The sequence below is a fragment of the Mchenga conophoros genome, linkage group LG4, assembly GCF_057382185.1.
Source record: "Mchenga conophoros isolate Kocher_MC1m ecotype Shallow Benthic linkage group LG4, M_conophoros_male_GT1.1, whole genome shotgun sequence".
Classification (NCBI taxonomy): domain Eukaryota; kingdom Metazoa; phylum Chordata; class Actinopteri; order Cichliformes; family Cichlidae; genus Mchenga; species Mchenga conophoros.
Window position 1 is genome coordinate 24,273,314 of NC_140529.1, and position 70,827 is coordinate 24,344,140.

General features: G+C 40.2%; 4 protein-coding genes across 15 annotated transcripts; 2 read left to right on the forward strand and 2 right to left on the reverse strand.

Moving 5' to 3' along the window:
* Positions 1-1,206: 1,206 nt before the first annotated feature.
* On the reverse strand, positions 1,207-29,822 carry sun1b (Sad1 and UNC84 domain containing 1b). 9 transcript variants are annotated; one of them, XM_085271168.1, is made up of 23 exons: positions 26,581-26,909; positions 24,145-24,242; positions 13,337-13,543; positions 12,318-12,565; positions 10,908-11,180; positions 10,643-10,777; positions 10,079-10,207; positions 9,335-9,418; positions 8,546-8,656; positions 8,278-8,397; positions 8,082-8,175; positions 7,296-7,354; positions 6,592-6,782; positions 6,175-6,450; positions 5,986-6,078; positions 5,529-5,620; positions 5,281-5,425; positions 4,854-5,168; positions 4,621-4,705; positions 3,489-3,604; positions 3,216-3,383; positions 3,030-3,122; positions 1,207-2,920 (listed from the first exon to the last, which is right to left on the reverse strand). In XM_085271168.1, the coding sequence occupies exons 2-23, from the start codon at positions 24,219-24,221 to the stop codon at positions 2,804-2,806; spliced, it is 3,228 nt and encodes a 1,075-aa protein (XP_085127294.1). In that variant the 5' UTR covers positions 24,222-24,242; positions 26,581-26,909; the 3' UTR covers positions 1,207-2,803. The 9 variants fall into 9 exon arrangements, with proteins under 9 accessions (XP_085127294.1, XP_085127293.1, XP_085127297.1 ...); XM_085271167.1 differs by lacking the exon at positions 26,581-26,909 and adding an exon at positions 24,646-26,549; XM_085271171.1 differs by lacking the exons at positions 24,145-24,242; positions 26,581-26,909 and adding an exon at positions 29,682-29,822.
* A 786-nt stretch (positions 29,823-30,608) lies between these two features.
* Positions 30,609-31,880, forward strand: LOC146576128 (uncharacterized). Its single transcript, XM_085272628.1, has 5 exons — positions 30,609-31,006; positions 31,109-31,144; positions 31,306-31,455; positions 31,526-31,644; positions 31,740-31,880. The coding sequence occupies exons 1-5, from the start codon at positions 30,937-30,939 to the stop codon at positions 31,860-31,862; spliced, it is 498 nt and encodes a 165-aa protein (XP_085128754.1). The 5' UTR covers positions 30,609-30,936; the 3' UTR covers positions 31,863-31,880.
* A 2,317-nt stretch (positions 31,881-34,197) lies between these two features.
* Positions 34,198-44,831, forward strand: ccp110 (centriolar coiled-coil protein 110). Of its 2 annotated transcripts, none has more exons than XM_085271196.1 (14): positions 34,198-34,377; positions 35,094-35,304; positions 35,917-36,045; positions 38,410-39,562; positions 39,731-39,852; positions 40,153-40,330; positions 41,932-42,041; positions 42,429-42,545; positions 42,683-42,784; positions 42,864-42,980; positions 43,323-43,396; positions 43,479-43,544; positions 43,664-43,723; positions 43,840-44,831. In XM_085271196.1, the coding sequence occupies exons 2-14, from the start codon at positions 35,140-35,142 to the stop codon at positions 43,865-43,867; spliced, it is 2,421 nt and encodes an 806-aa protein (XP_085127322.1). In that variant the 5' UTR covers positions 34,198-34,377; positions 35,094-35,139; the 3' UTR covers positions 43,868-44,831. The 2 variants fall into 2 exon arrangements, with proteins under 2 accessions (XP_085127322.1, XP_085127321.1); XM_085271195.1 differs by having other exon boundaries at positions 43,868-44,831.
* Positions 44,832-49,645: 4,814 nt separating this feature from the next.
* Positions 49,646-69,392, reverse strand: LOC146576130 (nuclear GTPase SLIP-GC-like). Of its 3 annotated transcripts, none has more exons than XM_085271188.1 (21): positions 69,105-69,387; positions 63,555-64,105; positions 62,810-63,004; positions 60,747-60,771; positions 60,507-60,590; positions 59,424-59,511; positions 58,932-59,145; positions 58,620-58,835; positions 57,167-57,367; positions 56,917-57,089; positions 56,249-56,303; positions 56,073-56,160; positions 55,862-55,983; positions 53,902-54,078; positions 53,657-53,811; positions 53,421-53,538; positions 53,182-53,290; positions 51,742-51,872; positions 51,479-51,560; positions 51,322-51,391; positions 49,646-50,844 (listed from the first exon to the last, which is right to left on the reverse strand). In XM_085271188.1, the coding sequence occupies exons 2-21, from the start codon at positions 64,056-64,058 to the stop codon at positions 50,835-50,837; spliced, it is 2,817 nt and encodes a 938-aa protein (XP_085127314.1). In that variant the 5' UTR covers positions 64,059-64,105; positions 69,105-69,387; the 3' UTR covers positions 49,646-50,834. The 3 variants fall into 3 exon arrangements, 2 of the variants coding, with proteins under 2 accessions (XP_085127314.1, XP_085127315.1); XM_085271189.1 differs by having other exon boundaries at positions 49,647-50,844; positions 51,309-51,391; positions 69,105-69,384; XR_014892218.1 differs by lacking the exons at positions 49,646-50,844; positions 51,322-51,391 and having other exon boundaries at positions 53,171-53,290; positions 69,105-69,392.
* Between the last annotated feature and the right edge of the window lie 1,435 nt (positions 69,393-70,827).

Sequence of the window (70,827 nt, forward strand, 5' to 3'; positions counted from 1 at the left end):
AATGGCAGTCACTAAAGAGTATGCCGTGTTTTTTAGTTTGTTTCCTAACAATAATAAAGGAGTCAACGTGCGTAAAAAAAAGAAGAAGACTGTTTTTGAATAATAAGTACTATGCAAGTTTTGAGAGACCACTCATTTCTATAAATCTTGCTTCCAAGGAGACAGGCTTTCTTGTACAGGTTATCAGAAAGTCTTTCAAAGCTTTTCTTTAGACACTGGCTGCTTTTTCACTAAACACAGACCTATGATTCATTCACAACCCTAACTCCAGGGATGAACCAGAGCTGTGCCTACAGTTGATTCTAAAAAAATGCCAAAGATAACACAGCTTAGCATTTTTGCACCAGCAAGGTGACTCCCAAAGAGCAACTGGCCAAAACTTTCTATCTGTAAAATACAGATAGTATTTGGGGTCAGTTTCAGCCAATGATGTTGAAGATCTTGTCAAAACTGATGGAATTATGAATGCAGAAAAGTACAATCCGATTTTGATCTACAATGCAATACCATCTGGAAAAAACTTGGCAGCAGCTTCATTTTTCAGCATGACAATGATCCAGAACACACTGCCAATGCAGTACAAGCGTACTTGGATGGACAAAAAAACCCCAAAAAAAAACAAAGACACACAATGAAACACTATCAGTCATGGATTGGCCTCCCCAGAGCCCAGAGGTCAACATTATTGAAGCAGTGTGGGATCATGTCAATAGATAACAGAACAAAAGGCAGCCAACATCCAAAGAAAAGCTTTGAATGTCCTTAAAGAAGCCTGGAGAATTATTCCTGAAGACTGATTAAACAAAATTACAAGAAACCTTGGCTCAGAGAGATCAGGTGGTCATACCAAATATTGACGTTCAAGCTCATTAGAACTGTGCAAACTCTGTTTTTGCCTCATACTCTATTTTTGCATTTCATGCATTTCTAATTTTCCTCTTAAAATATGAAGAGATGAGCAGTAAAGACTTTTGTACGTGATTATATATGCCTCAAAAGTATTAAGGTAAAACACATGCATATTATTTTTGGTTAACTCAGAATTACTCAGGCCTGTTGAGCCTCAGATTTTTGCTTGTAGATGCTCCTGCTAAATGATGATGTAAAAGATCAAACAAACAACAACATATTCACTTAACCGTTTCCGCTGTGAATATAAACGAGGAAAAGTTAGAGCTCATCATAGTAATTTTTAGCCATGATGTATTTATTTCTTCAAAATTAAAGTCTTTATTGGAATATAATCCAAAGCAGTTAAGTCATCTCATGACTGAACAAAAATAGCCATTTATCTTTAAAAAAACAAAACAAACAAACAAACAAAAGAACTAAGATGGTTCCAAAATGCACTGAACAGCTTTTAACAAAATATACATTGCAGGAAGTCTTACCTTGCAGCCACTAATTGACTTGTTAATAAATAAGATTGTGAACAAAAGTCTTTTTTTTTCCTTTTTACACATAACAATTTAGACTTTCCCGTATTTTGAACCAAAATTGATGAGAGAACCCTTAATTTTAAAGAAATTGTGAAGACCCGTGCCACAAACATTTGTCTAACAAGTTCTTGCAGAGCACCCTCTAAAATGAACACCCCCAAAAATCAAATCAAAGAAGTAAAACACCACGAGTAACAGAAGAAATAATAGTAGTACAATTATAATGACAGGATGTTGGTTTTTTATAAAGCAACACTGATAAAAGGAGATATTATAAAGGATCAGCTATCAACAATAAAATATACAGATTACATTCCTTCAGGGTTTTCAGAATAGTGGGAGCTCATGTGAGGAGGACGATTAACTGAGCTAGAGGGAGACAGTGAACCTCTTCTTGATAGAAGCAGAACAGAAAAAGCAAAATTATTGACAGGAGTAGTTCAACATTGGTAATTTCATGGTGTAAAAACTACGAGTCTCTACATAATGAGACGTATAGTGAGTATCCTCCTAATACTTTAGTCACATAGAGCTCAGGTCAGTGGTTTTATAATGTTGCTGTGTAGTTAAAGGAAACTTGCATCAAAGCCGCCGCTTCAGAAAACATTCAGCGCTTATCCATAGGCAGCATGTTCAGTTCCAAAATAAAAGTCTTAGTTATGGCTATATGGAAGCATGAAGCCAAGATTAGAATGTAGTGGATATAACGCGTCGAGTGCAGACCTGCAGACTGCCCAAAACAGTTCTGTAGGAGTCACTGTGGAGACATGACAACAAATTGAAGTGACATGCCTGGATATCATCTCAGGCAAAGGTGCAGTGGTCTTCATCCTGAAAATAGTACTCTGATGTGAAACATTAAAAAATAAAAGTTAAACAGAGATAAGAAGAAAAATCAGACAGATACGGTGTGTGAAGAATTGGTGGAGATGAGTCTGTAACCCCGCCCCCCTCCTTATGTCAAGCATCCACCTTCTTGTCGAAGGTGTTGAGGAGGGACTGGTGGGTTTGTTGGCTCCCGCGAGCCTTGGTGCCCTCAGGGGTGGGGGCTGATTCAGTGCAAGAGGCCTTGAAAAGGGTAGCAGTGGGACTTAGCTTCTTCTGTGGTTCAAATTCTCCCAATCTTTAACAGTCTTCATCCAAACTTTCCTGTGATTCTTTCAAAATTACGCAAAAAACTACGTTCATGACTCGGTCTGAGCACAATGCTTTAAACAATCCACATCTTCTTTGCTTTTCATACAAAAACATCCACAAACTTCCTGCAGAGTCCCTTCAGTTTTACGGGTTTAAGTCAGTGAGAGCTATGTACAGATGGGGTGGTGCATCATATATAAGTGAGTATGGTTGTGGTGGTGGTTGGTTCAGTGAGGTCTAGGTTCTCCGTGGACTCTGAAGCGGTACAGGCAGGTGTATTCGGGGTGACCCCAGTTGGACAACACCCTCACTTCGATTATCTGGAACGTCTTGTCATTCTCCTCCTGAGGGGAAAAAAAGTGGAAGATTTCAGGAACTGCTGACAAACATTGAGGTGATTATTATTACTATTTTTACATTTCTAATCATGTTAAGAAGTGCCTCTAAAGTTACCATAACCGGGAAGATCTGCAGTGACTCCCCATCGTCCTGGTATGTGTAGTGTCCCAGCAGCTTTCCCTCTTCTTGGTACTCATCATCTAGACCCTGAACACAAACAAGCAGCCTGTGATCACCTGGGATGTTTGCTTTAGAGTAGAAGGTGTCTCATTACATGGTTTTCGTTGGTGTGTTTCTTACAAAGACGGTGAAGTTGCGTGGGGCGCTGGTGATGTTTCCAGTTGGGGAGAGGGTCTTGGGGATGTGCTCCACAGCAAAGGATGTGGGCAGGATCCTCAGGGACAGCCGGATCACCAGATAGCCCTGAGAGCCTTTAAACGCCCAGCAGTTTCCAGGATACACATCAGGCTAGTGGAGGAGTGAGAGAGACTGGCTTTTAGATCAGCAGATTCTATCTATTTACTTGTTATATTTGGTGCAACGCAACTTTATTCAGCTCATGGCGAGGCTCACCTGAATGACAACACGTGGAGACTGGGAGAAGTACCAGAGTGGCAGGCCAAACAGACTCATGAGGGCCGTCTTGGTTTCATAGGTCTCAGAGCAGCGGGTACTGAGGATGCTGCCACCTTAACACACACACACACACACAATCAGAAATTATACTAAACCGGAAGTTTTCGTTCTCAAGTCCACAAAAAAAAATCATTAATATTAAAATACACCATACACAGTGCTGTGAAAAACCTAAACCTTTCCAAACCTTGCTGTCAGTTCCTAACAGTTTTTCAGACAGCGTGGAGCTTATTGCAATAAAAATTGTACTTTTAAAAAAATGTCTTGCTACTTTGCTTTAAGGCAAACTAGTGGTGGCGGTAACAATTATTTCAGACATGTCTGAGCTCATTTATGGAACTGATCACAACTTAATATACTGGCATGTTGCAATCCTGGGTTAAAAAAAAAAAAAGGAGATGCCAGTCATGCACATTAAGGAGGCAATGTGTGGCGAGACAACAGGATGAATTTATTGCAGCAATCACCAGCAAACTGTGATGCTCTCTGCAAACTAGTTGCCCGGGGGAACTCTCCAACCACTGATGTTACGTGAACTTTAAATCTTTGCACAGTGTGTGAGCGACTCAGTCATGGCGATACCGCTTTTAACAGTTAGAACATCAACACAACACCAGGACTGCTTTTACTGATCGCCATTACTTCTATGCAACTAGAGCATTACAATTAAATAATGTGCATTTTTCTTCTATGAAAGTGTTACAATGTTTCAGTGCACACACACACGCTGAAGTCACCGGCCCATATAGGTCAACACTCTGCTTAGTGGCACATTTCACAATGGAGATTTTGGCATTAATACCCTGGTGTCCTTGAGCTTGCTAATGCCTGCACTCGTATTGCATAAGAGACGTGTTGCAATTAAATATAATGTGATTTATGCAGTATTCAGATTTTACAGTGTACTTTACCTTGCAACCTAAAGTTTTTATAAGAGTAGTCATGTACCAAACATCAGTTTGTTGATACATTACTGCACAGACGTGAGTTATGTAATAACCAGCCTGATGAGCCGCACTGGCTTAGCTACTGACTTGTGTAAAGAATGGAAAGATTTCCTCCTTCTTACCTCCAGACTCCAGGGCATAGTCCACCTGGCCTGTCCGATCCTGGGAGTAGAGCTTCAGAGCATTCTGCACAATCAGCTTCACTTGCTAATAAGAAGCAGAGATAAAAATGACATGTGAGCCTAAAAAAAACAAAACAAAAAAACCATTGCAAAGTAACAGTCTTCAAGACTGAGCTCAACTAGGATTATGTAAATGCAACTGATGATGCTGATGGTAAGTGTGCACACATTACCTCTTCTGTCAGTCCCTCGGCAGCAGAAGCGTGCCGGACAGTTCCGGTTACTGTCTGAACAATGCTCTTGGCTTTGGACTCAGCCTCAACCACCGTCTGGGTCCTGCTGACCTCCAGCTGCTGGGATATGTTTCTCAGGATGCTAAGCTCCAGTGAGGCCAGAGAAGCCTGCAGGTCAGGCGTGCTCACGTAGCGCTGGGACAGCCAGTGGATCAGAGACTCGGGCACCTTGCCCTGCTCCTCTCCGGAAGCACCAACACCAAAGAACAGAGCCTGCAACTCCTTACGCAGCTGAGAGGACACCTGGGCTGATATCTGGGAGCGGGACGGGGACAATTTTAAAAACTCATACAAGAGGATTCACAGAACAAGCAGGCTAAGCTTTTATTGTCTTACAAAGCCAAACAAAAGTCAATATTTGACTTACAGTGTCTTGCAGCGTGTCCAGCTGCTCACACCTGCCCTTGCATCCTGCAACGCCCTGCAGGTCCTGTCTGATTTTACTCAGCTCTACCTCAAGTCTCTGTACTTCTGTTAGCAGAGCGTCATGGTCCTCCTGCTTCACGCCCACACTGATCGGGAGACAGAAACTCAAAATGTAAACAGCACAAACAACAAAATAAAGGGAAAAAAGTGGACTGTAAGGTTTATTTATTCTCCTTTTTTTTCTTGTACCTCACAGGAGCCGTGTCTGCAGCTGAAGTGACAGCTTCTTTCTCTCTTTTCTTCTTCTCATGTTCATACTGCTGCTGCTTCTGCTGCACCTCCTGCCGCACACATATAAAACAGTTATGGAAGCAGTGAAGAAAATATAAAAACAGGAGGATTCGGTTAGCATATTTAAAAAACTGCAAGTGACAAGATACATACTGGATACTATTTTTTCAAGGAGGACATGTGATTTTGTCCTGTTGGCTTTCACAGTGAGAAAGTGCAAGTTTAAATATTTCACGTTGCACCACTGTTCCCTTTATACAGACTTAACACCAGGGCTGCATTCTTACCAGCTTGGCTGTCTAACCCATTTTTCCAACACTATACAAATATTATAGTATTTTAACTGTTTGGCACTTAGTGTTTAATGCTCTTTTATAAGTTCTCAGTGGCAAAGCAGCAAACCTGCAGTACATACCTCAGTCTTGGCAGACAGAGCTTTGAGCAGTAACTCTAAATCAGCCAGTCGTGCTGCCTGACTCTCTTGCTGTTGTTTTTGCAGCTCTGCACCCTGCAAAAAAATAAAATGAAAAAATGTAACTCTTGTAACTCTGTTCTTGAGCTTTCAGCACTAACTTGCGTTTTTGGCACTGTGTCATCCACCTACCTGCGCTCTCTGTGTGTTCTCCTGCTCCAGCTCTCCTCGCAGCACACCGATTCTCTGGTCCAGCAAGGAGGCCACCCACAGTCCTAGGCTGTCCCTGTCAGTCTGCGTATGGAGCTGCTCCCTCAGGGTGCTGTAGAGACCCAAAATGTTATCATGGCGCTGCTCCTGCTTCTGGTTACCCTGCTGGACTCGCTCCCAAAGCAGGGCTAGCTGACGCTCGACGCGTTCAAGACGCTCCATGTCCACACTGGAGACTGCCACAGGGGGAAGGACTGGCTGAGGAGGGAAATAAATCAATGAACATCAATCAGTGATTATAATCATGTTGTAGTGACATATATATATATATATATATATATATATATATATATATATATATATATATATATATATATATATATATTCATTCTCCCTTACCGATACTTGTGAGACTGGGGTGGCTGGGGTCTGCTCCATGGGAGCCTCTGGTGCAGGGCCAGGTACAGAGGCAGGAACTGGTACCAAGTTTGACAAGAAGGTGAAGGGTGACGCAGGACGCCACTCTGTTAGGTTTATGGCTGGCAGGTAGGCAAACAGGGCAGCAGTGGACGGACCCCACAACCACAAAGCTGCACACAAATCACAGATAACACTGTTAAATCTTATTCAACACACTGATATGAGCCTAAACCCTACAGAGTCAACATATCAACATTGTGGATACAAAATAGTCCAAATTGTGGGTCATGTGTATAATACAAGGCATGAGATATTTGAATATTCACATTTATAAGTGAAGCTGCAAGACTACAGTGGCTAAATATTTCCTTCCCTCATTTACAGAAGCAGCAGTAAGCAAGCCCATCGTGATGACAATGTAAGGGCTAAGCCATGTACACTAAGGAGTATTTCAGCAAGTAAACAAAGGATTAATAAAATGTGCTTGTGATTTACCGTTATGTGAGTAGAGCTTGTGTGAGCAGAGCTCAACCACAGCACAGCCCTGAAAAGGCTGACCTGAATCTGCTACTTGATTTGTCCCACACTCTGGGGATGCGTGCTGGTTATAACATCTACCGCCACACGATCACTTTTTCTATATGTGCTCGCTAAATAGGTTAGATATTTGATAAGGCACTCACCAAGGAGAAGCAAAAGGGGCAAAAGCAACAACAGGAGCTTCCAGAGTTTGGGAAGGCATCTGAAACACAGAACATACATACATCAGAGCAACGCACAACTGACAGGAGGACATGTGGCATGAATGCAAAATCCCCAGGTAATAACTCAATATGTTCTCACAGCTCAGGAAATGTGGCTTTATGAGAACTGCAAATGTCTTACTCAGTGCAGTCACTACTGCTTGAAGATTATGAGCTGTGGTCACTCGATGGGAGTGAAAATAACAACATAATAACCTAACTTGGCTTTAGAGAGTTCATAGAGTTTGTTAACAGAACTTCCAGCACTTTCAATTAGATATGCAACGTGTATCTGCACTGCTGAGGAAAGCCTAGGATAAAGCTGTCACATACTTAATTGCTAGTGGAGGTCAGACCTGATCGTACTCACTATAATGATTCTCAGTTGAGCCTGACAGCTCTTTGTTTGACCAAACTGTGTACACAGCAGTTACAGGGCATCATTAGCATTTATCTGGTGTCTTGTTTCTGGCTGCATGATGAAAGTCCAGTGTTCACTCTCTTTTAACACCGTGTTTGGCCTCTACTACCTCCTGATGAAAATAAGTTCACCTTTAGCAGCTAAAATGCAGAAATCCATCCCATTATATTATTGCACAGTTTTATCTTAGAAAAATCAAATGTAGATATTTTAGTATTTTGAAAGCTGTTCAACAGATTAAATGTTAAACTCTGTTCTATTCCTTGCGAGATTCTGAAAGACAGCTGAGGAAGGACAACTCTTACCGGGTTAGAAAGAAGACGTTGAGCAGAGACATGAGAGACACCAGCTGGTACCATCCTGTTGCAAGAAACCACAGAAGTCCTTTGCCTGCCTTCACTGTTGAGAAAGAAAAATACAAAACACACAGAATGAGAGGGCAAGAAAGAAGTAGAGAATGAACATTTCTAAAAAGATGAAATAAAAACAAGAGCTACTGACCTGGAGCCGCCAGGAGCATCCAGAACAGTGAGAGCACCCTTTGTGCTGCCGTCCCTACACCTGAACCTAAAGCTTTGCCTGCTCTCATCACACAGTAACCTGGCTGGAGGAGGCAGTGACCTGCAAAACAGGGTAAAAGAGGGAAATGTTTAATTCACTAAACTCAGCTAAAGCAATAAACTGATCGAGCTGCAACTGAATGATCAAAACATACATGTTCCTGTAAATGTATACGGTGTGATCAACAATAAGAGAAGTGCTGGTTAACCTGCATAAACTAGGACGCTCCACAGTGCCCCCGCCAGTCGGCGGGACCTAGACGACTGTTTGAGGAGGACGGTGTGTGTCTCAGAGACCTGCTTCCCTTTACAGTCATCACCTGTGTAAGCCCAAATGATGGACAGCAGGCACGCAGAATGAACAGAAAAAAAGCATGTGTGAATGAAATCATACAAAAAAAAAAAAGAAACGCAGTCGGGCAAATTATCAAAGCAAAGCAAATTAAAATAAAGAAAATGAAAAACAAATTATATTATAATTTTTTAAAAAGCCATGAGCATGCATATTCTATATAACTCTGCAATGCATGAGATGCTGCACCATGCAAAGCTGCGTTTCCTGACATAAAGGTCGTCTCGAATTATTTAAGAATTTATTCAGACTCAGAAGAACAACTGAAAATGGTATTTGTCATATTTGTTTCTTTTATTCTTAATTTTAAAGACCATTGTGAAATCCAGCAGCTACTTCACCTATTACTAGTCTAAAACAAGATGCTTTTCAACCATTAATTTGCTTTATTTCTTGGACCATGGTCAGTCGTGTGACGTTTTTGTGTAAACTGATGGCTCGACATTAGTCTGAGGCACACATTTAAGACAAAGAAACATCTGCAGGTCACGTCGGTCAACGGGCTTCAGACCAGCTAAATCAGTTCACACAACCTTTGCTCGCTGATCTAGACACAGGTCACGCATATCATTAACTCTGTCAATCATGCTACGTGTGAGAAAATGAGCACATGCATGTGTGTGAGTGTGTGTGAGTGCCTGCTTACACAGGGAGCCATTGAGATTAAGATGTGACGCATCTTCAGTAACCAGATCCTTCACATTCATGCTTCCACAGTAGCTCGAGTGAGCTGCAATATACACACAGGGCATGTATTAGCAATATTATCAGTTGTGTGAGAAAGTTATGATGAAAAGGAAGGCGGAGTGTGAGGATGGCAAAATGCACGCCACTAATGTGACGATGAGGAGTCCTCGTGAAGGAAATGAAGAGCAGTAGATAGAAGAGTGAGGAGAAAACACATGTAGTGAAAAGGTCACAGTTGATAAAGTTCTGCAGCTGTGAAAAAAAACAGCTTAGATCAGCAGCAGAGTTGGAAATAAATTTTTTTTGCTAATTAAAACTTTTGATTGCACATTGATAAAGTGGCTGGAGTCAAAGAGCCTTGTTAGTTCTGCTTGACCAGCCACATACTCGACACTTGACAATCAGGCGATGGTTGTTTTGATTTTAATTTTGTGTTTAGTTTACTTCCTCCTTCAGAAACAGAAGCCAAAAGTGTGAAAGTGAAGGTTGAGACATAAACACATGAGGAAGAGATTCTTGAACGTCAAAAAAAAATCTCCATTTGAGGCGCCTTTCTCCTTAAACAAACAAAACAGTAAGAGCTGAAGAAGGAAGGAAGTGATAAAAAAGAAATTATAACAGGAAAGTTTATTAACACAAGAGCAGGTGAAGATGTCAGGAGCTGCGACCTTTAACCTTTGCCCTTAGTAGTAACAGTGGGTACCTTGTCCTTCATATCCATTAGCCCCGTGGCCCATCATCCTGTGGAGAGTGGTCTGCTTTAATAGCCACAGTTGGGATAAACTTGAGGACGTCGCTTGTCTCACCGAGTCCGAAAACGATGTCAAGGCACCTGGTGACACACCGGTCCGCATTCTTAGTGTTAGTCAAAAATGCACACACTCAACAAAAAGCTACAGATAAATATTGGTGATAAGACGAGGAAGAAGTGACATTAATGATAGAGGAGTTTCCCCAAAGATGCACTTGGATAAAAACAAAACAGGAAGCTATGGAAAGAGTCCAGCAAGAGGAAAAGGTAATAAGGTTACACATGAAACACAAAGAGAGTGAGACAGAGTGATGGTGACAGGGCTGGTGAGGTAGAAATCACGAGGTTTCAAATTAGCTGCACACATCTCTAAAAGCTCCTGGAGTCAGTTCTCTCTCAAGATCACCAAGAGTCTCACTCTAAGCGGCTCAGGAAGTTGGGACAAACGATGAGAGAGGAAAATGTGGAAATGACGGGAAAAGAATGAAGAACAAAAGAATGTCTCTTTTTGTGTACCTTTTCCTGTTTGGCTCTTGGCCCTTGAACCCAGCCAGACCACACTGTTGAAGAGCACAGTGACTAAGGACACTATGGGGGCCAAGGCTTGTTTGCTGTAGCGTATACACGTGTTAGACATGGAAGCCAGGACACCTGTAGAGAAACACCACTACTGATTACATTCTCATCATTTCACAACTTAGTGAAAACATGCATTTAACCTCCCAGCTCAGTTATCCAAGCAATAAAAACAATGGCTGTATTTAAGTATGACATTTCTCACCCGTCTTGTTCCTTCGACTCCTGTCTCTGCTGTAAATACTGGTGAAAGGTGATGATGTTGACGAGAGGGCATCGGTGGAAGGTTCGGCAGCTTGAAATGTTGACGACGATGATGACGATAATAATGACGATGCGGACTGTGTGACAAAGGAGTCCGTCTTCTGAGAGTGTACAGAGCAGTCTCTGCAAATGTAGCCATTGGAGAGCGCGGCGTGGGACTTTGACGTACTGGCATCGCCGTTGACACTTGATAAACTGTGGCTGGGAGTCTGCCCTGCAGGAGGAGAGCGTGTTCACATGTTTATGAATCATTCATTAACAAACACAAAGGAAACCATTAAACCACTAGCTACATATTCTTTTCCTGGTGTTAAAGTAGTTGACTGCACACAGCAACATTAAAAACCTACTGTAGCAGAATAAGGATTAAGATCTTTTACTCTCTCTTGCAAGATTACATAAATCTGCAGTAAGTGTGCTGGAGTACACTGCTGTTAAGATACATTTTTTGGTCCTCTTAAAATAAAAACAGGGCTCTCCAGATTACAGGCTTTTGCGCCCCTCAGACTCAGTGATAGTCAACAGTGAATATCTGAAGCTTCCGCGAGCATTAATGATAATGTCTGAAAGTGATTTTACGTCAGATGTCTGAGTGGAAATGATCAGTCAGAGAGAAAGTTAGAAGCAACAGAATGTCTCCTGTTATTCTCTCGCACAGTAAGCGGCCTCCATCTGGCTGCTTTAGCTCGCTGAACGATAGAAAGGGAGTTAGAAATGTGCCTCACTCTGTGAGAGACGTTTTTGTAGAAAAATGAAATTTGAAACGATACCATCCACAGATCTGTGTGCAGCTGCTTTTGAGGGAGTTTCAGGGGATCTCAGGTGCCCACGTGGAGCATGTAAACATGTTCACATTCAAAAATAAAACTGATACTCAAATGTCTGAATTAAGTAAAAAATTTAATAAAACAAACAAACAAAAAACCCTGCAATTACCCAAACATAAATATTTGTTTTATATATTCTCATTTGTGTTGTAATAACATATCTTTTACTTGACTGAACATTTTGCTTTACCATTACTCCGCCTCATTTTCTCAACCAACTCAGCAGTTTCACTTCATCCTGTCGTATCTCCACTCCTGAGCAATTATTCTGGGTATGCAAGATTATCTAATATAGGGTCAACAAAGAGCAGTTACCCAAGATAAGCCTCAAATTCTTTTTGATAGAGTCTTTAGGACCTAAAAAAAAAATAACATCTGTCATTTTATTTTTTCAGAGAGGAAGTTCAGTTGTATATTCTGCCCTGTGGAATCAAATTAAAATGCTTAATTAAAGGAGATTTTTCAGAAGTATTCTCTTTCGCGATTGAGTCTTTATTGTTATGTAGCTATTTATTCCAACTTACCCCAGTGTCCATCCACACAAGTTGTTGTTGTGGTGGTAGTGACAGTGCGTTGCCTCAGATGGGGCTGCTCCACGATGGCTGTGATCTGAGCGGCATCAGACGCTGTGCTGCTTTGCTGCAAGCTGCTGCTGCTGTTAATGGGGGTATTACCAGCTGAGAAGGTGAGGGTTTTCCTTGGTGTGGCGGCCTGGCTCAGGGATAAAGACAGGGAGTTGGAACTGGACTGTTGCTTTCTGCTCCGCAGCGTCCTGTGTTAGCAGAGAGGGGAAACAGAGCTGTGAGTTTGGTAATTGCGTGGGAATAAAGAAAACCCGCAACTGAGCTGTGGTTTCTTTTTACAGACATGCAGTCAAAAAGTGCTGCAGAACAACTACTATAAATACCCAGCAATAATCACAAGAGACATACAATAGAAAATTAAAACACAGCTAACAGCAATACAAAACTGCATTAGAAAACAAATTAAATACAGATAATAAAAATTACGTGATAAGAAAAGTCCACAGAATCAGCTTAATGTAGATGGAGTGGCAGACTATTCTGAAGCTAAGCCATGAGACACAAATCAGTCTGTGTTGGTATTCAGAATGACCAAACGTAAATAAACAACATAAATAAATCCACGATTGCCACGCTCAAGAGGTGTGTGTTCGTCTTGTAATCGGAAGGTTGCCGGTTCGAGCCCCGGCTCGGACAGTCTCGGTCGTTGTGTCCTTGGGCAAGACACTTCACCTACCGCCTACTGGTGTTGGCCAGAGGGGCCGATGGCGCGATATGACAGCCTCGCCTCTGTCAGTCTGCCCCAGGGCAGCTGTGGCTACAACTGTAGCTGCCTTCACCAGTGTGTGAATGTGAGAGTGAATGAATAGTGGCATTGTAAAGCGCTTTAAGGGTCTCGAAAAGCGCTATATAAATGCAATCCATTATTATCATTATTATTATTATTAAAATTCTTCTTTTACTCTTTGGTTAGTTAAATGTTAGAGTCAAAGAGGAAAAGTGCCCATTGCTGGTCTCACCGTGTCTCTCTCCTGGTGCTGGTGTAGCTGCTGCTGCTGCTGCTGCTGCTGTGGTGGTTCTGGGAGTAATCAGCCAGGTTCTCGTTTCCATAGTGACTGGCACTGGTCTGGAGACGCAGGCTCCGTCGTGACATCCTGGGCGACTCGTACACAGGAGCTATCTGGTGCTCTTTCTCAAACTCTAACGCTGCTGTTGAATAGCTGGAGCTGAGAGTGAGAGCGGACAGAGAAAAGCAGGAAGAACAGAAAGAGCGGGAATGTTAGAAAATTGGGAAGGAAAACAAAACTGTTCTGTGAAAGAAGGCACTGCATGACAGTTAATTACAAAGAGGGCGTTTCTTTTATCCACTGGATGGGAATCCTTTTGGAGACAAACAAGCCTCGAGAGTGCCTTTATGCTTCAAATCAATACTGAATGGGGATATCCTGCCTTTTTACTCATGTCTGTCCCTCAGTTAGTCAACTTAGAGACACTTTTTTTAAAAAAGAAAAAACAAACCCAGTCCTTTTTACAGAGCTGTGATGCTTTTGTTCCCTGCAACTGGCAGAGCTCCTGACAGGAAGTGACTCACTCACCACGGAGAGAGAAATATAAGAACAGGCACAGAGTGTCTCTGAAAGTAAAATTAGACAAACAAACCCAGTAAACATCCAAAGTATGCGAGAAGGCTAAACACGAGACTCTTACTCCCCTCCCTGTAAAACCAACTGAAAGTCAGAACACACTATGAATGTTGTTTGCCGTGCTTCGCTGTGACTCACGGGGCCACACCCACCTGGAAGAGTAGGCACTAAGCCAGGACAACATTCAAACAACTGCAGACTACACTGGAACACTATGGAACTTGCTAATGCCTCTGGGCTGGTGCGAAAAGAAAATGCCTTAAAGTACAACTGTTCCATCTTTCTCTGTAATAGTAGAGGCACTAATGCTTTACAAGCACCACAAACATGACTGTAGGGTCTGAATGACTCATCAAGGAACTCGATTATAACAAAAGTTTTTGCTACATCTAAAGAAGCGCTGGTGTACTGGACTGGACTCATTTCAAGGCTTTAATAACAATATTTTTAAAATTTGCATTAACATAAAATATTATACTTGTGATTATTTGTTTAGGCATTTAAGAAAATGTTTCCTTCTAAAAAAATCTCATTTTAATATGACACACAAATGAAATGAAAGTTTTTTTTTTGACAGAATGTACAGTATTCAAAAGTTGTCTCTTTTAAATATTTATTATTGCTGATTAATGAGACAAAAGCATTTTATTTCTCCTTTAATTTATGAAATAATCAATTAAATATTTGATTACAGCACGATCTGTAAAGTCTGTCCACAAGTGGGGAGGGTGGAGCTCTGGACTGAGCCTCTCAATGGAGGACGGGGAATAAACTTCCTGTTACACTTCAACAAGGAAACTCTGTAAATGTGTAAACACGAGTTTTATGGCCTGTCCATATCTCTTGCAGAGCACACGCGGCATATGATTTCAGAGGAGACTGACCAAGCCAGCAGTATCTGCATGCATTTGTGCACGTTTATATCTTATGCAGGTTGCTCTGTGTCCCTCCCTCAGTCTCTAAAACCCAGAGGATTACACACTCCCACTGAGAGCCAATTAAGTCCTTTCGTCCTCACTCTACCTCCCGCCTGCTGATCCAACTAGCCCTTCTTTGAACACATGACCACCGGGGCAGTATCCTGCTGATCTGAAATTAACCTATCTTCTAATGCAAAGCATATACACAGGATTGGTAGCAAGGAGAGGTTTCTGTAAAACACCAAAAAGTAAAAAAAATGTTACAAATCTTTCAAAGCAAAATAGGTTTTAAAATGCTATAATGAGCACTGTCATTAGTGCACTAATTAGTAGGAGGCAAGAGTAAAATTTGAGTAAAATCCAAACTAGAATCAAAAGTTGGAAACATTTTTGTCTCAAATCATTGTCCACTTATGCCTACAGCACTGATATCCCTGAATAAGCATCTGTGCTGTGAAAATGACCAAACAACAGACCCAACAGAGCTTCAGTAGAGACTATAAGGACTCTGCTGGACACTGTCTAAACAAAGGCCTGAGAAAATAGTGCGTACCGTAACACAGGCAGGCTAAATATCAAAATAACAATCAGTTTTCCATCACACCTGCACCTCTTTTTATCTTATTCAAATTTTAAATTTAAATATTGGGAAACAGCTGCGTGGCAGTCGAGCATTTGCCTTTCCAAATCAACTGCGAGTCCCAAACTCTGACAATTCTCTTTTTTAAAGTGATCCAAAAATGACCGAAAGGAGTTAATCCAGTGATTCCGGTCCACAGCGAGAATGTCTGAATGCCACACTTCAACAGCTGCAACATGGAGTGGATAAAATGTAATAACTGTTGCTTCCAGGTTACATTCTTATCAAAACACAACTTCATTCCTATTTATACAAGAACTCACGCACACACAGAAGTGTGTTTTTCATACCAAAGCATAATGATTCAGGTTTGATTAGTAACGTTTCTGTGGGGTGTGGAAGCAAGTGTTACAGGGCAGATCAGGGTGTGTGCACGAGGAAACTGTCTGCATAGCCTACAGCCAGGTAGAAGCTTCCTAATAACCTTCTGTTCTACCTGGAAACCCCATGTGGGCATATTTTAACAGAACAAACACCATTTGGGTTTTTATAAAAACAAAGCTTTTACCTCCAAACAGAGCTGGTTACCACCCCCTCCTTTAGCAAATTTAAAAAAAGTTTAAAAACAAGCGATTCGTTTCATCGGGTATCCAAATTCATTAATGTGCCGCTCTCTCCCAGGCGGCTTCCACGGCCCACATCCGTGACAAAAATAGAGATGGACACAGCAAAGAAGACAAAGATGAAGAGCCATGCAGTACATTACAGAGAGAAGACACTTCCATCCTGACATTCAGCTTCCTGGAATCTCTCCTTACATAAGACTAAAGCTTTATCTTCCCACACTCAGTGGGCGCAGCCAAACTTTCTTACAGCGCACAACTGCACATCCAATCTGATCAGACTGGAATCTACATTTAACCAGCTTAAGTTTGCCTTGTTGTTACTTTGGACATTTGTTATGCAGTCGAGCCGTTTATATTTGTTATAGATTACTAAAGTTCAGCCTTCAATCAAGTAAAAATCACAAAATATATATTTTATGTCATGACATTCATTCATCCGGGTTTAAATGTAGCTGGGTGAGTCTGTTTACTATGCATGATCAGTGCAAGGAACTTACAGCTCATACAGGAAGCATTCGTCCATGGGACGAAAGACAGGTCTCCACTGATCCCACTTAATAAAATAATCAACTGAAACAGAAAACCAATTGTTTTTTTAGGGTTTTTGTTTTCTTTTATGACAGTGCAGAAATCGCAGAAGCTGCCAAAATAACTCAGGAAATTGTCACTTCTGGTTTCATCTTCATCTATCCAGTGATATATGATCCCGCCACACCAACAGAAAAAAAGTTACTCCTGTGACATCACCACAGGTGAGTCTACACCCCCAGTGCTAGAATTTGTTTCCCATCTCTAAATAGCCTCCCACATGAAGCCTGCTTTGCGTAGTGTATGCAAAAGTATGAAATCTCATCATACAAAATACAAAAGGAGACACTTTGTTGACACCAAGCAAATAAAATGAGCATATCCATTCAGTTATTATAAAAATAATAATTCCGAATACTGGAATGAATACATAAAGTCATTTTTGTGATCAAGCATCATGCATTCACATACAGCAAGTAAATGTCTGTAAGTAAATGTGGCCATCTTCACTACTAAAGAAGTTATGAGGGCTCAGAAATGCTGGCAGCAAATAAAAAATGACATAAATAAAACCCCAAAACGTATAAACCCATTAAAAGCCCCATGTCACTTGGCTCATGTGAACCCAGCCCAATTTTTACTCTTTAAGTGTGCGTGTGTGTGTGTGTGTGTGTGTGTGTGGGGGGGGGGAAGAGATATGTGCATTCACATCATTTATGTTAATGAGAGTGTGGGGAGTGAGTTGGAGGGTGGGGTGGGCTGCTTTTAACTATGTAAGGCACTTTGTGCTACATTTTTTGTACGAAAAGTGCTTTATAAATAAAGATTGATTGATGTTCTCCAAGGGCCTTTAATCTGGAAAATATTGATACCATCAAAGTCAAATTTTGCATGGTTTCATTAAAAACACTAAAAACTTATTGCACAAAAAAGAAAAAAAAAAAAAAAGATCAGCTGGGAGGCACTAATTAGTTTTTTCCCTTCGTTTTTCATTAACCTTGTTTAAAGTCCAGCAATGAATGATTTAGCCCACCTTGTTTAAGGGACATATGTGAACAGATATAAGCTAAGGGCTAAAAGTTGTATTATACTGTAACGTTTGTCTAGTTCCTTTATCACTTTTTAACTTCTTTATAGTTTTTTTGAGCCTTTATAGGAACGGTTAGCTTGTAAGACATTAAAACTAGGGCTGGGCCATATTATACCGTTCACGGTAATACCGGTATAATGTTAGGCAACGATAGGAAAATGAAATATCGCGATAGAATGGGAGTAAAGCGCGCATGCGCAGTGCCTTTGTTTTCATACGCACATGGCCGATTGTTGAGTGAAACAGATGAACCAGAATTGGTTTGTAAAAATGGTGCAACTTCCGTGATGTGGAACTGGTTTGGTGTTTGTCCGTCAGATACACAACAAAGCACATTTTTTTGCAGAACATGCAAGCAGCCGTTGTCATTGTCATATTTGTCAGACTAAGATGCTCTTAAATCTGGGAGTAATCTGGGTCCTAAACTCCGTATACTTCAGGTCAAACAACACTGCAGCATCACTTAGAGTTAAAAACTGTCTAAATTCTTTCATCTTTAATAAAACGATCAGCATTGCTGCTTTACCAGGTGTAACTATAAAGTTTAACTTCCAGACATCCATGAAAACAAAAGTTATTACATTTAACGGAGTTAGAAGTTAGCAGGAAGCTAGCGGAAGTTAGCTCGCTAGTTTCGCTAGTTACCTAAGCATGATATTGCATGTTCTGACTGAGAGATTTCTGAAAAAATTCAAACGTACAGCTCTGCTATCACTTCCAACATAAATGAAGACAGGAAACTAAACAGCAGTGACGTTTGTAGGGTTACTGAAGTTGGGCTAGCTGGTATATAATGATATGCTACGTGATCGCTAGCGATACAGCTATGTTAGCATAACATAAACAGTGAAGCTGGAGGACGAACACTAACACTTTTCCACTTATAAAAGTTAACGTGAAGGTTCTTCATGGTTAGAGACAAATGCAATCGCATGGCAGGATGCTGTAAATGGACCAAACTTCAGTCAGGAGAACAACTGAGATAATCCATCCACAATACGAGGTTAGTCATTAATATACTGCAACAACATGGGAATAGAACAGCTGCCAGAGAATTCAACATTAATGAATCAATGGTACAGAAGTGGAGGAAGCAAGAAGAATGAGTTTAATAAAGTTTGATTTATCTGACTGCTTTGTTTCGCTTAATGTGCCTTATAATCCCGTGCACCTTATGGTCCGAAAAATGCGTACTGCACACTGCAGTTTAATGTTGCAAAGCACCTATTTTTAACTTCAGTGGATATTATACATGGTTATGCTCAGGATATGTCAGCCCATTTCTACTGGAAATGCCTTTTGGTTAAACTTTCAGCAAGGAATTTGCATTTGCACTGTTACATTTTTATAAAGCTTTAATGTACATAAAAACCAGCTTCTTGTTTAAGTGAAAATAAATGGAAGGTTGTCTTTTTGCGCTAGTAATGTTGTGGAGTTGTATTTTGTCTCGCATCAATTATATCGTCGGTTATATCGTTACCGCAAATTTTCAAATATATATCGTGATAACTATTTTTGGCCATATCGCCCTGCTCTAATTAAAACTATAAAAATGTAACAGTTGTAGTTTTTTAAAAGTAAAAGAAAAATGTCATTTTTACCAATGGCATTCAGACCTCAAAGATATCTCAGTTTCATCTGCAGGAGAAAATGTGAACACAGCATAAAAGAGATCAAAGCAATTGTGATAAGTGCAGAAAAAAAAACAAAAACAGTTAAACACAGCAGGAAGTCAGCTGAAGTCTGCTGCAATATGTCCAGTTAGTAAGAACCCTGCCCCATGATGGCTACCATTTGCACCCTCTGTCTAACACACACACACACACACACACACACACACACACACACACACACACACACACACACACACACACACACACACACACACACACACAAATCTTCAACAGAGGTTATAAAAACCATTTGGGTTGTAAATCTCAGTGTGGAAACCACAGTTGTGGCTGCAATGCTTTGTCAAAAGCTTGCCAGGAGGTTTATACACCAACACACACGCACAATAATAAGAGGGGCATGCTGACCTGATTTAAACTTTCAGAAAAATGAAAAGTCCTAGTTAAAGTCGTCCAAACAAATATTTTGTTAGTTGCCCAGTGCACACCTGAATGTCTTAAGTACTGTCCTACCACGTAAAAGAACCATTTACATAGAACATCACTTTCGAAAGGAAAAAGGTGGATTCAGACATCAGATTTTCTAATTGAATTTGTCCAATTTCCATCCGCAATCTCATAAATCAAAATTTCTTTGGCTGGCACTTTAATCTAATCACAGCTAAACATTACATCTCTTGTAAACAACACAAAATGTGTTATATGGGAATGCTGCAAGCCCAAGAAAATTGAACCTACTGCAAGTTCTACTACTGAATGTTCATGGGTTATTAGATTGGTGCCAACAGCAAACTATTTTAGAGACTTGGGATGCAGTTATTTGGCTGACGCTCGTTTCTATTTTGTTTCCATTATTCAAATCTCCTCCCTGTGATATTACAGGATTGTGTTGATTGTGTTTAAATTGTATTCCTCTCAGTTTTTTCAGTTGGAAATTCAGTTGTGCGAGCCTTCGAAAGTCTGTGGGGAGAATATGAAATCAGAGCACAATTGTAGCCCCCTCTGTCTTCCTGTTTTGTTCAACTGAGCCCTTTAAGTGCCAAGGCCTATAGTTACCAGAATCCAGGATCTGAGAGTCTTCAAATTTCCATCCAAATATGTTTGGGTGGGTTGGATTTGGCACTGAGATTAGGATCATTTGAGCCCACCCACAGACAGTACCTCCCTCTGCCCTGCTGTGTGGTGTCCTTTTCCTATCCGTGCTATAACACCACAGTGTGCCAATTTATGTTGCTGTTGCTGCCACGGAGACCGTCCTAAACAAATCTCTGGCTGGAGAGAGAGACTCATCAGAAGCAGAAGCTAGATATTTACCATGTCCACAGACAGATGCTGTGATGCAAAAACACAATACAGGCCAGAAACAGAAGTGCTTCTTTTATGCAGAATCATATTCATCACGCACTTAAGATTTAAGGTTCAAATTTCTACTTTTATTCGTTTAAAGAAACAGAAATGTTTGGATAACACTCACAAGAAAAGCGGAAAGCTACCTCTTAAACTCTTAAAAATCCAGCTGCTGTCATTTACTTGGCACTTGTGAAGCAGTGCACGTAGTAAAAAGAAAAAAAAAAAAAAAAACAGACCACATGTCAAAACAACTGCAGCAGCACGGTGAGCAACAACTGTCCAGCTGACTCTCAGTGCACTCAGCCCCACCCTATTCATGTTGTATTCCTGAATCTGGTCTTGCAGAGCATGACTAGCAGGCACAAATCTGATGAGAAAATGTGCTTTGTATGCTCTTGCAGATTTATGTTTGCATCAATTTGCTTAACCAAATTAATAATAATAAAAAAAATCTGTTTAAATCTGTATTTAAAAAAAATGTTTCCATGGGTAGAAGACTGAGTTTCTATCTGTTATTGTCACATTTATTTATTTATTTTTCATCGCTTATGTGTAGCTAATGTTTGCAGATAGCACTATATAGTATCAGAGTACTCAATCAAGCCTGCTGCTTACGGTTTACACACTTCAACCATCACTTGATGGAGAAAAAGCCCCCAAACAGAAGCCCCAGCCCTACTGACCTACTTCCACTTCTATAAAATATGGAGGGTCTCTAAGAGTCAACACTTACAAACACACCTGCTTTCAGTGCATTTTTCTGGAGGTGGTGCAACTAAATTCTCAGTCACAGCCTGTAAAGTGCAATTGTTCTTGTTTGCCATTTATCAAGTCAAAAGGCTGAAAAATGTGCAAAAACAATCTATGATGTTAAACCTTCAAGCTTAGAATATGCAGTTATCTGAAAAGGCTTCAGAAATAACAAAGAGGACTGAGTCTACATCACTATTCCTGGGCTAGTCACATAAATATCACCCAACTCTAAACAATATTTCAAGAGAAGACATAACACAAAGTCTGTGGTGTTTTGTACTTCAGCCTTGTTCACACATGCAAAAGCTGTTTTTTTTTAAGCTTACCTTTACCTTTTTCCCTCTTCTCAACAGTTTTAGGACACTGAATATGGACCTTTTAAAAAGTCCTTCAGCTGTGGTTTTGGTTTGCTGTGTCACTCCTAACAGCATGCTCTAAGCTTCAATTGTATTTTTGCATTTTTATATGGATGGAGGGTTTTTCTGTTTGTTTTTTGAACAAATGTTTGTTTACATTTTTTAATATTGATGACAGCAGGAAAACCCTGGTTAAACTCTCCAGGAAGTTGATTCTGATCATCTAAAACAGTGTCAAAAAGAATGGAACCAATTTTCTGAGGTATCATAATCAGGATTACGGAGCATGAATCAAAGTATCCTGATTTAGAACATAAAAGAAAAGACTATTGAGAAGTCTCTTTTTACTGGACTGAGGCTCACTCTACATTGTAGCAGCTGTGTAGGCACTGGGGAATTCCCCAACTTAAACCTTGTCTGGTGATAAATTAGATTTGCACGAGCATTTCTCTCATTGGGAGCACATACAGTATTACTCAGACTGCTGGGTCCATGTTGTAACAGTCTCTTCCTGGTAAGAGGGAAGCCCCTTCCTCTAGCACTATCAACTGCTACAAAACTTGTCTCTGCTCTTTTGAGTTTTGACAACAGATGGGCCAACGGTTTCTGTCACCTGACCCTGTCCCTCTCTGTGCTATTCTCTTGCATTCACTGTAGACCATGCACACTCAAACACACACACACACACACATTGAACACATGAGGGGCTATTTGCAAGCGCCAACATTTAGTGCCTCTGAGCTGCAGTAGACACAGGCTAATAAAAACAACAGATCAGTCAACTAGCTAGTCAAGCAGCATAAACTGTTAGCCTAATCCTGAGATCACGGGCACGGCTTTGACTGGGAGGTTCATTAATAGCTCCCCAGCTGACTGCATTCAAAGGAACATGATTAGCGTGTTTGAGCCCTTCAAGTCTACCTTGCAGACTTGGGTGAGGAGTCAAACAAGCTTTTGTACATTCTTCTTATTTGGCCTCAGTCTAGAGACTGTGACTCATGAGACTTATTACTAGGAAAGGATTTCACACAACTTGAAAACACACCCTGTGTGCCACAATCCCGACCTGAAATCTGAAGAATGTTAATATTTTGTCATTTTCATTATAATACAGCATCAGAGATTACTTGCTACTCTAAAAGCTTAACGTAAAAAACATCTAGTCAGCCAACTACCACTGTCCATAAATACCAATCCCACCTGCTGACACATCAAATACATAATGAAAACAACACAACTTAGTGTGACACACATTTACTGAAGCTGCTGTTGACTTTGTCTTGCTGGCTGGGAAAGAGCACATGGATCTGCTTAGTGCACTTCTCACCATGTGATTTGCATTTCTGCAAGAGAAGCTGTAAACCAAATGAGGGGTCTTTGTTCGAACTTGACTTTTTACAAGACTCTCTCATACTCTCATATTCAATTGAGAAGCTCCTAAAAGTCATGCAATCACTCTCCCATTGCCTAAAGCGAGGAAAGGCACAATGAAGTTACAATTTCTTGCTCTGCAAATGCTCCTCTGTTCTGAAAGCAATGAGTCGTAGATTCCTCCACATACCTTACTGATGTAATGTCAACCACGCCCAAGCCAGGATGACTGACAAGAAACAAGGTGTGGAAGAGGACCACGATGGGAGAGGCTGGTGTTACATGCATGCACACGTATGGACAGCATCCTCTCCGACAATAAATTCAAAACACCACGACTTCTTCTCTTTTCTTCTAAAAATCATTGAAAAGTTTTAAACTGCCACGCTGATTTTGCAATATAGCGAAAAGTGCGTACAGACAAGACAATATATTTCTGCGCAAGGCTTCTCAACTGCTCACCAAGCACGAAATGCACAACTGAACTGTGAGGCTGACTCATCAAAACCACAACCAGATGATATTTTTACAGCCACAGATTTACTAAAACCTCAAGTTCAAGCACAGAAATGTACTGAGGAGCAAATACACTTAACAATCTCATGCTGTTCTTATAAATGAAGGCATTTCTATTTTAAATGAAAAGCAAATCATGTGCATATTCTCAACTTTCAAACAGCTGAGGGACAGATGGATATTTTCAGTAAGGAAATAAAATCGGATAAAATGCAAGTCATAACCAAGTAGACAGAAAAATTATTACATGAGAATTAGAGTTTGACTTCAAGCATATTCTGTTCATGGACTAGAGCAAACAGAAGAGAGAGTATTTGGACAACTCTGATTAAAATGCACCAGTAGGATCTCAGCAGCCACAAATGACATGCAAGGTGTGAATGAAATGCTGTGGGCCTGAATGTTTGATGCTGCAGCAAGAGTACCGCAGCGAGTCTACGGCAGCGCAGCGCTGAAGTCTCACCTGAGAGAGTAAGTATAGCCGGTGTTCTCTGGAGCACACTGTGGTGGCGTGTATGTGTGCAGCTGGGAAAAATCCATGTTCAGACTTCTTTGTTTAGACTGCAAGAGTTAGGATTCAAGGCAAAGGACTATTTTAGCCAAGGACAACAAGAACAGACCAACTTCACAGACACACAAAACAAAATGCAAAACGCTTTGTTCAGTTTGTCTCTGGCAGAAATGATGAGCTCGAGTTGCGCCACAGCTTAACTGCATTTCGAGTACAGATTCAGAACTGCATCTACATTTTATAAAATAACACAGCACTAGCAAATTTCCTGCCTCTTCCCAAATCAATTCAAGCTCCATTCACTGGGCTGTTCTCCAAGAAAACACAACCGCCAGTAAGTGCTGTGCTGCACAGCCATGTGCGGGCAAGACCCTAATGAGAGCTGCTGGACATTCCTTTTCCTCTGAAAAACAATACTACTGTGTTTCTGCCTGTGGTTGAGAGTTGGCCAACCTCTTCCTCCATGCTGGCTCACGCTGGTAGATGACAGAAGCTACGGACACCAGTGAAGCTGTAGCGAATGACTCGTCTCTTCTCCTCCGGACACAAAGAAAACAAGCAGCTGATCGAAAAGGCTGGTAGAGACAGGCCAAAGAATGACGATCCTCTTCCCCTTTGTAATAGGAGGACTCCTCACCAGCACAGCTACAGCTACAGTGAGCACTTGAGTAAGCTGAGTATTATGAAACCCAGTAAAACACAAAGGGGTGGGGCTGATTTATAAGGCAATGGGCGGGAAGTCTAAAGCCAAACAGCTGGTCTTCTTAGTGAAACCTGCATTGTGTGAACTGCTGAACAAATACTTCGTTCCACATGCTCACAGTTGAAAGTTTCTCAGGTTAACCAAGGTAAGATTAATGCATTCCAACACAGCAGTTCTGCAAATATTCCTACTTTGGTGAACAGTTTGAAGAGTTGTGTATTGTTGCGAGCATGTCAATATTAAAGTGGACCCAATGTGTCCGTAGCTTAGATTTGCATTATCATGCAGAATTCAAATACTGGGCTGTGATGAAAAGCTGCAGTCCATCCACGGCCTGAAACAAGCCATCTTAGCTCCATTTTTAAGCCTGCTTTCCGTCAATGGCCTCACACTTGCATACGAAAGGTATGACTGGCAAGTGGGTGGGACTGCTGAGTGTCCCTGATTGCTGTAGTAGGGATATGCACTCTAAATGATATCATACAGAGCCAAGGGTAGAAAAAGCTGCCTGCAACAGAGCATTTAAGCAAGCTGAAGAGTGAGATTTTGGCTCAAATGGATCACTTCCACGACCTCACCACACAAAGCTACATGCAGAGTATAAGGTGCCTCAGACAGCTTTAAATGAGATAACTGATGCAATAACAGTGTCCGATTGGAGGTTTCTGGCCACAACAGAGCAACTATTCTAGATGGCATTCTGTGCATGTGGCAGTCTGACTCAAACTTCTGTTCAACAACTCAAAGACAGAGCAGCAGAATAAAACAGATGGCCATTACTGAAAACCCAGCACCAAACTCTCAACACCATAATCTTAATCATGATTTCAAATCCACATCCAAGTCTCCAAGCCGAAAAGCGGGATAAAAGGAAACAAATTCCCAAAAGCCAAGGGGACTACTTAAATTCAGCCAGGATTAGTTTTGGGTTGTTGTTGTTTTTCTTTCTTTCCTTTTTTGCAACATGTCAGCACTGCGCTGAATCATGACGCAGGCGCTGAATGTGGACACTCCGAAATTAAATAATAATCTCCCCTACGGTGCATTAATCCACCAAGAGACAAGCTGAACAGTAACAAGAGAAACAAACACATGCAACACAGTGACACCTTTACACCTTTACCACAGTACTATCGCACATCTCCCTTTTTATTTTTTTGCTGCCTCCTTTACGCAAACTGTGTGCGACGAACAGCGCAAACAGCTGAGTCCTGTGACTGCTCCAGCTACTGTCAAAACACAGTAATACACTAACACTGTTTACAGCACATGTGTACTCCTGTTCTAACTGTATTGCGCTCAGGCCCGATGACATATCAGCCCCCTTACATTCGTGCTAAATTTAGAAGCTGGATGTATTTAGACAGCGCCGTCACTGACTTACAGGCTTGTGCAACGACGCGCTAATCACACTGCTCATCGTGCAGGTCAACTTGAGATTTATCTGTAAAAACAACACGCATTTACTGATCACTACTAACCACTGAGAACGCGTCTAACGTTTGATACTGTCGCAGATGTAATAAAACGACCGTAGAAAATCAGGCCTAAAATTGCGCACACTGTCAAAACTGTTGGCAAAGGAGCGCAGCGAAGATCCGAATTTAAAAAAAAAAATGCAAACACACTGTCACTAAAAACAGTTTCTACATTAATATGATTTTCAAAGCAGCTGGTCAACTTGCCCGCGTTGTTAGGCTCCATTTATGCTGTTATTCTTTAAGAGCGTAATCCAAATGAGTAAGATCCACACAGTACTATCAGGGAACATGCGCAAACTTCTGCCAGCATCCCGACGCGCGGAACCCCCAAAAGGCTTATTTATGACTGCGGATCCACAAATCCTTCAACGCTATTTTCTCACAGAAATACGCCAAAGTTTACAAGTGGCGAGAGACTGCTGTGCTAGTGCACAACAAGCAGATTTCCAAAATGGCTTCCCGGGCGTAACAAAGCCAGAAGGATCGCTGCTGAGCTGATCCTCCCACTCCCAGACCATCCATTGTCGGCCAGAGCGCACACTTTAAATCTATTGGAGGAAAAGCGGCGTTGCAACGGCATCTGCTGAGCCACTGCTCGGTGTTCCGTGCACTGACGGAGATCACGCTTTTGTTTCAACTAGAAATCCCTGCATGACACCTGCCGCTTAAAGGAAGCTCGATCCATTCATGACAGCGCTGCTGAGGCTCTCTTTATAATAATTTTGTAATATGAAATATTAAATAAGAAAAATAAGACTCGCTCATTTTCACTGACCTCCATATAAGTTATTGTTTAACATTTTATTCCACCACTTGTATTTTTTTCTCCATGTGAAAGGTGAAAGAGTGGAGATGAGCAGGTGACAGGGGGGGGAATAGCCAATCCTGACGAGGCTGGTGAAGGAAGTGAGAAAATGCGGATCTTAACGATTATATTTAAAAGCACCAGACTTTTGAGAAGCCCCGTCTTTTTTTATGCACCATTAACAAACTTGTGAAGGGAAAGGGAAACGCTGGCACTTGCTGCTGTGCTGTTACTACAAACCCTCTAAAGCAGGATTACACCAAAGTTATTAAGGTGTTTTTGTGCATTCAGTCATGTTGAAACAGCACAATGACTAATGCCAACACAAAAAAGTGTTAGTCTGGAAATGATTAAGTGCATAAAGTCACTGCTTATAACAGCCTGCATGTCTGCACGGGTTTTCTATTCAGGATATTTCACCCTGACTAAAAGAAAGAGTCGGTATGGTTGCATATCTGGAGCTGAATTTATCTAATCTATCTATCATTTACACAAACCAATACTATCAAGTGAAGGTCCACTGGTAGCTTGCCTCATAGGCGTAATAAAGACAGTGTGGAAATGCATGACACTTGTAGATGTATGGAAGAAAATAAACTCGTTAAAATACTCATAACTAAACAAAATAACCCAACCACCAGCTTGTAAAGCAAATCCCACACTTTCTACATGCAAAAATCAAAGATCAGCCATTTTTATTACTTTATTGAGCCTGTGAAGCTCAGTGCTTCACAAGTCTCATGCAGTAAAGAGTTAAAGTGAAAGGGTGTGGCTCATTTTAGGCACAAGAATAAGAGAAGTGAGAATATGGCAAGAAAACCTACAAACAAGTTGTAGGTTTTCAGAGACATAAGCTTCATCACTACCAATACAGTCACTCACACTGCCAAATCAAACAATCCACTTTACAATCAAATCCGGATCATGAGTAATTACACTGCTAAGAACCTTGTTACCGTTTAATGCAGCATGCGGCAAAGAGAGGAAATAAAACACAGCCCAATTCACAGCAAAATGGAAAGGTTACTGTAAGGGGGATTCCTACAAAGAGTCAGGTTTGCACGATATATACTGTAGGTTCTCAATTTGTATAAGACAAATATCCCCAACCCAACCCCCCTTCAAAAAAAATGAACAGGTGCATATATATATATATATATATATATATACATACATACACACACACACCAACCATTATAATTATTATATAACCCTATATATATAATATATAACCCTATTCCTCTGTGGGGCAACCTGCATATGGCCAATAAAGCATTCATTCATTCATTCATTCATAATGTTTGTTAAATAAGTTTTACTCTTCTCAGAGTTGTTCAGAGCCATACTGAGGATTTTGTGTTTCAACATGCCCTAGAATTATTATGTTCCTGTATGAAGCCACCGAAGTTTCCAATCATGTCCAACAGGAGTCTGGGTTAGATAAGAGAAACAGCAGACATAAAGCTAAATACTATACTGTGCAAAAAGAGGGGATTTTGCACCATAATCACTTTTACCTTTGATTTTTTAAAACTAAAACCTACCTGTATAATGCATGTTTTGGAAGCTAGTGGCACTTATCATTCAACATCATAGTCTTATCTCTGCAGACGATAAGCTGAAAGAGAAAGCTCCCACAGAGGCATATCAGACACCTAAAATCTCTATCCCATTCTGAACAGGCGTGCTTTAGAGAGGCACCATCTGCTGGACAGTCTGCTGCACAGCAACAGTGTATTCACCTTATGGGAGCTTTCGATACGATCTAATTGTAAGTTTTAGCGTCAAGGGCGACAAAAGGTGGGCTCAAGAACTAAGGAGCAAGCCCACTCACTTCCGGTTTCATCATTAAATATTAATGATTAGTTACTATGTCTCGTGCAAGTGCGTTTGAGATCAGGAAATAGAAAACAAAACTTGTAGAAAATGTGAGTGTGGAGGACCCATGAGAAAGTCAGAAGTGGTTGTCGTAAAATAAAAGGGGTTCGACAAAAAAAAAAGAAAAAAAAAAGAAAACAAAGTCCGAGTGTCTGGCCACTTCCTACGAAAACGGAAGTGTACACTTGTCAAGTCTCTCGCTTCTTCACGTGGATCCTTTTTGCTCTGCTAAAGGTTTGTGGAAGTGTTGGTTTAACTACGCCTGCGTGGAAAGCTCCTGATAATATGCAGTTGGTCTGTGTTCAGTTCACGGACCAACTGCCCACAATCACCATTGTGGAAAGAAAAGAAGAAGTTAGCCTCGCTTGTCCTGATGTGAGCCTCTATAATAGTCAGTCGTGCCCACAGGCGTCATTTACAGTGCATACATTATTTGTATTATTATTTTTCTTTTACGACTAAATATTTCCCACCAGTAAAATTCTCCACAACGCAAAACACCAGATGGATGCAACACGGAAGCAAGTTTAATACTAGAGATCATCTGTGTAGCTTCCCATGAGAGCTGAGAACAGCACGCCTAAAAGCAGCACACATCATTCGCAGGGCAGAGTGTACTCACATGCTGAGAGTGACTGCGGGTTACTGACGGTAAACTCGTGGATGGTCTATTCATGCAGCCGGCTTACAGCTTTCACAGCTGTACCTTCACATTCCCGAAAAGAGGACCCAGCTCTAACGTTCGCCTTTCCCGCACACGGTCACTTTTTCCGTTGCAGCACGCGCGTCACCACCGTCACTCCATATATGGTAAAAATGACCATATACGGGAGCCAGCTCGACCGCCCATTCAATGGGCGGTTGAAAATAGCGTCACTTAGTGGCCACGTGCGTGGATAAGAAAGTTAAAGCTGATATATGCTGATCAGATATATCACATATAGTATCTATCTATCTATCTATCTATCTATCTATCTATCTATCTATCTATCTATCTATCTATCTATGTGTGTGTGTGTGTGTGTGTGTGTGTAGATAGATAGCTAGATAGATATAGATATATCAGTGTGCAGTAGCTTTTAATCAGACTGTGCAGTGCTCTATGCTCTGTCTTACTATTAACATTCAACCATTGTACTATGCAGTATTCCATCTTGCTGCATACACACACACACACACACACACACACACACACACACACACACACACACACACACACACACACACACACATATTGTAAAGTGTACATTTGTCTCCACTGAGGTATAGTATTACTCATATAGGTTATTTTTTTTATTCCTGCTCTATTCATTTTGCTGCTGTAATAACAGGAATTTCCCAACCATGGGACAAATTCGCTTATCTTATCTTCATTTCTAATCCTGTCTCTGGGTGCAAAGACTTATAATTAGCATTGTCTATCAGTGTTGAAACAAATTTTTTAATAGAGTTTAATTTACTCTTTTTGTTGTAAAAAAAACCCATGAATGATGATGAAAACATGAATAGCAAATGATCAATGAACAAATGCATCCACCCCACACCTGTTATTAAAAGTACTGTACCTCTTAATTCATCTTTTGACATTTAATATTGCATGCATTTATCAAGCCTATGCTAAACTGTGTTCTTCACAGACCCCTATCCAGAGCAGAGTGAAGACTCCGGGCAATATTTTTAGAAAAGGAAAACCTGAAAAACAAGACACCTGTCACTTGTGGAATGGTGGTGATGTGATCCCATTGTCTCTAAGATCACGTGACAACATTTTATGAAAGGGAAGACAGCTGGGTGCAGTTGACTTCTTCTTGTCTGTTTCGTAGTGTGCAGATAGCTGCTACAGTGTTCACAGTTTACATGTTTGGTGTACAGTCACCATGAAAATTGCTATTTTTGTGCTGTTTGTGTGCCTTCTTCTTCCTGTGCAGCCTGAAGAGATAGATCACTGTAAGTAAACACTACAGTCACCTTGGTTTCCTCAGTCATCAGATAATATGTAGTTCGGTTTCTGCTGAAGAGTGCCTCTGTTAACTGTTCTATTATTAACAGACACCTACTGTGAGACTTGTTTAACAGTGGCACAAGGTATGTTGGACAATAAATCATTATGGCTAAGAGCTTTTTTATTAATGGTTGCTGATAACCCAGTAGCACAATCTAACAAATGGGATAGCCAGGAATACAAATAGAAAACAAAAGACAAAAGAAAAGGGGAAAGCAAGTCACAGTCTATAAATACCTTACAGAGCTTGAGAAATCCATCAAGGAAGCCCCAGTTAAGAGCAGAAACACAGTTGTTAAACGCCTCATCAGTGGGGCGTTGTGTGAGAAACCTCTGCCTCACAGTCACCATGTCTCTAAGGACAAACTGACATCAGCCTGCAGACACTTGTTAGGTAAGGTAACATCAGATATGTCAAGTAATTTATCTTGTATTCAAGAACTTATTCTGGATTTGCCATTCAGAGTCTCACCGTGGCCAGTTCTATGAAGCTCTGGTGAACAAAGAGCCGAAGAATCTGGATATAGCTCTGTGTTATGAGCAGTCCAACTCATGTGTGGGGGTTAAACGCCAGACTTTTGAGGTAAGCTGTCAGTGAGCGAGTAGCCAGTTGTGAAACGTGAACTTCGTGTTTTTCAAGTACACAAATTTGCTCTTAACATTTTGCTTTTGTGGCAGGATTCTAAAGGCGCTTTTACTGAAAGTGACATTGATGCTTTACTTCGGGACAACAAGGAAAATGTTCGCATTGCTCAGCCGATACATTCAGGTTCCCCTGTGCACACAGGAGATGAACTCTGAGAATTTCAGCATCATTTACTGTTTACTACTGTAAATTCTGGACATCAGTAAAATAAATAAATCACTAAAAAAACATAAACCAATAATTTTGTCTTTAAATTATACCTTATGCTGTGTTGAGTTGTCACTTTTCTAAAGAATTTATTCAGCCTCAGATAAGGAGTGTATATTCATTAATGAACAAATTATATAAAATTGATAAAGGGGAAGTTTATATTTCAAGCCTTGGGAAGCCCTCACTTTTCTCTGACAGAAATAGGAACTTCCAAAGTGCATCTGAAGTGATTTAGCCTGTTTTCCTATGTCTTTATTAAGATAATACGAGGTCTGTTGCCTGCTGGAAAATGAATCTATTCTTTGCCATTTGCAGTCACCTGTTTACAATAGGAATTCTAAAACATTTTTAAGGTGCTCCCACTTGTCTTCATTCTTTTCTTCTTTATTATTCTTCGGGATGTTACTAACCATTAAAACAACAACAATTTCTAATGCACTTCTTTCAGAAAATTCATAGAAAAATGCAAAACTCCAAAAAATAAAAAATAAAAGTGGGACACAAAGGAAGACATAAGGATGTATTATTGCACTATAAGCAATTTCATCACAAGTGTGCAGATTCAATATCTTCTTCAGAAAAGTAGTTTGCCTTTTGGACACCAAAAATCCAGGCCAGGCAAATACAACCACAACAATTAAGACTCCACAGTTACAGAAATTCAAGGTATTAACAATAAGTAATAGTAAAAACAAACCACAGCTGTGTGCAAATCACACCCATATAATATCAGCTGTGTTACCTTGGGATGGTTGTAACTAAGGTGGCTCAGGTAAACTACTAACCGGAAGGTTGGTGGTTCGATCCCAGTCTGCTCCATGCCAAATATCCTTGGGCAAATACTAACATCATGGTGCTCTCTGATGCATCTATTGGAGGTGTGAATGTCTGATATGAAGCACTTAGGAACAGCATAGAAAAAAGTGCTTGTGTGAATGTACAAGTTGCTCAGATAGAGTAAAAAAGCGCTATAAGAACCAGTCCATTTACAAGGTATAAAAGTCCTCTGGGCACACGATACATACAAAAGTGGTACCCTGTACTTCTGTCATGATGTTAGCAAGGTGTCTTCACGATGAAGAAGGTGTGACACATTGCTAAGGATACATCACCCCTTATTCACCACTCAGGACTCCCAAAGGTGAATCGTACTGTGTTGTAGCTGACCTCAAATCTTTCTGTCCATGTTTGTAATCCTACTCAGTTTGTTCTTGTTAACTACAGACAGTGAAAAATACCATGCAATAAAACAAGAAGTTAGAATGCTCTCTGCAAAAAAACAAACAAAAAAGAAAAAGAAAAAAAGAACCAGCGTATGTCTGTCTCAAACTCCTCTTGAAGTATAATCATTGTAATCTAGCTTTTGAATCCTGCCAGTTTTTCTTCAGTCACTGTCCCTAAGTACTTGTATTCTTTTACGTCCTCAGTACAGTCACCGCTAACTGCCATCTGTTGATCAAGGACTCAACTCATCTGATGATTTTGCTGTTTACCTTTAGCTATGACAACCTATGCACTGACCTTTGCAGTCTTACAGTTTTTAATGCATGTGTAACATCGATAAACATGTTTCATTTTATGTGGTTTGGAGGACAGTGTATTCTGTGTAATACACACAACAGAGCATCTTCTTTGCTCCCACCCCCTTTATATGCGCATAATTGGTTGTAAAATGTGAGAAATTTGTTGTACACATTACTAGAAGGCGCACCTGTTTTGTCACTTCATATTTAGTGGTTGTCTTGCAGAAGAGGACGATTAAAATAGGACTTAAATTACATAAATTCATTAATTCATAAAGTTTCAGACTACAAAACGCTGCACAATGTACAGTAAGGAGAGTGGTACATAAATTACATTATTTTCCCCCAAGATCATCCAGTTTTTTTTTAATACTTGGCACATTAAATAATTCATCTAATCACTCATAACAATAAATAAATAAATTACATACATTATAAAATTTTAAACTGAGATTTGTTTAACACAGTAGAGAATAGCTGCAAGCAGATCATATTAATGATATTTATGTAGACTCATTTGCCAAGAACTCGTTATCCTCTTGAGCACTATTAACTCGAGGCTATGAGCAGATAACAACATAGTAAAACAAAGAGCGTGTGATAAAGTAGCCCTGCTAGGATATAGCCTAATTCTATTGCATTCACTGAGAAATGAAGGGGAAAAGAGGGCAGGTGGCATTGAGCTTATTGGAACGAGAGCCTTTGACTTGCTCGGGGGATCAGATTGGAACGTGGCCCGCGTGCTGTTGCTAGGAGGCGCTGTTGGAGCCCGGAAGAGTTGAGCATGGTGATGAAGACGATCGAACCGAGATTGAGGAGAGAGACGTGAGTCTCACCGATAAAGCCTCCAGTTTGTGTTTCCCTGCGACATCTGTCCGTGTCTGACAGTCCCTGCTGGAAGACAGGAGGGCGATATTAGTGTTTCTCCACTGAGTAGGTAAGAATAAGCGCCGGGTATCCGCTGTCATTCTGAAGAGGGTATCTGCACTAAGACGTCTTTTTTAGCTTCCAAAGACAGCAAAACTGGATAATGCTTAAATATTAACATAAAAGCTGCCGAAGTTAAGCTTTCTCTGTAATACCAGATACACAAAGAAAACGATCCCCACCTCTGCTCTGCCGGATGGAAGAAGAAGCGTGGATTGGCTAGTGTAATTAGGCGTCTGAAGACCAGCAGCAGCATCATTAGGACCTGCTGGTTGAATTCAAACCTATCCAATAGATTAGATATGCTGCATAGAGCCAGTAACACTCACGCTTATTTCAAAGGCACATTGTTTTAATTGAATCCACACAGGAGCTGTCTGCTTACGCAAACGCCCTACCTGTCTGTGAGTAGTCTGCAGACTACTGTCATTTGCTGACAGACATTTCAGAAATAGAAACAGTATTGATCAGACACACGAGTCCCTTTTGCATTTCCACAAAACATGGAAATGGAAGACAGGCACCAGCAATGTATGACAGAAAGCAAAGGAATGGCAGGAATGTGATGAGTGTGATAAAATCACAGAGGACAGACAGACTGGCTATTGTTGTAGGTGATTTGTCACATTTACCCACATGGTTTCGGCTCGTCGGTCAAACCCCAGTGTAGTGCAGCCTCACACGGACCCTCCCTTTTAATCTCTCGCTCTCCATTGAATTTAACAGCTCGGCCACGAGGCTACATGGTGTGTGTGTCCTACTCAGAGTGTGGATGTGCGGGTGTCCAGAGATGGAAAGCTATGAGGAGTTCTGTCTGCGGAGTCTGGCATTATTGCAGGAGGAGGGGAAATTCAAGAAGACTACATGCGAGCCATCATGTTCCCTGAAGGCTCGCTCTGTCATCCACTTCTATGGAAGAGCTGCGCTTTCACCTCTGGTAAGGAAGAGATAGACAGGCTTGGAAGCCCATGCTAAATGGATTACACAAGATGTAGATGCATGTGAGAGTTCACAGTTTAAACTGAATGAAACATCTGTTTGTGAGCAAATCTGATGAATGAATATATGAACTGCTTTATGACAACAGAGCTTCTCACAGCAGACTTTTTGGCTTGCCATAAAACTGTAAAATGCATTCCATTTAGGTAAACTTACTCGTGCATCCATTTCATTTACTGCTAAGACAAGCCAAAGCCTCTGCTGTGGGAACAGCCTGTTAGGTCAGCAGCTGGCAAAGGGAAACAGTGCGAACGTGGAACATCAGGGCTGTTTGATGTTTGTTAGAAAAATCTATTCGCTTGTGATTGCTGACTAAATAAGTTTGCAGGAAGAGTCCAGCATCAGTCTCTCTTCCATCCAGAAGAAGATACACAAAATATACTGGAAGAAGGCTGAATTCTTCCAGTATATTTCTCATCTGTAATAACATTTTTAGGTACAAAGTGAAAAACTGTGCCTCTTTCAGCTGAATAAACATGCGTATTTTTGAAAATTAAATGCTGAAAAACAAACAACAAAAGCCGCAACCGAATGTATTTTCATTTTCCAGCTGAATGCAGAGCAGTGGAACGAGATGTGTGGCTACAGACAGAAGGCGGTCCAACTGGAAGTGGACAGACAGAACCAGCAGAGGAACAAGCTTTTGGCCAGGATTCAGGGCATACTGGATCAGGCTCAGGTCAGTTGCACACTATGGTCACAGGTCTGGGTGTCATCTGGTCGGGTGAGAGGCCTATTTAGGATAAGATCAAAACATGCTTTGTGAGTACAAACCCAATTCCACACTTTGTCAAATGTAAATGAAGTTCTACCATTTTAAGCAAAAAAGGAGATTATTTAGATTTTGATGGCAGTAACAAGTCTCAAAAACTGTGAGAGGGCCATGTTTACCACTCTGTAATGTTGTATTATACGCAGCATGCATATTGTCATATTTTCCGGAAACATAAAGTGCCATTCCATCTATACGCAGATGGCTGCCAGCTCTACTTACCTTTTAGTCATTCTGATAGTCTCCCAACTCGACCTCTGCTTGACTGCCTTACTGATGTCAATGCATGGATGGCAAAAAACATTTTAAATTTTAATGATCTGAAGACAGAAGCAATTTTATTTGGCCCAAATCGTTCTTCTCATACTCCAGATGTTGATCTTGCAGCTTTGACTTCCCAACTAAAGAGTTCGATCACAAAACTCAGAGTTAAAATTGATTCTGCACTTACCTTTGATGACCATGTAAACGGGGTGGTAAAATCAGCATTTCATCACCTCAGACGTTTATCAAAGGTTAAGCCCTTTCTTTCCCAGCGTGACTTGGAAGGTGTTATTCATGCCTTTATTACCTCACGTTTAGATTATTGTAATTCTCTTTTAATAGGGGTTGGGCAGGGCACTTTGTCACACCTGCAATTAGTGCAAAATGCTGCGGCACGATTTTTAACTGGCAGAAGAAAATTTGATCACATCACTCCGATTTTGGCCTCTTTACACTGGCTTCCAATTGAATTCAGGATCCGTTTTAAAGTCCATTTATTGGTTTTTAAATCTCTAAATGGTCTGGCACCTGTTTATTTGTCTGACTTGTTGAAGCCCCACGTCCCCACTCGTTCCCTTCGGTCAGCTGAGCAGTCGCTGCTTTCGGTCCCAAAGTCACGGCTGAAACTTAGAGGAGGCCGAGCGTTCTCTGTTGCTGCGCCCATGCTTTGGAATAACCTTCCTCTCCATATTAGACAGGCTACATCAGTGCCAGTTTTTAAGTCTTTATTAAAAACCTATTTTTATTCCCTGGCTTTTAACTCTGTGGGTAACTGATATTCTTTTTATTTTTTTTATTGCTATGTCTGGTTTTATTACTATGTGCATATTAGTATTGTACAGCACTTTGGTCTACCAGGTGTGTTTTTAAAGTGCTATATAAATAAATAAATGATGATGATGATGATGATTGTCTTGCTAAAATATGCAAGAAATATGCAAGACCTTCCCCCAAAATACATAGATAGGAGTGTGTGTTGCTGTAAGAACTGCATACACCATCAGAGATGCAGGCTTTTGAACTGAGTGCTGATAACAAGCCAGATGGTCTCTTGCCTCTTTAGTCCAGGTGTGGCGTCCATGTTTTCCAAGAAGAATTTCAATATGTCTGACCACAGAATTGTTTTCCACTTTGCCTCAGTCTATTTTAAATGATCATGTCCATATAAAGCTTCTTCTTTATATACAAGAACTTCAACCTGCTTTTCTGGAAACCTTCCTCTAAACCTTTTAATGTTATTAGTTGTGGTCCCATGTCCCACCTTGTTTTTAGGTGTGGTGCTGCTATCAAATTCAAATTTAGCTAATATTTTTGATTAAATAGTAAATATATTTGATATGTTTTCCATGTTCTGTTGGCAATGACATATATGAAAATCATTGCATTCTGTTGTATTTATCTTTTACCATCATTCCAACTTTCATGGAATTGGGGTTGTATAATGTTATGTAGGCACTCTGAAAAAGTGCTGGACTCTCGTGCTAATATTATTATGCTGACATCGCGTCCTGCTTTTACTGAATGTAAATAGTTTTGGTGCTTTTGACCTATAGTATATATTAAATAGGTTTGTGTGCCAGTCCCATAATGGAGCACATAAAGTGAATTACAGTCTGTCCTGTTGTCTCTGGTGACATACTCAGAGTTGAATACAGGTTATCTGGCCTAACATTTTCCCCAGTGTGCCGTGCTATTTTTTACCTGATGACGTGTTTTCATAACAGCTCAAGATTCAAAGCAGTATTGTTCATTTACTCAGTGTCAGATTTGCTCTACTTTCGTAATTCCCAGTCTTTGAACAAATGTGATCTAAAGATTTTGTCTGTTATCGTTCACAATGGAACAACCAAAACTCAAGCATGTAATCACATTTTCATTAAAAAACTAACATCAACAAATAAGCTAATTATTTACAGACCATAATTATCACTTGATTTGCCTGTATGCTGAGCTTACATGCGTTTTAATGAAATTCTTTGGTGAAATACTGCTTTTTATGTTTCACAGGTGCCAGATGAAGAGGTTGACAAGTTGCCAGTTTCTAAATCTGCAACAGTCAACGGCTACACTCTGGTCACTGACTCACCTGGGCTCCCCAAAGATGCTGCATTTGGGGTTCAGACAAATAGTCATCGTGCTGCTCCATGCTCTGAGATTCCTGTGCTTAATGATTATAAGGCAGTGGAGGAAGTGAAGGTGGATGCCCAAGAGAAGAGTGAGGAGGAGGAAGAAGAGGATGAGGAAGAGGACATTAGTTTGGACAGCCTTCTTAAGAGATCAAGGGAGTATGTGAAGAAAGAGCAGAGTCAGCAGGGATCAAAAGCTGTCCGCGCAATGACCCAGTCTCCCCCACCTGAGACTGACTCTGTCAGTGAAGAGAAGAGCTGCAGCCCTGTGACGGACACAGGCATTCAGTTTGGATTCAGTCTGCACCACAGCCCTGTCGGCCCGCCTCAAATCCAGCATCAAGTGCTGCGTGACCCTAGTCCTCAAAAGTCCATCTGCCTCTCACCTAGTCTACCAGAACCATTTTCTTGTCTCCCCAATCCAGAGACCAGCATAAGTCCTCGTCCACAGAGACGCAAACCACGCCCAGTTTCCACAGGCAACATCCATTTTTCATTTCCCATCGGCCCAGCAGACCTTATCGCTCGAAGCCCAGGACGGTCAGAGGAAGCCATTGGTGTGGCAGACTGGGGAGATGCTTCAATGTCTCCATCTCACTGGAGCTCAGTGGGAATAGAGGGCGTCAGCCAGAGTGGCATTCGTCGATCCAGCCACTGTGGAACCAGTCCAGTGAAGGAGAACTGTAACCCTGTCAGTGCCTCGGTGCCCAGCTCAATGGGTGATCACCTGGCTGCAGGTTTTCGCCGGCGCTGCCACACTATGGACAGCCAGCTGCATACCTACCATTCTGGAGCGGAGCGCATAGACCGCAGCCAGGAACGCCTCCCTCGCTTCATGGCAGGAGTTACACTGTTTGCTCCCAGTCGGCGCACACCTGCAGCCCCTTTAAACCAGTCGTATGATGTAGAGAGTCCTTCACTGCCTCTGCTGAGGCCCTGTGTGACTCCTGCAGACGAATCTCCGGGGCCAAACAATGGCAGGAAAACACCGACTGTCCTCAGACATGCAGCTGAAGCACAGGCCCGCAAGACAGGTGAGTGCCTTTGATGTAAGCTATTTATTTTTTTTTTTATGTTTACAACTGTGTAAGTCCCACTGAGATTTCTGATTCCCACATTTATATATTTTATGTTAAGTGAGTAAAACTTTGACATGGTAAAAGACAACTGATTTATTTGTATGCATTTGTGCTTATTAACAGATGAGACCCAGTGGCGAGCGCAGGCTCTGGAGGACATGCAAAGACGTCTTGAGAAGGAGCATGCTTTGCAGATGTCTCTGCTCCTCGCTGAGCAGGAGAAAGAGCAACAGCGCCTCCACCTGGTCAGCACATGAAATTTAACAGTGACCATTTTATATAGAAGTAGATCAGAAAAAAAGTGTTCTTTTTTTAAATGACCATGAAAAGCTACACCAAAACCTAATATGTTTAACTACAATGCCAAACTTTATTTTCTTTATTTTATTTTGCTTTCTTTGTGTGTGTGTGTGTGTGTGTGTGTGTGTGTGTGTGTGTGTGTGTGTGTGTGTGTGTTTGTACATCTGAGTTTTATATGCCTTTTTAAAAAGATTATGAGCAGAGCATTAGTGAAATACAAATAATGTTGTGTGCGGTGTGTTTAGGAGCTTGAGGAGACAGAGAGAAGGCTGAAGGAGCAGGGGTCTGTACGTCCTCTAAGTGCAGATGCTTGTGGCTGGAATCGTAGGTCTGTGAATGACTGCCATCCTATCATGAGCCCCTCGTGCCCGGGACTAAGTCCTGTCCACACACCATCAGAACGATCACCTGGACACAGTATAGGTATCGTTTTAATAAACTTCTGTGCTCAGGATTGTAAAAAGTGTTCACAAAAGACACATGAATGTCATGGTTCATTTTCACCCACCCCTTGCTGAAACAAAATGTTTAGATTATAATTGTTAAAAGTTATCTGCATTAAGCTAAGGTTAGCTCAAATTCAGTACATTGACATATTAGATGAAGTAAATTAGGAGAATATTTAAACTGATGAAGTGCATAGAGGCACTTGACATGTTAGAAAAACCTAAAATGAGCCATTGTTGAGATATAGAGCACACCTATACAAACAACTAATATGCTGAACCCTGTATGCAACAGCTAAAATTACAAGATGGAGAAGCTGAATTAAATATGAAAGTCACTGTGCAAGTGTTTGCCACTGTGTGCAGCAAAGCACGCAACCACTGTGTGAGGTTGCGTTGCGGTCACTTCTGAGCTGATGAGCAGGCTACACATGATCAGAGCAGGAGCTGGCTGAGAACGCATCAGAGGGAGGCAAACAGAGCTATGATAACTCGAGCATGCAGCTATCTGAGAGTTCAGTTTCTTCCTCACACCTCAGATGCGCAGCAGTTTTCTTGCATCTAGATTCATGTGTGTAGAGCGTTCATAGCATCAGCATCATGTTTTTGCTTATTTGTTTTGTTGGGTTGAAAAATAACTAAATAAACTTGTGATCATACTTATGGATCACCATGGCGCATACCATTGGCCATGTGAGTTATTTATGCAGAGGAAAAAAGTGAGTGTGAATGTGCCTGACGTCGCTCCAACTATGAAAGGTGATTCTGCAGGTCACCAGCTATCGTAGTGGGGAAAAAAAAGAAAAAAAGAAACAAAATTTACATTGTTGATGAAAAATAATAATAGGAAAACAGTTTTGTGTTTCTCAGCCAAGAACAACTACAATCTCATTTTCTGTTTTTAAGAAAGGAGAGTTTAAAAAACAGAGAGAGAGATGTGTGTTGTTTAGGCAGTAATGAGAATAATGAAAATGTCTTAGTTTTGTCACTTTTAGGTGAAAAGCAGACCTGGATCAATTTTCCACATGCAGCGGTCAGAAGAAAATTATAGGTTAACATCATTGGAAGTGATCAGGCCAAGTTTCTGGCTGAATTGTTTACAGCGTCATGTGTCCCTCAACCTAACAGTTACTATCATAGGCTACCAGAAAAAGGGTGGTGAAATGACCTTTTAAATGAACCAGAACTGTCCCTTAATTATATACAAGACAGTAAGAGACATAATGTTTTTATTAATATAAGGATGGTGTTTTCCTCACTAAACTGGAAGTGCATTTTGTTGTTAGAGCTTTTGTTTTTCATACAAACAGCATTTCACACATCAGCACAAATATAGCTTAGAGGTGATATCAACTTATGAAGTCAGGGAGTAGAGAAACAGATCAGATACACTGACTACTCGCTGAAGAACAACAGTGATTACTTTTTAATCTTTTCGATCACTGTTATTGTCTGTTATTTGCCTTCTAAATTCTGTGTCCTATAATATCAATAAAAAATAAAATGCTAGTGTTTGTTGATGGGATATGCTGCTCGTTTCAGCTGCGTCTTTAAAATATCTACTGTTTCTTTCTCCAGGTTTGCCCAGTCCTGTCCCTTCTAGTGCATCCTCTCCATGTCTTCAGCCTCCTCTTTATCTGTGGGGTTCCACGTGGGGGGCTAACAAACCTCGGGCCAGGCAAAGTCTGGTGTGTAAACACTGCAAAACAGGAATAGCATTGGCAGCCAAATCCAAACTTCAGCACACTGGCTGAGCTCATTACACCTTTAAGTACATGTAGTATATATACTGTAAAGTGTATATAATAAGTGTATATAAATCTGATGTATATTGTAAGTACCATTGTTTCTTTTACTCTGTTACATCCATAACGCTCTGAACTGTTGTAAGTCTTCAAAGCAAAGACCAAATAGAAGCTAAAAGTCTTCTTGGTATGCAGTCTTGCAGCAACCTTTTATTGTAATTGAGTCTATTTTTTGTCCATTAAATCAGAAAACGTGTATGTATGTGAAGACTGATATCATTTATCTTAATATCTCACATTTTCTCCATGTTCTTCATTACTTTCTCCCAGGTTCTGACAGCTGATCAGCAGAAAGCATTTTGCAGAATTGGTGCTATCACTCGCGGCTTCCTCACACGCAGACTGCTTAAAACGGAGAAAGTCAAACACCTCCGCCAAACCATCATGGTGAGTTCCATTTCATGCCTTCATACACAATAAAAGAGTTACAGGAGTGTAAGGAAGTTTCATTTTAGATTATGACGTTAGTGACTGAGTGTGTCTAACTGTGCACTCTCTCTCTGTATTTATATGTGTGCCTTAAGGATACGCAGGAGTTCATCCGTTCATTTCAAACTGAAGCTCTACAGAAGAGAAGCGCCTACACAGCACAAGATCTCGCCCTGCAGGAGAGAGTTAGAGCCCAGGTATGACTGTGTACTAAACCTCTATAGCCAGCAGAGGGCCATCTTTATTCATGTTTCTCCTTGTTTGTTGTTCCCTCAGTTACGTGCAGCCCTGTATGACATCCATGACATCTTCTATGAAATGCCTTTGGAGGATCGCTTAGCATTACTGCAGCAGGACAGAGAGCTCCGTGTGGAGAGGAAGCTACGAGACATGGTAACATGAACACAGTCAAGTAAATAATCAAGTATCCAGATTTAATCAAGAGAAGGTGATCGTTATTGTCACTGAAAATATCCCTCTGTCCTTCTAGAGCCTATAAACTAAGCTTTAGTTTGTTCAAACACTGGAGAAAGTTTTATGAAGCCATGCATTCTGTGTCTGGAAAGGTTCATCCAGACACTCGTGGCTTATCTTGTTGTTATTAATGCATTGTTTGTAATATAGCACCTTCTCACAAAAGCAATTGTAAGAAATTGGTTTGTGACTGTCTTTGACTTTTTCAGTATTCTGAGTTGTTTTTTTTTAATAAACTATAAACTACATTCACTCCAACAGGAGAAAGCCAAGTGCCCCAAAGAGAGAGTGGCTCTTTCTGCTGCCACACAGAGGTCTCTGGACAGGAAAAAGAAGTAAGACAAGAAATGAAAACACGTGTTTTACGTTCATGCTGTTGAGATCCAGTGATCAGTGGTGTATCTGGTGCTTCTTTAGGGTTGGTGAATCTCCAGCACAGACTAGGAAGATGCAGCAGAAGCCAAAAAGCCCCACTACCAACAGGTGTGAGACACAGCTGTGGGATTTTATTACTTTTTAATTCATTTTGTGTTTCCCTCGATGTAATTTCTAGATTTTTGTCCCCAGACGTTGTTTAGATAAATTCATTATTCCTTTCCTAGAGTCTTGAAGCCAAGCCAAGGACAAAATGCCTCTGTCCCAGGACAGCTTAACCGTCAGGGGTGAGTCTGTACTGGTACAGATTGTAAAACACTTTTTATAAAACACCAATTGCCTGAATCGCATATTCATGAAAACAGCAGTCTTCAGACACACCCTGCTTTTGACGTATTTAAAGTCACCACAGTGTGACTTTTTTCTCTTAGGAGCTGGTACAGAAAGACCCCAGAGGAGAGGGTGAAGCGCACAGAGAACCTGAAGAAGCAACACTCGCTGGGCTAATTCATGACACAACATGCCCCGACCTGTGAACTTGAATATTTAGTATTTTAATACAAACCTTGTACCACTGAACTTTAGTCAGCGCTGCTAACCACATGATTGTCCTTCAGTTAGCTTTGGAAATTCACATGAATGTATTCACACACAAAAACAGCTGATTGTTATGATGAAGAAAAGAATAAGTAGCTGTAGTTAAATGTAAGCCACAAGAAGCTCAATTGACAACATGTAAAAACATTTCTGTGCCTGAGTACTCTGCCTTTGTTGTCTGTCATGTTTTAGCATGCATATATTTAATATCAAGTGCTTATAGCTGTAAGTTGCACACAGACAGTCACATAATGTAGTTGTTCTGAAAATACAATATTTTAATGTATATGATTTATTCCTTCAAGGGCTTTAATTACCAGTTCGTGCATTGTTTTGTTCTTTATGCTGAGTGTACTATAAAATGTATAGTACTCCAAGTCTGAGTCGTATCAGGGTGTTTTAGTATTTGGTTTAAATGCCTAATGAAACGGAAAAAGGATAAATATCTGTGTTTACACTCTGGCATGCTGTTACATTAATGTAGCTTCACACGACCACAGATGCACAGCCGGCATTCAGTGTGGACTTTGTTTCAGAAATGACTGAAGAAAAATAAATTTACAAGACCAAGAAACAATATAAGACATTTTAATGAAATAGTATTTCTGAAATATAGTGTGAACTGATGCGTTCACTGCAGCACCACGCTGACTTCATATTTGTGCACTTGTAGCATTCAGCATTGATGTTTTTCTCCCACATTGCTGTGTGTGTCTTTTAAAGGATGATTTATTTCATTTAAAATGTCAGATTGTCTTTTTTCTTCAATGTCCAGAATAAAATCTGAAATTATTTAAATTTTCATGGAATTTAATTCATGATACAGTTAAATTATAACCTAGCTAAACTAAGCTAACTATAACTTAGCCATAAGTTTTTGACATGAGCTTCTTTTCTGTTGTTTGCTTTACCGATGTTTCATGACCCAGTAAATACGTTCAGCATGGTTTCAAACAAGGATCCTACTTAGATATTTAATTCTGGCCCATGATAAGGTAATAAAGCCAAATATTAACAGTGGTCATGTTTATTTTTCATAAATTTCTAAAAATAATTTACTGTATTTACACATCCTTTTTTTGATGAAATTGACTATTTTTTAATCTACTCTGAATACCACCACAAATCCAGAGTGAAGAAGGAGACCAAACAGATTTTTCTAGGCATATTTACAGCAATAAGACTTTAATTATAATAATTTTTATGTTGCAGGATACAAACATTCTTGAGCAAATCGATTTGTATTATATTCAACAGACTTGCACACATTCCAACATTAAACAGAATAAGTCTCATCATTCATTACACAATAAAATGTGGTAATATGAAGCTTTGTGATCCATTTTCTCTGTAATAGTAATCTGTGTCAGGATGCAGCTAAACCATATTCATCTAGTTGGCCTGGATTTTTAGCCTGCATGCAAAAAATGTTTTTATGTCACAATAACATGAATTTCATTTCGAAAAGAGGCACAACTGCTATATATTATAAATACATGGTGAATACAAAGTTAAAAAAGGCAAGCTTGTGGCTGTTTACAAATAATTGCATAATCTACGTGTCTCCTCTATATGCAAAAAATACGCATATAGTAATGAGTGATATAATCCTACATTGCACTGACTACATTATCTCCACACTGTCACACCAAAAGAAAACGTAAGCCACAGATCTTGCACACATTTGAACAAAATGGCTCCAAACTGCTTTAAAAAAGTTAAATATGTGTAATTTTTCTAAGATTGTGCAAGAAATTTTGTTTTTCATTTCTTCTACTGTCATCAACATAAATAAAGGTTTTTAGTTTCCTGTAGTTAAAACAGCCATTTGCCATGACAGACAGCGACATAGCTGTGCTGGAACTAGAATACCTCTCATATGAGTTTGGTAAAGACACCAGCCGACCATCCACATATATGCATTTACACCTAACATCTTTCAAGAAGAAGGCTTTGAGTCAGTTTTCACTTCCACAAAGATATTCTGTGATGCACTGTCAGGAATCATCTAGCTGCCCTCTGCATCATCCATCCATCCGTCCGTCCGTCCATCTTTTTTCACTTATGCGGGGCCGGGTCGTGGGGTCAGCAGCCCAAGCAGAGAAGACCAGACCTCCCTCTCCCCAGCCACCTCCTCCAGTCTGTGGTAAGACCAAGGCGTACCCAGGCTAGCCAAGAGATACAATCTCTCCAGCGTGTCCTGGATCTGTCCCGGGGCCTCCTCCTGGTGGGACATGCCCAGAACACCTTACCCAGACTTGCACACATCCTTGTAACATGCCCGAACCACATCATCTGGCTCCTTTCGAGGTGAAGGAGCAGCGGCTCCATTCTGAGCCCCTCCTGGAAGGGAGAGGCCAGCCACCCTTTGGAAGAAGCTTATTTCCGCCTCTGGTATCCACAGTCTTGTTCTTCAGTCATAAGCCACAGCTTGTGACCATAGGTGAGGGTAGCGACATGGATCGACCGTTTGAGAGAAATTGAGAACTTCGCTTTTACACTTAGGAATAAAATTATTAAATAAAGTTGTCATTGTGATTGTTATGTACACATTGCAATTCTGCTCATTAATTAGTTGGCACTCTGTGTAATGAGGGTTGTTGGGAAATCAGTTTTACCCCAGTTCTTTTTATTCCTCGAGCATCCAGAGATGGCACCGGACTCAGTAGTCATTTTCACAAAATCTTTATTCATCTTTATTCATCTTCATTTAAGCATGCACTTCTAGAAGGGAAGACGAGGCCGGTGTCCCTCTCCAAAATCTTCACTCCTTTGTCTGTGAAACACAGTTTTATAGAAGCGACCCCATCATAAACCCCCCCCACGGTGGGCCGCAAACTCTGTGTCTGTGTGCACGAGCACATGAATGCCTACATGTGCGCGTTCCCTAGTGTCTATGTGAGTGCTCGTGTGTGACTGTGTGCACATGAGTGAGTGTGCGTGACAGTTAAAACACTGTGGGTGTAGGTAACTCCCTAGAAGTCATGAAACCCCTCTCACTTCCAGACCACAGGTATCCAGTTACAATGTTGAGACCTGAGCTGTAGAGGGATTTGCAAACATGCAAAAATTCTGGGCCAAGCGAGTCTGAACAGAATGTCCGGACTTAGATAATAATAAGAATCAATAGGCAGTGAATTGCCAGCTAATATTAATACAGCAAGGCTAGAGAGCGAGGTGTTTTTCTTTCTCTATTTTGTTTCTAGGAAAAGGAGCAGATGCAGACAAGGTCAGATGTGGATACAGTGGGGGAGAAGATCCACTCGGGAGACAGCAGAACCGGACACGTTGTTTCCCAGAAGAAGTAGTCATAATAACACTTGTTTTTGTTGTGGTATAAAATTGTAATACCTGCTTACAGGCTCATCATTTTTGTGAAGCAGACCTCTGATTCACATTGAGGTCTAGCATGCTGAAACTTCAAGTGCTGAAATGAATTTAATCTTTTAAAAGACCGTTTCTCTTTCTTTAAGGAAGCAGAGGAGAAAGACTAACACCAATACACTCAGCTCTCTCTTCACCAAGATGGATTGGTACAGCTTCTGCATCACTGCAGCCGCAGCACCAATCCGTCTGTCAGTCTCCCGCTCCCCTCTCCTATCACTCGCAAACAAGATACTTAAATTCCTCCACTTGGGCCAAGAACTTGTCCCTGATCTGGAGTGGGCACTCCACCCTTATCCAGCTGAGGACCATGGCCTCAGATTTGGAGGTGCTGCTTCTTATTCCCACCACTTCACAGTCAGCTGCAAACTGTTCCAGTGTGAGCTGGAGGCCATCACTTGATGAAGCCAACAGAACCACATCATCTGCGAAAAGCAGAGATGAGGTGCTGAGACCATCCAAGTGAAAGTCTTCCATCACTTGGCTACGACTAGAAATTCTGTCCATAAAAATTCCGAACAGAATCGGTGACAAAGGGCAGCCCTCGTGGAGTCCCTCATCCACCGGAAACAAGTCTGATTTATTCCTGGCTATGTGGACCAAGCTCTTGCAACAGTTCTACAGTATAAAGATTGAATGGCCCGTAGCAATGGGCCAGACACCCCATACTCCCGAAGCACCTCCCACAGGACACTCTGAGGGACATAGTCGAATGCCTTCTCCAGGTCCACAAAACACATGTAGACTGGTTGGGCAAACTCCCATGGATCCTCCTCAAATATCATTAGTTGGGTAATTCTGTTAATTTATGTTGATTTGAAGAAATGTTAAAAATAGGTTTCCAGCAACATTGTGTGATGAAATTGTGCAAAGAGTATCTCAGTTATCATAGTTTTTGAAGGAAAGATTTAAAAATTATTTGAAATGACAGTTGTTGTGTCATCTTTGGAGTTGCTTTACACAACAAGTAAACTGGAGTTTATTTTGTTGATGATGTAGTCATCATCCTTAGATTGGCCTCTCGCCCAATGGTAGCTGCTATAGGTTTCTGAAACCCTTGATAAAGATAAGCGTCAGAGGATGGACATAGTTATCATTACCTGATTAGGCCTGTGGTAAAAAGGCTGCTTCTCTGATAGACGACAGAAGAACTCGTGATGAAGTGAAAAGCCTACTTACTCTAAAGTGAGAGGCCATTCCTGTCTGAAAGGTTTACAAGATAAATCTTAAGGGTCAAGAGATGATTAGTTTTTCTTAACTGGCTTGGCACATTTGTCCAAATATTTTTAGCTCCCTCAACTGTTCATCAATGCAGTAAAACACCTTGTTTAACCACAAAAAGACTCCAACTTAAATAAGCAATGTTTTCATGTCAAATAATAAGTAATTGTCACAAAAACAAGAGGCTAATCTAAGACTATGTAAAACATCATAAATAAAATATAATAAGGACAAAAATAAAATACTGATATACAGAAAATGTCTTTAGTTTTAGATTGTAGAGTAATTTTTGTGTAGTGTTTAAAACTACAGTAGTGTGAAAACGTATTTGTCACCTACCTGATTTTCTTTTTTGTTTTCTTGTACGTTTGTCACATTTTAATGTTTCAAATCCTCAAACAGGGCATTTAGGAAGGAACGCTGGTTTGAATGGGGAGTCGAGGAGGGCATTTACGTGAAAAGGCAAAGATCATCTCTGAATCGAGGAGGGGGTATAAGGGTACATCTTTCGCCATCTTACAATGCTGTGATTGTAGACATTCCCAAAGTCTGTGATTGGTACTCAAGGCAACTAATCAATGGTCATGACAATTTGCATATTAATGATCAAGAAACTGACCTCGCAGTCCATTGTTTATTCAGTGGGCTAGTTTCAGTCCTTGTGCAATGTGCTGTTTATAAGGTTGGAGAAACCTGCAGTCAGCTGAGACTGAAGAAGTCACTTGGATAAGGATGTTTCTCCCTCTGACGCTACGTCCAGATGAACAGAATCAACCTTTTGGGACCTTCATTTAGAAACTCCATTTTGTCTTTACTAGTATTATTTTTGTTTGATTTTTAAATTTGTTTGCTGTTCTGAAACACTGAAGTATGACAAACAAGAAAATAGGAAATCAGGAAAGGAGTAAACACTTTTTCACACCACTGTATGTTTGTCACGCAATGCAATCAATTTTTTTGGTGATTTTAGGGTAAAAAGATCTGGGTTAAAAACAAATTTCCTATCTAATGATTACAATAAATATTTGCTTGCACGTAAGATTTATTGAACAGTATACAATATCAAATGCATGCATTCTTTTAGAATCAGTACAGATAAGGAAGCAAGAAAGCTAAATGATATGCTAGCTGCATCACAGTGTGCTGGATTAATTAACATTTAAATGCTCTATGCAACAATCTCAGTTTGGTTCATCTTTTTCTTCAACAACTGTATGGTCACTTAAAATTATGAGATGTAAATATCTTTGTTTCACCAGTGTAATAAAGGAAGCACCTTAGTACCTTTTTGTAATGACATTACCAAGGTTACAGGAAACATGACAGTAAATGCTAAACGTGAATGAACTGTTTCATGAAGAAATAAAGTATGGTGGGTGGAAGAAACACGAGAGAATTACTGAAGACAAAAATCAAAACAGGAATTTAACAATATGCACAGAAGTAATTAAAATTTTAAACATTTAACGTAACAAAAAATAACAAAGAAACAACCTGAACCTAAACTCAAACTGTAATATATTCACCAATAATTCCAAACCCAGAAAAAGCTAAATGGCAGGGAGATGACAGAAGTAGCTGATGATTTCCTGCAGCTTTACTTAGAGCCATTTCTCACTATTTGTCATGTACACATATTGTATAACTGCAACAAACAAGTATTTGTCATTAGAACTGTGATGTAAAATTGGTACCTTTTCAGTGCTGGATGAGGCTCAATGTTTAACTGATAAGCACTTACATTAAAATAAATGTTCCCATCCCAATGAACCAACAGTATACACGTCAACTTAAAACATTAAATTATGATATTTAAAACAAGCAACAAAATCAAAATGCTTTTGGAAACTGTAATCTCAGACTCTTACAATTAAAATCATAAATCTCAGGTTTGAATGGAGAATGCATTACATGTCTTCACGCTCTGCTATAAGGGATTAAAAACTACAACAAATTTTTAAAAAGAAAGAAATCAAAACATGATTTAGACCCTCGTGATTAACACCTTAATATTAGCAGTTTTAATTGATATCTATAATATTCAAGATGCTTTTTGTATAAAATTCATTAAAAAGTCAAAAGTACACATAAACACAACATTAAAAGAGAGCAAAACAAATATTACTGTGATAATATGTAAAGACCTCGTGTCTCTAATCAGTGTTTCCTCAGGGATGTCCTGTGGGTTATCAGGCCTCAGCTGTTTCTGTGGAGCAAATGAAAAATGGGTGCTGGATGGATCAGTTAAATTTAAATAAAAACCAGTGCTGTCACCGTTAATCTCGTTAACGTGAACCGATCCATGTTAACACGTCAAAACTGGCAAATCCCCGTTAACGAGTTAACGAAGATTAGTCCCTGTGAGGGGTTAGAAGTTCACGCTAACGCCGTCATCACGACTAACACGATTAATAATTAACTCATCTGGAGAACACTCTGACTCAAAATCCTCTGAATGTTTCTGTCAACGCATTTCAGGCAGTTTGTCCGAAATTTGTCTATTCTGCACTACAGATGGGTTGAGTGCATTAAAAATGTTTATCGTGTTAACTTTGATGACGTGTATTAACATGATTAATGCTAACAGCACTAAAAACATTGTTCAAAATGATCAGAAAAATAGTTCATGATCACAGCCTTTTAAACAATTTGTGACATTTTAAGATTTACCCAGTGTGGTTACTTTTTTTCATCTTGATCGCCATTAAGTTCATCACAGTGTTTCTTCACCATCTCAAGATGTTCCAAAACATCTAAAAACAAAGTATTTGTTTTTATTAAATATTTATTGTTAGTGTTTGTATTGAGAGGATTCCTAATACTTTATATATTCTGTTTACCTGGCAGTGAGCAGGCCTCAGTCTTGAGTGAGTGTTCAATGGAATCCTCCATGGTTTCCTCCAGTGTCCTCAGGACAGTTTCCTAATTTATCATCAAAACATTTGTTACTTTTTAAATAGGCAACTATTGAATCCAAGAATAACTGGACAAGAGATAAATTATTGGTTTGATATGTTTCAAGACTGCTTGGGAATTTTTGTACATCTCACCAAAATCAAGTAAACACATTCATATAATTTGTTGATTTTAAATTGTAACAAACCTTCAAATCGTTCAACTGCTCCAACATGGCATTTTTTGCCTCTTCAAACATGTACTTCTTTGACTCCACATGTCTCTCAATAGTGTCCCTTATGTTCTTCTGGGTGCCTCGTCCTTCAAATGCTGCTGCTTCTACAAGGAGACAATCATTTTCATGCACAGTTGAATACAAATACCTTACCGAATTTTTTGAACCACTGTAGATGAACGGGTCTGTTTTCATACATAAGGCGCACCAGATTACAAGGCGCATTAAGCGAAACAAAACAGTAAGATAAGTCAAACTTTACTCAACTCATTCTTCTTGGTTCCTCCACTTCCGTATGTGAAATGTGAAAATGAAAATTACCTGAAGCGCCTCAATGCTATGCTTTATATTAACCAAAATGTCATATAACTGTATAGTGTAGTATTAAGTGGACACGGCCCTGATAATAAAGGCATTAGACTACGTGTCCTTTAGTGGTAGAATGTTGGAGACTCTCGCCCACACTTGTCTGTAGAAGTAGATAACAGGGAATCATCTCTCAGTGGAAATGTACTAGAATACTGTGGTTTAGACTAGAGTGAGACAGACTGTAATAAAACTGTTAAGCACACACTGCCATTTGGAGATTCACTGCAGTGTCATGTAGGACGCATCTCCCTTCTGGAAGTAATAAAAGTGTAAAATGGTCTAGTGAGCAGTGTGTTGTCTTCCATTAGATGTGGATGTGTTGGTTTATTTCATTGGATATTTTTGAGTTTATATTAGTTTAGCTGCTGCTGTAATATATTCGGTCTCATGGCAATTTATTTGTTACTACAGACTGCTGGCAACACTGAGCATCTGTTGGCAATAAAACGGCCGGCGGTGACAATCCAGCAAAGTGGAAGTGTCTTGTCCTCCTTCCTGTATCCTGACCGATACACCATCTTGTTAGCTGCTAAACCTAAAAGAACTAGCCCTCACCTAACACTTCTCAACATTCAGTAACCCTACAAAAGTCACTGCTGTTTAGTTTTCTGTCTTGATTTATGTCTGAAGTGATAGCAGAGCTGTACGTTTTAATTTTTTGAGAAATCTCTCAGTCAGAACATGGTATATCATATTTAGGTGGAAACTAGTGAGCTAACTTCCTGCTAGCTTCTAACCCAGTTAAATTTGATAAATTTTGCTTTCATGGATGTCTGGATGTTAAACGGATTACGACTGGGATTATTCTGACTATGGTAGTCGTAATGTTCCGACAATCCATCAAGGGGTGCGGCTTCGTAGCTTACCAAAGTCGTACTAAAACATTTTTGACAGATTTTTGAATGCTGTGTACCACATGAAATGGTTGGAGGTCAGTAAGCACAACCAGAATTCATACATAAGGCGCACCGGATTTTCGAGAAACTAAAGGATTTTAAGTGTGCCTTATAATGCAAAAAATAAGGTAATTCACCTCTTTCTTACCTTCGTAGCATCCTTTCATGTTACTCCTGATTGTCTCTGTCAGACTGTTGTAGATCAATTTCTTTTGTGTGAGGATGGTTTTGTTGAGCTTTGTCTTCATTTTGTTTTCCTTAGAAACATGTAATACAGATTAACATTATTTAAAACAGCATTAAGGTAAAATAACACAAGTTCAGTGTTTGAATGACTTTCTAATAATAGCTAAGCTAACAGGTTCATGGATAGGGAAGTTCTTTTACCTCGGTCTGGAGAAATGTCAGTTGCAGTTCGACATTTTTGTACTTTTCAATCAGTGAATCAGTGTTGAGTGAAAACGCATCAATGGCCCCATTGAAATTTCCACATTTTAGGTCGTTTCTGAATGGGGCAAAGATGTGGTTTATAATAGCAGTATTAGCAAGTTTATGATATAGTGCAATTTGGATACATGTATTGTTGTACATATTGGTGCTGTTCAGAATTAGATTATTCTCACGGGAAGGTCTTTCTGAATTTTTCATCAATGCTTTCAGTCAAATAAGACGCTAATATCATGTTGAGGTCTTTTCGCTTCCCTTTTTTTGGTTTCTGGATGCCATCATTCCTAACTGCATACTTTAGTGTCCCGTGAAAACCCTTGTTGTTTTTTTTCTGAAACAAAACAGAATTTTTTAATTTTTTTTAAACACATGGTCACAAAGTATCCTGAGGTTTTGTTCCAGTTGTAATTAAAACACATACACTGGGGTATAAGAAGGACTTCAGTTTTCTTTCACACAAATTTTGGGATTTTTCAACTCCGTCACGTAGGTGTTGTTCAAAAGCTTTTGTAATGTCTTCAATTGCTTTTTTGACTTCATTAAGTTGGATGCTCAAGTTTCCCTCAAGGACTGCACACACCTCGTTTTTTTGTTCAACCTGAAAAACAAGAAAGATCATTATTTAAAGCAGTAAAACATCACATAATGGCTCTCTACTCGCTTTTGAGGCGGTCTTGACAAACCCAAGTTTACTCTAGACTCTAGTCCAATTATTTTTTTTTTTGCCTTCTGCAGGCCAATCAGTCTCTATTCTCTGTGCTTTTATATGCTCTTCTGTCATTCTGCCTTACAGACTTATCCATGCAACTCGCCTCCTCCCCATCTTCACCTCACTCTTCACTCAGAGCTAGGGCTGGGTATCGTCACTCATTTTTAGAATCGATTCGATTCCGATTCACAAGGTCCCGAATCGATTCGATCCACAATTCGATTCAATTCCAGTCGATTCAATTTGAATCGGGAAATTTTGCCTCAGACATAATTCAGATCATGCATCAGTACATTTCTATATTTTTATATCTATAAAAAGAAATCTGACACTTGTGAGACATAATCAAAGGTGTGAGCGTCACAGCAGATGCCTTTGTGTCAAAGTAGTTGAGGATAAAACACAGAAAAACATGAAGGTGATTTTCCTGGCCCTAGATCTTATAAAAATATTCTGCAGTAGATCAAAAACGAAACAAAACCATTAATAACCATATGAACATTACGTGATGCTGCTGACATAAAGCAGAGATTTATTAGAGACACAGCTGAGCATTTTGCAATTTTGCATAATTTTAACAAGTTTAAATTTGTTCAGCATTCAACAGCAGAAATGAGGCTTTCTTTTCAGAAGTTAGTAAAAGGAAAAAACAGCGGCCGACAGCGCTGTAAACAACGGTAGATTTGTGCATAACAAGCAAGCGAATAATGCAGAAAAAAGATTTTTAGACGGGAAACTGATCTTGAAGTAGAGAGAGAGAGAGAGAGAGAGAGAGAGAGAGAGAGAGAGCTGTGCATGTAGTGTGATTTTATCGAGGTGGCAGCAAAACAATAAGAGGGAATTCATGACGATGTTTATATGAAGCGTAGTTTGCTGCTTCTTTTGCTGCTGGTTCGGTCAATATTGTTTGGAGAGAGATAAAAGCTGCAGCTTCAGAATCAGGACAAAAAGGGCGTAAACACAAAGCGCGGACCCGCCGTCGGATCAGAATCAGCGAGCTGTCGGCTTTCAGCCCCGACTGTGTCCGGGCCGTCGGGTGAGAAAGGCGACATCTCACTGATTCTGATCCGTCGGAGGCTCCGGGCTTTGTGTTTACGTCTTTGTGCAGAATTCGTGTTCCTGCTCTCATTTACTGTTTTAGCTGTTTGGTGGTTGTTGAAATTTTGTGAGGTTTAACCTGAGATTCTGGCATTTCGGGCAAAATAAATTAATATTAAAAAATCGATTCAGGATTTTAATGAATCGATATCACGTTATCCAAGCGAGAATCAATTTTAATCGATAAATCGATAATCAAAACCCACCCCTACTCAGAGCCCCATCCAAACTACCATCTTCACTACCCCAACAATCTAGACTCTCGGGGTCCTGTCCTAACTCCCATCATTTCTGTGCTCTCATTGGTTCACTGGAGTCTCATTGGTAAATAACTATTTAATCAAATTCTGTATCTCAATAAATAATATTCAGTTCTTCCAAATAATCTCTCCTCTTTCAATCACTAATAATAAATTACCACATATAGATTTATGATGTCCAGTATCCCACATTTTCAGTGAAGGTCAGCATGTCTTACAATATATGTTAGTAAACTTTAGTGAACATTTTATGAACATTTTTATTTTATGACCTTTAAGAAGATTATGAATGAGGCTTTATTGCCTGATCTTACCACTTCTCTGCTTTTGGCTCCTTGAATCAAAGACAGAATCCCATGAGCTCCAGACACATAGTTTGAGGTCTCTGAATGAGCGTCATTTAGATTTTTCAAAATTTCCTTGAGTTTCAGTATTTCTGTTAGAAATTGAAAAAGAAATATAAATCTGAGCAATACATTTTCTGTTACACAAAAACATACCATCACTGGTAGTGACTTCACCTACCATTGACATCTGGATTTACATTCTCCCCTTTGAGGAACTCTTTGGAGCTCACTGTGAAGACTTGGAAACTATCCTCACTGAAGTGATTCTGAGAACATTTTTGTTAGTCAGTTTTTATTTTTGGACCGTTTAAGAAGATAATTGTTTTAGATTTTGCTGTCAGATTATAAATTTACCGTAATCGTTTCCTGCTTTTTAAATTCCTTCATCACTGCTTTCTTGACTTTGTTTCTTTTAGAAAGGAAATAAAAATTGGATGTAAAAGTAATTTATTGTTAGTATTGTAATGGAAAATTTCAATTATTCTTATTTAAGGTTCAAGCATTTGTATGCATACTTAGTTGTGGCACCGTAATGAAAACTTCCACTGAGCAGTCTAAAACTAGATGAACTTATTTCAGCCTCAGTAGTTGAAAAAATAACTCCTTTTGCAGGTGGTGATAACGGCAAGAGCACGAAACAGGATACGCATTGTTCAGTTAGGTTTCAGAGCGAGCTGCGTCATGTGCTGTATGATCACTTTCGGACTTCCTCACTTTTTTGGGGAATAAATAAAGGTGAGAGCTGCACTTCTGTTTCAGAGACTGCATGATGGCGCCTGACTGTGTGTGCTCTCTCTCATGCGCATGATAATAACGAATGTTCATTACAGCCGAATGTGTCTGTGGACTTTGTTAATTAAATTTCTACAACAGCATTTATCTATTTAGAAACTTATTATTATGTATAACTTTTAATAATGACTTTTAAACAACAAAGCAACAAAAAAGTGAAGTGTATGGTCACCATGTGTATCTGTGCCAAACTTTCTTTGTAATTTGATTTTTTTGTATATTTGACTTACATATCATCTGGTTTTTCATGATCTGACTTGGTGCAGATAAAATGAATTTGCTGACACTCGCCACCATTTCCCAGCAGGCTGCTGGCACCTTCCAGGATGTCCCAGGCTTCGCTTTCTGATGCTGCTCGAGTCATTTCAGTCACAATCCAAACTGTAGAACAACTGGCAATAAACTGAAAAGGAAATGAATGCATGTAAATTATAAATAAATAATGCTTTGAAGAAAGATAACATGACTTCTGTGAATTACCTCTTTCCACATTTGATCTCTGCTTCTGTTAAAGTCACCGTTTCCAGGAAGGTCCACGAGTGTGACATGATCAAGAAAATCATTGTCTGGCACTTTGACAGTCACACACTTCACAAGTGGCCAGTACCACCTCTTTACTTCTTCTGTCTCATTTGACTCACTTCTTGTATATCTCACAAATTTTTCAGACAACCCTTCAGCCTGCAAAAACAAACAAACAAGATAAATATAAGCCAATTGAATGTATGTGCCCATAACAAAGGTTTTAATGATTGCATGAAAAAGAAGATGGGAAATTAAAATAAGACATCCTATCTCAAAAATCTGAAATGAAAACCAGGAAAATAAATCCAAAGTAATTAGATTTTTTTATTTAAAAAAGAAAGAAAGAAAGAAAGAAAGAAAGAAAGAAAGAAAGAAAGAAAGAAAGAAAGAAAGAAAGAAAGAAAGAAAAGAAACCTTTTTTATATTTTACTGTGGATCACAGTAAGTGGCCTGGTTCTTATATAGTGATTTCTTCTACTGCATGTAAACATTTGAAGCACTTTATAAAACTTGCCTCATTACCCCAAGCACTTTTTCTGGGTATGTTATTTCTAGCTAACATTTACACACATTCATTCTCTGATGGATGCATCGAAGATCAGCTTTACAAATGTGAAACTCTTCAACACCTCCACAAAGAAAACTGCAAGCTCCATGGTAACAGGATAATCAGACAGCAACAGGATAGTAAACCATAAAATTTTAACCACCACAATTTCACTTGTTTTTTGTTTCTTGTTTGATGGATGTCAAACATTTTGGAAATGAGGCACATCGACATATCGCCGACATATATCTGCTCAGCAATAAACTGCAGCAACATCTGCTTCACCAATGCTTTGTCTCTGTCTGCACTCTCCATTAGGGTGGCATTACATAGCGTGGACATCTTCCTGCTGCAAAGGTGCAGCATCAGGGTAGCTTAACGCTGCTTGGGTAACTATTGACTGCTCACTATGTGATCACTATGTGATGTTCATAAGCCACACACTGCTATGTATCTCACCCAAACTGTGGTCTAATACAGTGGTCCCCAACCCCCGGGCCTCGGACCGGTACCGGGCCGCGAGAGTTGAGGCTCAGGTGTGAAATGTATGGTTTTCAGGGTTTTATCGGTTTTCAGCGTTATTTTGTTATCGTTTTTATCGTTAACTCGGTTTTCCTGGGTCTTTTCACGTGTGTTATGAATAAATCTTCTTTTTTTCGGTACCGGTATTAGTTTTATTTTGTTGTATTTATCCACAACACCTTAAAGGCCGGTCCATGAAAATATTGTCGGGCATAAACCGGTCCGTGGCGCAAAAAAGGTTGGGGACCCCTGGTCTAATATATGCTTTAAACTGCAAGTATTCCTTTGTTCTAGAAGAAGAACCAGATTTTATTTTGGTCTGTATTACTGCACACTTACTGAGTCACTTTCCAAAGTTTTTATCTTGGGCTTCAGAAACTCTGGAATATCTCTGAAATATTTGTTGTCCATGAGGCTGCGAGTTGATTTTTCTTTCCACTCTTCTCCATACAGCGCTGATAACTTTCCATCAGGGTCAAGACAATCATCATTACCACCATCATCATCATCTTCTTCAAGAGCCAGTTTTAGGGACTTCACCTCATTTTCCCAATCCTAAAAAAGATTATATCTTAATTTTAGTAAAGCAGTTTTTGTATCTACATTGTAACACATTACTTCAAAAATCACCATATTCATATTTCATTCTACCTCTTTTGTAATGAACTCGATGTGTGCCTCATACTTTGATCCATTTGTAGCCTCCACCTTTATCATTACTGAGGTACATGCACTGACACTTCCAGAAGGCAACAGGCCCTCCTTATTTATGATGGCATTGATTAAAGAGCTCTTTCCAGCCCCGGTTCTACCAAAGACACCAACCAGGTGTCTCTTTTCTGTCTCCAAATCTTCAATTTTATCCCTGTTGAACGGGTTTAAATATGGATTAACTGACCCATTCTCAGAAATATCAAACTGAAAATGCAGTAAAATCAGAAAAAAATAGTTTTTTAAAATGTGTTGAAAAAATTCAACTTACTACTGGAACAAACTACACAGCTCCATGCTGAGCTCTGACCGAGTTTAAATCTTTAGTATGTTTATTATACCAAATACCAGCAAAATGTTACAGACTGTCCCAACTTCCTGGGAAATGGTTGGAAGAACATCCAACAAAAATAGAAAATCTTTATTACTCACTTTAGGAAAGCGCTGAGCTTGTCACGGCCATGTAGTCTTTCACTGACACGTCTCATTATGTCTTTGACATCAGACAGTATTTTTGTTTCTGTCAGAGAAACAGAAAAAAACCCTAATAAGTAGGAACCTGGAACCAGTGTAATGCAAATATGGTCCACTGATATGCAAATGTAACCCATGGTTATTTTATTGCCAATTGTATTCTATTTTTATTCTAATTTTAAGTGTTACTGTTTTGTTAAGTTTTCCCATTTTCCCATGAATGCACCATAGCGCTGTGCGTGGTGACTTTCTTTCCCTGCATCCGCCTGCATGGAGCTAGATGCGCAAAGCTGTGTGGAGATTCAGTCCTGCAACGTGTTGCGCTACAGAATTAATGTTTTCTTTGAAGAATATCCTGGCTGTTTTTTTTAAGTAGTAGAAATCTGCTGCAAGGACCGAGCGGTGCCATCTAAGGACTGGATGCCACTAGAGGTGCCTAGAAAGGACGTTCTTAATCTGAAGGCCACCTGTTTCCTTGGAGAGTGGTAGGATACAACGATTTGTAATTTTTTTTTAAGGATTAACGTTTTTTAATGAGCTACTTTTTTCCTTTTTGGGTCAGATCTGATTCCACTTAACACAAAACCTGATGCACCAAAAAGCAAAACAGTGACTAAAGACAATTCAAATAACTTGAACACTTACCACATACTGAACACAAAGTGCACTGAACTGAAATGGACAGCATGCCTGACACATTTATGGACACTTGAAGTGATATGTTGTACATTGTTGAAGATAAAGGTTTGTTCATGTCTATGTTTTGGACCATTTAAATGTTGAATACACTCAAATCACTTTTTTCCTTAAGTTGTTGTCAGTGTCTCATTCTGAGTGGAAGGTTTTTCCCTCTTTAAGTTGAGTTACCACTGCCAGTCTCCTTACGATCCTAACTGAACCCAACAAGAGGAGATTCTGAAATATTGTTTTTTCCTTGACCTTGGATGACAGATTACTGTGGATTTGACTGATTTTGACTACTCAGTTAAAAATGGTGACACAAAGCAGGAATAAGTGTGAGGATTTCATATATGTGTGTACCTGACTGTGATCCTGCTGCACAGTTGTCTTGTCGTTTAGGAGATGGTTGCCATTCACCGAACTCAAGTTCTGACTTTCTTTTTCCTTTTTGGATTTAAACAAAATAATACAATTTAAAAAGAAAATCTGAATATTGAAACTTCTGATTATGGTGTATTTTAGATGTTGCAAAAATAATACTGTGAAAATAAATAAATAAATTAGATGTATTAAAATGAGAGTGAGATACATTTTTCTCACCTTTTTCACTTATGGATGGCAAATCCTGTGGAAGCATATAAATATTCAACTTTCACATTTGAAATTAAATTATTATAAATTGTACATGTATGCATAATTGAATTTATAGAAGAAATCATTGCTCCTGTACAGAAACAATGTGTTCTTTAACAAACTGTCAAAAACATTCACATGCACTTTTTAAAATGTACACACTTATATGTACATATATTCTCAACTAGCACAGTGATTAAAAAAAAAAGGAAAACTTTTGCATTCTTGCCTCTCAGTAAACATGATCCCATGAGTCAATGTTTCTGCCTAATTCAGCACCAGTGACACAGACCTAGAGACCAGTTGGTGACCACCCCATCCCTGGCAACCACCAGCTGTTAGGGTAAAATGTGTATTCCAACATCAGGCAACTACATCAATTGTTTAGTGGTTGGTGGAGGTTGTAAGAACTTTAAGTCGCAGGGTGGTCAGGCTTGTGTGACTGGGGCTTTGCTTTGACTCAGGTCACCTTAGTGTATATTTATGAAGAATGAAGGCATGCTGCTTCATTATCTGATTTCCAATAACCCTTACGTGATCCAAATCAGCTGTTGCTATCACTATGTAGCAGGGTGTGGTTTTTGCAGGGTGACACAATAGGACTTTCATGAATTTCCCCCATGCACATTAGTGGTGTGAGATACTGCTGGATTTGGTATTCCTTTTATACTAAGTAAATAAAGGCCCAGTATCAACGATTCTGATACAGATACTGATGCTTTTTAATAATTATGGTGGATGGTGGATCAAACTGCTAAATCAGAATGAATTTTCATGACCTGTAAGTGTTTGGGGGATTTTCTTTTCTTTGGATTATTAATTAAACCCAAGGACAGAAAACATATAATGAGAAGTCTGTATCACATCTACTTGTAGTTTAAATATAGTAACTGCACAGTATCCCTTTTACAGTTAACACAAAGGGGTTATGATATATTCGGGATATTTGTTTCAATCACAATAAATGTTATTGTGACACTTGAAAGCAGCAGCACTTAGATAGACGGCCAGGTTGCCTCTTTGATGATTCTAGGAGTAACAAAGAAACAGAAACCAGTATCCCAAAAAGTTAATTCTGTTCATCTGGACTGTTTTCAGTGGGAGAAACGTTTCATCGCTCATCCAAGTGACTTCTTCAGTCTCAGCTAACTGCAGGTTTCCCCAACCTTATAAACATTTGCACTTTATATAGTTGGGAAAATTTGGGATTTACTTACCTGGATGATTGAGTATGTATCAAGACAGAAACTAATATCAGTCTCATTATGCTCCTATTTATCAATATCAAAACAAACTTTGGCATCTATGTTTTGGTTTGATCTGCCCACCACCAGGGCCATGCAGAGATGTTTAAAGGGGCGGGTGCTCAAAGTTAAAAACAGGCACATAGAGCCAGGCTGAACAACAACACACATTCTTTAAGAATCTAATACGGAATCGCATCATACTATATCACTGTTTTACCTGATGGGGTACAATGTTGCTGTTGAGGAGTTTCTGCTGATCCTGCTCCTGATAGTGCAGGAGGAACGGGCTGTGTTGACTAAAGAATACGCTGTACACCTACTTACTGGCTTTTGTTGCATCAGTCTCCTACAGCTCTGCACCGCTCAGACGGCAAAAAATGCGCGTGCTCTTTGCGAGTTCGTTCCTGGTTCGTAACCAGCGCGCTCTGCCATCAAGGGCAATCATTGGTTAATGGTAGTCATGTGACTGATGGAAACCACATCCTTTTACTTAGCAAAACTATGATTAATAGTTAAATATTATTGTTGAGGGGAACAGACAGGACTCCACACGCACACAAAAATAAACAAAAAATAGTAATAAAAATAAAAAATAAATAAAAATTATACTCAAGAAAAGGGCACTTGGGGCACCCATCAGGAAAGGGGCAGGTGCTCAAGCCCCCCCCCTCGCACGTGCCTGCCCACCACTAATACACACATCTAACCTTCACCAACTCCTCCAACAATGAGTAGTCTGCGTGCAACCCCAATTCCCTGTCGTACAATCCCTTGGCACCTTACCAGAACGCTGTACATCCCTCCTCGACCAAAGTTGGGTGTAGACATCCCGGTAACACTGTACACCTGCTGCACCTCCATGGCGTCCTCCTGGCATTCCTGTTGAAAATGTCCCAGGTCCCCACACTGCTCACGCACCTGTCCCTGTGTCTGTGCAGCCACCAATGAGCCAGGTACAGCGCCTGTCGCTGCCAGGACCTGGGGATAGAAAGCAAAGAGGAAATGGTTGTTGGAGCGTAGCCAGTGGTCCTCGATGGTCAGTGTCGCTGGCACAGGCACGGAAAGTTTGCTCCTTGGGGCCAGTAGGGTACCAAAAAGTGATCATCTGCCAAAAAGGGGTTTCCAGCATTTGTCAAAAAGTTTACTGCAGGAATTTAAGCTGTTATAAATTACTTGTTGACTTAAAATCTGTCAAAAATATTGCTCATGATGAATATCAAGTAACTTCAAATCAGGGTAAAACGTAATTGACAATAACAATGTTTTTTTCAAGAGAGAGCTAGCCAAGAGGGCATCAGAAATAACAAATATAACATCACAGTTCTATAATCAAAAAGAACTGGATTGATGACAATATGGGTACAAATACGCATAAAGTCATAAAGATACTTGGAAGACAGATCATTTCTTTATTTTATATACAACCCCTTCATAAACCCTGTTGACTAAAGTGTATTTACTAACATAAGTAAAGATATTAGACTTAAAAAACCAAAACATCAAAAATCACTCTTTTGCAGATGCTCACCTCCCCTGGCTGCGATCTTCTGGGGTTTTCCGTCCGCGCCGCCAGGTGTTCTTCAGCCAGCCTCACTGCCGCCTGCAGATTGGGTGGCTTGCCACACTTGACCCAGTCCGCCATTTCCCTTGGGAGCCCCTCCACAAACTGCTCCAGAACGACAGCCTCCAGCAGCTGCGCCTCCCCACTGCCAGGATGCAGCCACCTCCCCGCGTCATACCGCAGCTGCTGGGCAAAAGCCGAAGGCCCTTCTTGTGGTCCCATGCGGCAACCACGGAAGCGGCGACGATGGACTTCTGGAGAGAGTTCCAGGTGGAGCGGATTCGCAGCGGCCCCAGACTGAGCCAAAAAGTTTTGTAGCACCTGCGTCTGCCGCTGGTGCAGTACTGCCTGCTGCTGCTGCAGTACTGCCTGCTGCTGCTGTAGTACTGCCTGCTGCTGCTGCAAGTCCGCCATGTCGGCCAACATTTGAGCCAGTGCGCGAACTTGCTGTAGATTCTGTGGGTTTGACATGTCGTAGCGGCAAGCTGGGCACCACTGTATCACTCTGTTACTGATCTCTGTTATGACACACACAAGGAGACAGTTCTGCGTCACGTTTCACTAATAGTTTTTATTTAGTTCACAACTCGAAGCCACTCGTTTCACACCGTGGCAGGCATCAGCTCTTTCTCTCAGCCTCCCCTGCCGCTGTCACCTGAACTCGCTCTACCCCTCACCTGATGCTAAACCACAACCTGCCACAAAATGATATGTTGAAATTTAATGTAATTAAACTTCCTGACGGACAGGAAGCAGCATGTGAGGCTGGGAAAGAATGTCTCGGACTCCCGGACCATCAGCACCGGCTCCCCTCAGGGCTGTGTTCTTTCTCCTCTGCTCTTCTCCCTGTACACCAACTGCTGCACCTCCACCCACCAGTCTGTCAAGCTAATCAAGTTCGCAGATGACACCACCGTTATTGGACTCATCTCGGACGGGGATGAGTCTGCCTACAGGAGGGAGGTTGAACGTCTGGTGTCCTGGTGCAGCCACAACAACCTGGTGCTGAATGCCCAGAAGACAGTGGAGATTATTGTGGACTTCAGGAGGCACACAGCTCCACTCCCCCCCATCATCCTGTCTGACACCCCCATCACCTCTGTGGACTCATTCCGCTTCCTGGGTACCACCATCACCCAGGACCTGAAGTGGGAGCCCACCATCACTTCCGTCATCAAGAAAGCCCAGCAGAGGATGTACTTCCTGAGGCAGCTGAAGAAATTCAACCTGCCAACACGGACGATGATGCAATTCTACACTGCAATCATCGAGTCCATCCTCACCTCCTCCATCACCGTGTGGTACGCTGGAGCCACTATCAGGGACAAACAGAGACTGCAGCGTGTTGTGCGCTCTGCTGAGAAGGTGATTGGCTGCAGACTCCCATCTCTGCAGGACCTGTACACCTCCAGGACACTGGGGCGTGCAGCTCGGATCTCAGCTGACCCTTCTCACCCTGGACACAGTCTGTTTGACCTGCTCCCCTCAGGCAGGAGGCTCCGGTCCATTCGCACCAGAACCTCTCGCCATAAGAACAGTTTCTTCCCCTCTGCTGTCGGACACATGAACAATAACCGTATGACTGTTCCCACCACTAACACACGACCCTACGCTGTGTTCACTGCATCATTCCATGTTTAGCACTGATCACCACCTGCAGTCATGTATATATCATGTATATATCTATCTATTTAGCATTTTTAATTCTTATTCTTATTTTATATTTTTATGACAGTATGTTTGCACTGAAGCACCGCAGCAATTTCCTTATGTTGTAAACCTGCTCAACATTTGGCAATAAACCCTTTCTGATTCTGATTCTGATTCTGAATTAGCGCACCATAAAAGTTCTAAAACAAACTCACCTGTATGTATTAACGTAAGTGACACTTTTCAGATGAAAGATAAGAAATAACAAATTAATTTCACTCTGGGTCCAGCCAGGCATGGACTGGGACAAAAAATCAGCCCGGGCATTTTGACTAGAGACCGGCCCACCAGGTTATATAGGAAAAACCATAAAGCCTTTGAATGAAATTATTCAGATAATTATTTATTAAAAACCAGACATTTTAAATGAGAATTTCCCGGTTAATGCCCTACCTGGCCCCCCGGCAAAACTTAGCTAGATCCGCCCCTGCACAGTTACTAGCTGTCAACTACAAAGCATCCTGGTGTTATTTGTCTCTCAGAAACAGTTCATAACTTCCCTTCAACTCATTCATGTCACCTAAAAGGTAAACCTGTTTCTCCATCACCTGTTCAGCTCTGATGATTCAGTAAAGACATTTCCTGGTTTCATCTTCATGTTTCCCTCTCACCACATATCCAAACTGATATCATGACCAGCAGCTTTTACAGCTGTGTTTGCAGCAAACATCAGCTGATACTAGAAAGTAATATTGAATCAATTCTAACAACAGCTGACCAAGCTTAAACGTGCTGCTATTGTTTAGCTCGACATCCGCTGGTTTCCTCTTTCTGGCGCAAAGTGGGTGTCAGGCGTTGTGAGGCGAGGAAGAAGGAACCCAAGCGCAGGACTCGCAGGTAGGTGCAGATTTATTATGAGGAGTGGATGAACAGAACAAAGGGAGAAAATGGCTGGCTGGCTGGACAACTGACTGGACAACTGACTGGAAGGGTGAATGGCTGGCTGGCTGGCTGGCTGGCTGGCTGGCTGAACGCAGGCGGAAACGACAACAGAACATCACATGAACATCATCAATGACCCGACACTGAATGGGTAGAACAGAGGGCTTAAATACACAGACTGGTGATAATGATGATAATGAGAGACCGGTGAGTACACAGCTGAACATAATGAACTAATGATAATGGGAAGAGGACCGAACATAATACACACAGACCAAGGCTAACACAATAAAACAGGAAGTGGAACAGGCAGTAGATAAACAGTGAACGTGAACTGAAAATACTGGGTCACCGACCCAGGAACCCTGACAGTGGGCAAGCGAGAGAGACGGGACAGAAAAGACGATCAGCTGATCATTGATCAGTTTCATGACTGAAGTGCCAAACAGGAGAGGGAGAGAGAGAAGGAGAGAAGAAGAGGCAGCTGTGCAGCATAAAGACGCAGAATAACTCCAGCTTTCTGTCTTTTTTTTATTCTAGCTGAAGTACGGGACAAATCGTGTTCCTTTTCACCTCAGTACCATTTTCTTATATTTGTCTGCAATAAGACTGCTTTCGGAGCCATTGCCCAAGCAAGGGGGAGGGTGCATCCAACCTCCTCGGCTGTAATTGGTCCAGCCCAGAGTTTATCATGACACTTTGGCCAATCCATGAACTTTCATTGTTTATACCGTTACAGAACAAAACAAAACAAACAAACAAAAAAACATCTGCCCATCAAAAAACGAAAAATCACCGCCTACTGGGCAAATGCCCGGTATGCCCAATGGCCAGTCCAGCTATGGTCAGAAACAAAGTAAAACCTGGTCTGCCGATCAGGGAATGAGAAAAGCAGGAAGGGCTGACGAGAGTGGCTGGATGTTTGTCAAATGTAGAAACTGTCTTGGTTCATTGTTGTCTGTATGTCAAAGTTCAAATGAGTTAAAGGGGTCAAGTAGAAAAAGAAAGAAAAACAAAAAAACTTTGCAAAAATGAATAATAATAAATTAAATAAAAATAACAAAGAAGAAAAAGTTACATCACTTACAACAGCAACAATGAGTTTGAGGTGCTGTTTCAACTTATTCAGATTATTCTCATGTACTATTTCATCAGAAACACACATTGTTGACAAAGCAGAACAAGAGGATCTGACTATCCTTCTTCTGACAATAAGAGAAGTAAATTAAAAAAAAATGCAGGGAGGCACACACTGGAACAGGGTGAAAAGAAAAATCTAGCTAAAAGCAAAAGACCAAAAACAAAACTGAGACTCGGTTTTGCAAAAAGGTGTAGTTGACTGTTTGGCAAAAGGCAAGTGAAAGTGGATCTCTGCATATAACACAACGCTAAACCTAGACAGAGTAAAGTGGGTGTGCAGGGAAAAGCAGAACTCAGAAAACAAAAAAGGGGGTGGGGGAGATGAAGAAGTGGTGTTGATGCATGACTATCCTTCTTCCAGAGCTGTTTAGATAGATAGGCATAGTCAAAAGATGCTTATATTTAATTCTGTGACGATTAAACACATAAAATATGTAATAAAATAGCCTTGTCCAGATAACAGAAAAATAACTGCTATGGAAAGTCACACGTAAAGCAAGGTCAGGAAGCCTGCTGGAGGCAAAAAGTGTCAAGTTCTTAATGAAAGAGTACGACAATAAGACTCACTTTCAGTTTCTGATAAAAAGGAAATGAAACTGAACTAAAGATTAAATCCTGCCATCTTTCCATTTACAGGTTTTCATACACAAATCTCTCTAATGCAAAACTTCCCAAAACCTAAATGCATTCACCAAATTATTTCTGGTTTTCTTTATTACCAGTGTTGGGGAGTAACGGAATACATGTACCGGCGTTACGTCTTTTAAATGTTATACCTCTGAAAACAGTCGTTTATTGCAATGAAAGTCAACATAAATATTTCACATTCTGTACTTCTCAATGTCACAGAGTGGAAGGAAAAGATAAATAATAAACCAAAATAATAAAGCGCTAACTATATATATATATATATATATATATATATATATATATATACATATATATATATATATATATATGTATATATATATATATATATATATATCTGAGCACGTTCCCTCACAAAATGGCAGCAACACCTCAACTGAACATAATGTCACTGGAAACAGAATGAAAAAAATTTCTGACAAAATACTTAAAGACTTTTGCACTTTAAGGGAAGGAGAGGAGAGTACTTTTTCTCAGGCTTAAGCTGAGTTTGATAGAAAAGTTCTAACGGTCTTAAGTTCTCCGTTCTAAGACCTCCACCCATTTTGTGGATGAAAAAGTTATTTTAGCCACAGAACATCTGATATGATTTTCTTGGCTGTGCAGACCAATCAGTTTCAGTTTATACTGTTTATTCTTGTGCTCTGTGTGCAGCTGGGTTTGCTAGTTCACAGACTTTATAGAGCGCATTAGATCATGACAAGAGGAATGCAATGTACATTTTATCTCTTACACCCTAAACCTCCCCACCCCCAACTTCCTGGCGCATCCCACAGCTCTGGAGAATGTACAAAATGTTTACATTGGACTGCAGAACAATGTTGCAGCACTTTTAGTAAAAGATTTTATGTTTCACAGTTAACATATCACATCAGTATCAATATCTGTACCCATCAGGGACACATTTCAATACTTCACCTTCAGATCTCTCCAGCCACTTACTTAGGCCCAATTTTTTCACACAAAATTATCCATATGCAAGAAACTAAAACTAAAAGATAAACTGTAATATTTAATTTTAAAAGTACTGCTTGAAAATGAGGCCTTTGTAATCAACTGCTCCTTAAATGCAGTGACTCTGATTCTATATTCAGATAAACTTTTATTCAATTCAGATTAAAAGTTTAAACTACTTACCTTTGGTTTAAAGCAGTGCAGAAAAAGACAGTTGACAATAAGAGAAGTAAATAAAAAAATTCAGGGAGGCACACACTGGAACAGGGTGAAAAGAAAAATCTAGCAAAAAGTAAAAGTCCAAAAACAAAACTGAGACTCGGTTTTGCAAAAGGTGTAGTTGACTGTTTGGCAAAAGGCAAGTGAAAGCGGATCTCTACATATAACACAACGCTAAACCTAGACAGAGTAAAGTGGGTGTGCAGGGAAAAGCAGAGCTGAGAAAACAAAAAAGGGGGTGGGGGAGATGAAGAAGTGGTGTTGATGCATGTAGAAAGCGGTTTTGTTTGGTGACAAACAAATCGAATGGATTCAAGTTTACAGATTATTACAGATTAAAAACAAAAGACAAGAAATAAGAACACTGTCTTATATACGTATATAGCAAAAATAGTGATAAAATCGCACAATTATGTCCCGTTTTCTAAGCTTCATTCCGTACTAACAAACAGAGGCGTCATAAGGATGAGAAAAGTGATAACATGAGCGCTAGAAAAATAGTAAACCGTCAATTACTTTTAGTTTTAAAAAATATTATTAACCTATTAGAATAAAGGCATGTTTGTTTCATAAGGTACGTGTTGGGGGCGTTACAGGAGTCAATTTCGTTTTGTTCTGGCAGCAAATAATGAAATCGAGTCAGCGTCTAACACTGCCCCCCCTCCTTATTTCATGATTTGGTTCGGTCCAGTGCGCCAGGCTGAGCGCCAGAGCACTAACGGATCCGGTGTTTCATAAGAGTGAGAGAGACAGATGGAAATAATAAGAAGATAACGAAGTCCATATGAATGAAACTGCTCGACATTCCTGGTATTTGTAATGTGTTGTATTGTCGGTTTATTTTAGTTTTCCAAAACAAAAGGAAAACCAAACAATAATGATTATTAAAAAAAAAGAAAAAAAAGTATAGCATAAGCATAAGCTTTTTTAATCCCACCCTCTTTCCACTAGTTGGTGTCGTGCAAAATTTAACAATAACCTGCATCACACCCAGTGAGCTTGATTTGAAGTGGGTTTAATAAACACATTGCAATGTGGAGAGAGCATCCCAGTGAAACACCAGGACCATCTCTGAATTGTGGCCACCACCCTTACATCTTATATACAGACACACAGACAAAGAACATTCCACAAACTCGTACACGTTGGTATAGCCCCCCCTCTCACGGGGGGCTATACCTTCTCCCTCACAGAGAGAATTATGACCTTGTTTTCTGCTTGCCCATCACCTAAAGATTTACATCCCTGATAAGCAGAAGGAGTCTCACTATCTGTTTAACGTCTCCCATTACAACGGCCTCACTGTGTTAACTTTCCACATGCATGTAAACTAGTGACAGGAGTGCTCTTACTATAGTAAAGTGAGAAAGTGATATTACTATAACTGATGTACTATGATTAAATATGTGATTAATATATGAGAAAAGAAATCTGCCACCACATTGGTTACTAGCAGTCAGCACTTTTTCTTCCTGTTTATCGATCATAAATTCTTCCTTACAATTTGTTACATGTCTTTGCTTTTATAACCCCAGTAACGCATGTAAAATCTAAAAAATACAAAGCAATGATAGGAACAAAGCATGATGATAACAACAACAACAAACTTTATTTATAGAGCACATTTAAAAACCAGCGGTATACCAAAGGGCTTAACATAAGAGACAGAGAAGTAACACGAGTATTA

Coding starts and splice junctions, on each gene's coding strand:
- LOC146576130 (XM_085271188.1), bottom strand. CDS start 64,058: ATGTCAAACCCACAGAATCTACAGCAAGTTCGCGCACTGGCTCAAATG. Junction 63,005..63,554: donor GAAGATCGCAGCCAGGGGAG/GTGAGCATCTGC, acceptor TTCTATCCCCAG/GTCCTGGCAGCGACAGGCGC. Junction 51,561..51,741: donor AGCAGTTGAACGATTTGAAG/GTTTGTTACAAT, acceptor ATGATAAATTAG/GAAACTGTCCTGAGGACACT.
- sun1b (XM_085271167.1), bottom strand. Junction 8,398..8,545: donor GAGCGTCCTAGTTTATGCAG/GTTAACCAGCAC, acceptor CCTGTTTTGCAG/GTCACTGCCTCCTCCAGCCA. Junction 2,921..3,029: donor TGCAGATCTTCCCGGTTATG/GTAACTTTAGAG, acceptor TTTTCCCCTCAG/GAGGAGAATGACAAGACGTT.
- LOC146576128 (XM_085272628.1), top strand. CDS start 30,937: ATGAAAATTGCTATTTTTGTGCTGTTTGTGTGCCTTCTTCTTCCTGTG. Junction 31,145..31,305: donor TTGTTTAACAGTGGCACAAG/GTATGTTGGACA, acceptor AATACCTTACAG/AGCTTGAGAAATCCATCAAG. Junction 31,456..31,525: donor AGCCTGCAGACACTTGTTAG/GTAAGGTAACAT, acceptor TTTGCCATTCAG/AGTCTCACCGTGGCCAGTTC.
- ccp110 (XM_085271195.1), top strand. CDS start 35,140: ATGTGCGGGTGTCCAGAGATGGAAAGCTATGAGGAGTTCTGTCTGCGG. Junction 39,853..40,152: donor AGCAACAGCGCCTCCACCTG/GTCAGCACATGA, acceptor CGGTGTGTTTAG/GAGCTTGAGGAGACAGAGAG. Junction 42,785..42,863: donor AGGAGAGAGTTAGAGCCCAG/GTATGACTGTGT, acceptor TTGTTCCCTCAG/TTACGTGCAGCCCTGTATGA.